Below are 50,540 nucleotides of genomic sequence, written 5' to 3' on the forward strand. Positions count from 1 at the left end.
TTTAAGATTCGCTATCGGTAGAAATTGCGATAGCAACTGCAATGTTATGAGTGCCTAGTCAATAAAATCGCAGTGATAGAAAACGAGATGACCTAACGACTAAAAAAAACATGAACAAGTCGACCTACGTCAGCACTTATCAATACAGTTTTGATGGCAAAGAAGGTCAATTCAAGCTCGTTCCACGCTTACAAAAATCTTTAGAAAATGCACCTTATTTATCATTTGTAATCGTTATATATTGATACTGTCGAGGGAGGCTCGAAAGGTCAGGACATGGCGGTAAGTTTACATCAAATTCTTACCACGTTTTCATGATGAGAAATGACGGTGATTGATTGGTCATTACTGAATCAAGTTTTGAGTTGACAGATCGGAAATGTTTTTCCTGCTAATGTTACACGTCAGTCACAAGAGGCCATCGTCAATTCCGCCAGGAATGAAATTTAAATAGCCCCGCACTATGACTGGAAACTACGAACGGGCAATAACAAAATAGCAAGATCATTTAACGTAATGAAATTAAAAATGATCTGAAAAAAACCTTGACTAGACGCATGTGTCAACGGGATGCGCCGAATAAAGATCGAATCAATATGAAATGTTTGCGTTATTCTGTCTATATTTTGAGCACAGTGGGTATTATGCACAAATTAATAGAACTTTTTCATCCAAATGCCAGGGTATCATTCAACATCGCGTGCTTAACCAAATTGTTTAACCACATTACGTAACTTATTTTTCCATTTGGCTGTAACGTTTTTAGAATAATTTGACTTGTCGTTCATGGTACTGCGGTGTGCAGTTAAAAATACCTAACCACCAAATACAAACGTCCTTTTATTATTATTTCCAGCAATAACCGCGTGTGATGAGGATTATCTACAGACAAATTTGTTCAAAAATTACAACCCGTTGGTCCGCCCAGGAAATGGTACCTCGACGCTAGTGGCCGATGTCGAGTTCCGCATATTTCTGATACTGACACTGGTAATCATTAAAACACTCATGTCATTTTTCTCATGTCATTCTATCTGCTTCGTTTAAGCACCACTGTTATTATCATCGTGTTTTAAGCTAATTTGCCATACCCAGACGGGGAAATAAAAAGCCCTTGCGTGTAAATTATGTACGTTACACGCCTGATTGATATATACTTTCTTCTGATATAACGGTCCCCATTATGAAACCAAGAACAGACGGTAGCTGCGTGAAACGTTTCAGTACAACCCAATCTCTCGCTTTTGTAATTATTCCGTTACTTTTTCATATTTTGGCAGGATGAAGTGAAGCAAATGATGACTGCTGCATACGTTTTCCCAATGGTAAGTGATCTATTTCGTAAAATATGCACCGAATGAACACTTCTCATCTTAAATTTCCAATTTCTATCATAATGCCTGTACATTATTTACATTAATTCTTAGCTTATCACATGCAACTCAACCTCCCCTAGATGAAATACGCGCTCAATAATGCAAACCTTTATCGACACAAAGTTATTGACAACACGACAAAATGTGTAGGCAAACTTATTTCTGAAAAAAATTGACGTGGGTGTTATGTCGTTCTTCGTCGTGAGATCGATGTACAACATAGGCATTATGACGTGCTCCCAGTTATATATTTATGGATCAACCATGACGCATCTCTATTACATCTTTGGGTCATTTGTTTTATTTCTAGAACTGGAAAGACAGCCGCTTGAGTTGGAACCCCGCAGAATGTCAAAACATCATGTCGATAACTGTTCCCTCGAGTAAACTCTGGCTACCTGACGTCATTTTATTGGATAGGTGCGTATACGCCATGACATTATGTTTGATCCCTGTCTAATCACTGTGCCAGAGTTGTTTCTGCGTTCTCGTCTGGAGTTTGTCTTCTTTCAAAATATACTTAAACTGAAAAGTCATGTTTGAATCCCTAACTATCAACAGGATTTCTTGATTAGAAATTTGCGTATCCACTGAGCAGTAAACGCTCGTTCCCATCCGTCTTAGTTTGACAGCGTGAAACGGAATAGATCGTACAATCAATGATGGTACAATTACCAATCAGTTGTGATCATCAAAGAATCCTTTAATTTCGGAATGAATGAGAAATACGAATTGAGTAGATTTACCTTGTGTGAGATCACGCAAGCGTCGAGTTCCACTTTCCTTCTCACAAATCACATACGAAAACAAATTACTATTTACAATGAATCCAGCGTCGTGGAATTTAGAAAAGAATATTTTTCTTGATTTACAGGACTGACGGAAAATTGGAGCTATTTCGTGAAATTCAACTCCCAATCAGAATAACTCACGATGGCCTGATTCGTTGGGACCCGGGCGGTACTTTCCTTACCATGTGCAAAATGAAGATGACCATGTTTCCGTTTGACAAACAAAACTGTTATCTGCGTCTGGCGACGTGGGCATCCGTTAATCGCGAGTTCTCATTTCGGATAGTTGGGAATATCAGTGACGCGCAGATGTACTACACGGAAAGTAACACGTGGTCGCTGGACCCAAATGGAATATCTATTCACGTGGAACTACCCGAGGCAGGAGAGGAAGGCGAAAATATACCCTTTCTAGTCGTTACGATAACAGTCGGTCGAAAAAGTCTATACTATATTGTTAATATCATTTGTCCTTGTTTGCTGTTTTCGTTGATGCTGCTAACGGTATTCGCCCTGCCACCAGAGTCTGGTGAACGGGTCGGACTGGGAGCCAATGTGGTCGTTGGGCTGATCGTGTTTTTACTACTAGTCGCCGAGAATATTCCTCGCTCAGGTGACGAGGTTCCCATACTAGGTAAGTATCGAGAAATCCCAGTAAAAAATATATATGAAAGAAATGGTTAATCTTTGAGTCCTTTTCATTATCGACTCTTTATAAATTAAGGAAATTGAAAGTGAAACCAGCTCCGGAAATTCATTAAATTCAACGCTATTTTCCATTGAGAATACGCGTATAGATAATCTAAAAGAAGTTCTTCGAAGTCTTTAAAGCGATTTCATTACGACTCGATGTAAATTTTTGATTCGATAAACTCGAGCCGTCTGTCGGTACGCTGCACACCTGAAATGCGACGACAGCAGCACATCTCGTTTATATGAAACCGCTATTGCAGCACACGCCAGTGAACTAACGAGATCAACGCATCTAGATGATACGCCAAATGAGCTTGATTGTAACTAATTTGTTGAACAGATCCTGCGTTATTGTTATCCGTTCGTCGACGTAAGTTGTCAAGGGGAAATTCTCCGCTAAAGGGTGGCCAATTAGGTTTGCCATAGTACGGTTATTTCGAAGAAATCCATTAGTTCTTTAACTCGACGACACATGCGTGGTTTATAATTTGATTGTATCGCAAGAGCAGATATTTCTTCGGATAATCAATGCATTTTCGAGCTGCACAAATTCGATTTTTTTTCATATCGAAAAATTCGATTAAGGTGTCTAGTTCGGTGATTCTATGCCCGACTGTGATAACGATGTTACTGAAATAACGCCTCATTAATTGCTCTGTCAAAGGGTTTGTTTAGATGGCCACGAGATACATAATTCACGATAACATAAAGTGGTTCCGGTGCCTGCGCGTCGGTCATTTTATCATCGATTAGCCATCACACGGTTGAAAGAGGGAACAGTTATTCGGTAATTAATCGCCCACGCCGTCGGTCATACCATGTCTGACAACTTCTTGTCGATGACCAAAAACAGTTTATACAGATTTAAGCCGTGTTTATATCATCATAAGCTGTGGGACTGTTTTACCGTTCCGCGTGAACGAAATGAAAAAAAGATAATCTATTCTTGAGAAATAGCAAAACCAGAAAGATATAATAATTGTTTCTGAAACTGCGCTGTCGATGAATCCCATAATCGTTTATTCCGGGTATGCGATTGTCTCGTCACACAAATTTCAATTATTGTGCGACACATGGCGAAAACGAGGGCAGTGTCACGTGGTTACGCCATGTAGCGTCTTCTTGCAATTTCGGCCAGGTCCCCGCGGATGACCGTTTCATTAGATCACGTCTATATGGTAATATTCATCAGTACGGGAATTGCGACTAATAATGTATATCGTCGCAAATGAGACTGAATGAATCGCCTACGAGACACGTCCGTTACTGGACAATTGCTAACGTACATGACATGGTTGAAACGAATGAAATGAAACGTATCCCTTATCATTGTCCAGCAGACATGTGCGGGATAAAAGAAAAGATAACTATGTTCTTTTTCTTCTTACAGCTATATATCTAATGTTACTATTAGCCTTATCGTGCGGGTCAGTTGTGATATCTGTACTACTTGGTAAATTAGCGATGATGTCGAGGCCGAATAATAACGTTTATGCGGGAGAAAGGCAAAAATCTGCCGCCTGGCTTTTTACTAATAGCGAAAAACGACGGAAAACCCATCGAAGTAGTGTTTCAACCGATAACTGCTTCCCGTGTCCGGCGAAGTCCTTGACGGTGAAACGTTTTCTTCATAAAAATCGCTGCCGCCAAGAGACGGTCAATAACCATCACGGCGAAGCGGACGACGGACCGGACGCTACGACTGCTTTGCACAAACAAATTGATGCTCAGGAATCATTCGAAGAAACGATACCCATCCGTCGACCGGACGAAGCGGCTGCGAAAGCGGTCAAATTTTACAGAGCAGCGAAAATAATCGATAGACTATGTTTAATTGTATATACACTTGTTCTAACATCGGTAACTTGTTATCTATTGTCCCTTTCTCGCTCATAGCTATAGGAATGGATCCTCGTTATATAATCTATCTATCTCTATATAATGTATTTATATATTTGGTTTCGTTTTTATAAACATCAATATCAACCAATGCCTAAGTCATCGGAAATATTGCACTTCTGCATAATCAGTGGAGTGAATTAAAAAGTTCAAATCATTGTTCTTGATCTCTGACTGTTATTTTCACATGGTCAAACAACAGTTAAAAAGTTGGTTATATCATGAAATACATATATACGACATAATAACGTGAACTTTGTAATCTGTAAATATGAGTCGGTAAATGATAAAATGAGAGAAGAACATGAAAAGTATTCTATCGATGTTAAAATCAATCACTCATTTAAACTGAGTGAATACTAATAATACGTACACAAATGTTGTCGATCAGTTAATCAACCTCGTTAGATGTTTCCTAACTAGGATCAGTTTCAGAAATCTTGTAACAATGAAGTTGTTGATTAATTGTTGTGGTGAGGGCGTTTTCTTAAATAGATGCCTTTGGATTTTGTAATTTCTTCTAGCGTGTCATCGAGCGAGGACATCTCGGGGTATGAAAGAAATGAATTGGTCTTTTTTACATGAACATATTGTTGTTTCACTGGAGAGCTGATCATCTCTCTTTCAGGTGATGTTATTTTTCGAGTTGAAATGGATGTAATTGTTTTTTCTCGATGTAAATTGTGAATTTCCGCAGTTAAAGCCATAGTTAATCAATACGCAGCGGTGTTGCTCAATTTGCAACACGGTTCGGTTATTTCAAACACTAACGATGAGAATACGCTACATCACGCAAGACACGTTGAAATATTGTGATGGCAGTTTTTCAGTTTCACGACGAAAAAGCATATTGGATTTTAAAACAAGAGGCAATTCGATTGGAATGTTTTTTAGAGCGGCTTAGTAAAGAGTAAATGATCGAATCGCCTAACAAACAAATACAATATCGCAATTCCCAAGTCAACAGCACTAATTGGTTGTTTGGAGTTTTTGTAACTGGTAGATCTTTTTAATTTTCAAACCACTTCATTCAACATTTCTAAACTATAGAGAAAAGTCACCTGCACCAGTAATCACCATCCACGGCGTTGCGCCTGATAGTAACTGTGCGCCATGGTTTCGACTGATTGTGGATAATTTCCAACAATAATACAAGATAAAGAAAAACAGCATAGAAGACTTAATCGAATTACAATCCGACGATACTAAGACCAACCTGATATTGTCCAAATAAACTTATATTTGTTCAGAGTCCACGATCCAAGCGATATAGACTGTATTGAATACGAATACTTGCTGTGAAGAGCCTATCCCACAATTACGAACTGTAAAAAACTAGATACAATTCCGATGCTCACGGGAATATCAATTTTTTTGCCGCTACATTTGCCTCCGAGTGGAGTTTCATAGGAAATCTACTATAATCTCGAATAGTTCTTGATCATCTAACCGTAAATTAAACATTATAGAGACGGTATGAGACGGTGACAGCAGCTTTTTCTGTTGAATGCACGAATGTCAGATAAGTCCTCGGATGGTATTTCGTCAATACATCCCCATTCATATACATCTTTCAGATTTCTATCATTGAAATCAAGCCCTCGGAATATTATACATTGAAGTTATTTTGTAAATGTATGTACGCATCAAATATATTATATATAATTATATGACTCTTTTATAAAATGTGTTCTTTATTTTATAGGTATTTCTCTCCGATGATAAGAATGTGTGTACGCCTGGATAATTTAAGGGTTGTCAAGCAACGGCTTAAATCCAATATCCGTGTAAAAAATTGGCCGTCAATTTTCCTTTCACTCGATTTGCGATCTCTACTTTTTCTTAAGGCTGGTTTTCACGAGCGGTTTCCTGTGGCAGCAGGAAAAGCAAGCTGGAAAGCGCTCGTGAAAACCAGGCTTTACAATCTGTATATAATGCATGTATGCAGCCAAATCCCAAGAGGCAAGCCATTCAAAAACATCTTGAACAAAAATAATCCCATGTTGAAAAGCTGTTCAGAATAAGTATTTCTACAAATGCGAGTTCAACACGACACCGACCAATCAGATTCTTTGCACTTGGGAATATAACACTCATCGTGGCATATCCGTATTTGGAACATGACACATACAGCAATCAAAGAAAACATTGACATTGTGAAATTTCATGCCAAATGTCAGAGTATCACGCGAAAAGAAGCAAATAGCGAATAATAATCATTTATTAAGATATCTATTCAGATATAAATATTGATATTTACAAGTAGATTACAATGTATTTACATTCAGATCCATACGTGCATATATACAACGTAATTAGCACGTACCAAATAAACATATTAAATTTCATTTGAAGTCAAAACAAATCGTTCCAAACGCTTAATTGACAGTACGAAACTTATTGATATTTCAAAAGTCCTTCTCGCACTAAAACTTGAATTTTCGATTGGATCGACGGTTTCTTTTGATGTAATATCCTGAAAATTGAAAAATAATTTTGCATGTATTTCACCCAAGTAGCCTTAATACTTCATACTTCATACATTCTCACAACGCAAGTGCATGGGCTTACCGCTGAGCCTCAGTAGGATCTTCCCGTAAGAGTTTGAATAGCTGCTGAATTTCAGGATCAGCGAGAACTTCTTTCACCTCAGGTTTCGATAGAATTTCATTCATCTTGTCTTCGTCTTTCTGCGTTGGCTGATTCGGATTTGTAGAGCTCCTAACTTGAATATCTGCAGTCCCATCTCGTTGCATGGAAGAGGATACAGTACTCTGAGCCTGGCTTTCTGATAAGCCGGTGAAGTGATTGCCTGAAATAAATTTTAGAATACAGTAACAACTTCTACGCGCTAACTCTTCATAAATATCTTACTTATTCGAAAAACCAATTAATGTTTGAAATTGGTCAAAATTTACCTTGAAGTTATTGAAACACGATGAGTATAAAAGACGAAACATACCCAACAGACCACAAAATTCTTTAAAGAATTTTTGAACCTCTTCATCATTTCTATATTTCCACATCGCTTCTTGTGGATTTGTCTGGAATTCATTCATAGCCTCAGAAATCTTAGGATCAGTAATTTGCGAACAAAGAAGTGGATTTTTTTCGACACTCTCCAGCAGATTATCCGTAATCCATTCTGAAAATAATCATTCAAAGCTACTTCAAATCTCTAGTACTGTATCAAAAAACTTCAAATCCAAAGAATTACCTACCTTTGTTGCTTAGAAGTCCTTGACTGGCTTGCATGGCTGCTTGGACTTCTGGCATTTCATATTTTGACTCTTTAGTTTCTTGTTTTGCTTTGATAAACGGAATGTTATCTTTTTCAACGGATTTCTTTGGTTTGGGTTTAGTCGAAGAGGATGAACTTAGTAAAAATCCTTTCTTCATGCCAGCAAATCCTGCGCTTCTGTCTTTCTTTACCGTACACGGTTTGCTATTCATCTCCACATCATTAGAAGATTTATCCTGAATATGGATAAAGATATGAGGTTAAAAAAAAACTATGTTTTTTACGGTGGTGAAAAATCTTTAAAAAACATTAGTTAAAAACCAACTGGAATAGAAGAGGCTGTCATTGTTTCCTTCTTCTTCTGAGCATCCATCTGTGCTTTCGAAGTATCGTGGACAGCTAAAACCTGTTTCAAGGTTTCTGTCATATCTTCCAAAGGAGGTACTAAAACCAAAAATAAGTTAAAAGTATTAAATGATGATAGTGAATAGCTTTACGCGTGTTTTGCAATTTATGAACGAATAAATACAAATTTGTATTGAATTTAATAGTGTGTAAATATATCATTCTATTGTTTTTCTATTCTTTAAAAAAGTCACAAATTAATTAAAACTTTAACCAATACCACGATCTACATGTTATCATGATCTGACATGCATACTGAGGCATCTAAGATTATATGAAAGCCATAGGAAATAGATATTTAAGTTACCATCGTCAATTTCTTCAACCATGGTCGCCATATTTAAACAAATCCTCGAGACCGGTTCCATACGAAAGGCCGTTCCGAAACCCCCTGCCAGCAAGTAGGGAAAACCAGCTAGGGCCTTTCATCTAAAGGTCGTTGCGCGTGTTGTTGGTATTTTCAAAAATAAATTTTAGGGTTGGCTACAAAACCATGTCAAATGTCGATGATGATCCATTCTTACTACATGAAAGAGATGCAATATGCACAACAAGGAAAAGATACAGAGACGGGCGAAGAAGCACTGCTGTCAAGGTTTGTCCTGTATAGCGTGTGACTTGTTTTTAAGTCAAAGAAAATAGAAAATAACTAAACTGTTCTTGTCATTTACCCGACCGACATATTTGTAATAGAAGAGAACAGAAGTAACAATTTCAATACAATTACCGGTACATAAAGTTGAAGTTTAGTATGATAAGATGATTTTGAAAGATATAAAATTTCATTTTCTTCGCTTATAATGCTTAAACCTAGTCAGTAACCTGTCTGGTTTAGTTAGTATCACGATCGGATATTTTCACAAACCTCACATTGGTATAAGCTCATTCGATTATAAAAAGCTAACCACCAATTAGGTAACTAACTAGCTTAAACCCAAATATGTATTCTCTTCTACTTTCAGGTTTATACAGTAAATCAAGAATCAAAATATTTACTTGTGCAGGGGGTTCCTTCTCTTGGTATTCATGAGGAACTGATCAAGTTGTTTGCCTTGTACGGACCTATCATTGAATACAGAATATTAGACGACTTTCCAAAGGATGATAAATTTACTGACGTTTACTGGATACAATTTAAAGAGATCAATGCAGCAAGGTGAGATATTCAATAGGTATCAATGATTATTAAACTTCCTTTTACTGGTAGGTAAATCATAGGTATTTGCCTATGATTTTCTGTGATTATATGAATTAAGCAAGTAATATTGATTCTACATTTCTGTATTCTTTTTTAAAGAATTGCAAAACGAAAAATGGATGACTTCAGTTTTTATGGCAGTGTTCTGCATGTTTGCTATTGTCCCGAGTATGAATCACCTCAAGATACCCGCCAAAAGTTACAAGAGCGTCGTAAAGCCATCGCAGCTCGTGTACGAAAATTAAGTAAGTAGACAAAATATTTTCTGGTAATGATCTCTGTCATCGCATAAGTATAATGTTGTCTTAATGCATGAGTATATACTTTACATTGAATTACAGAAAATGAACAAGGTGAATCATCCAAATTATTGGAGGGAAGACCGCAGGCTGCCAGTATCAGAAAACCATCAACTCAAACAAGTGCCTCATTCATGTTAGAAACTGAATCCGAACAATTTTCTGTGGTTCCAACAGTTGTGTATGATGAAAAGCAATCTACAAGCGTTGATTATGATCTGATTCCTCCGAGATTGCCTCCACCACCCATGGAATACCAACAGCAGAATATCAGGCAGTCTAAACAAACGAATGTACGGAAGAAATTTTCTCCATGGTCATTGATCGATGACTATAAATCAATACAGGATGAACCCGCAACTGTGCAAAAGCCTTCTCAACCGCAGATCAAACCGTCTGATGTTGTGGTGAAAACAAATAACTCACAAAAATTCACTGCTAAACCTAAATTTGTTCCGAGGCAAACAATTAAAAAAATCCGTGATTCGAACATTCCTGTACGATCAACTAAACCTGATCATTCACTAGATGAAGAAATTCGGAAGAATGCTTTTATTTTGGGTAAAAGGACCGGGCCACAGAATAAAAGCCATGGCTCCGATTCAGTGCTACCGAGTGATACAGTTCAAATAGACCCAATGGAGGAAACTCGATTGAAAATACGTGAAAGATTAAAACAGGTAGCGATTTTAGCCTTCTGAGAAATCTTTCTCAGCTTTCGAATAAGATGTTTGTGAATTTTGTTTTTTCAATTTCAGTTTACGGATTCAAAAATTCTACAAAAACGTTTAAAGACTTCATAAGGAACAGCTTTTCATAATTTTCTCTTTCTCTACATTATAGACTTGAAATAAAATTATTTTTATATTTATTTGTCGAATTTGTTTTCATATTTCAAGAGTGAAATGTATGTAGAGTCAAACCTACTCTTCATCATCGACCACAAGTCCCTAGATTACTATACTAAACCTTAACCAACAATCATAAGTGCATGTATAATTTTAAATAACAGATGATTTTATTTTCACACATGGTTTGAACATTTTATACACTTGATTTTGATATTTAGTTCAAAGAGATTTCAATTCGTACATTTTATAACATAACTGTAACATCACTGAAAAATATTTTTGTAGGTCCTCATCCATTCGTTAGATTGGAAAATTACTTTTCACCTCTTACACATTTTCAATCATTATTATGTACACCCTACCCTTCCAACCTTAAATCTATGTAATAAATGGATGACCTATTTAGAAAGGACAACCTAATCTAAGTGCCTTCCTTTAAACATCAAAGTAATGACACTAAGGTAAATAGTTGACAACAACACATTTTATTAGCTTCCCCATAATAAGCATGAGAACAACACAAATCATCAACAATCTTACTCGGTTATGAATATCCATAGAAAAAGATAGAATTTACAGATTTACACACTAAACATGATTTTTCTTTCTTATTTCTCACCAGAAATATGTGACTCATAGAAAAATATAACACACATACCATATGTACATATATTTCTCATGAGAAATGTGTAAGAAATGTATGCATGTACGTCACCACTATTTGTTTTTCATTCATGACCAAACGCCCCATGAAATAGCAGCCATATTCATAAAAGCTTTCTTACTAAGTCAGTAAATAACTCAGTAGTTAATGTAGTTAAAGTATACATAGGTACTAAGGAACTTAGCAAGAAACCAGACTTAGTGAGGTTTCATGAGTACGGCTGTTGGTTCCTGTTAAGGGAAGCAAACTGATAAACCAAGTGTATCTATTCCATGCAGCATTGTAACTTCGTCTGTCCCACAAAGGTAAGTAAATGCAAGATCTCAAAGCTATCATGCCTCAAGTCTTTATTGTCCATTAAACAATGCATATTCATAGATCCACAGACTCTAAAACGAAGAGTCCATGATAGAACATAAGGGTAGGGTAAGTGGTGTATTTGTAAAACACATACCGGTAATATGAATTAAATAAATGCAGACAGACATCAGAAATAATGTATTACATAATTATAATAATGCACGTTGACCCTGCTTATACAATGATTACACCAATGTTGTCCGCTAACTATTATTTCGAACAAACTGATGAGAATTATCGTATGTAAATAGAGACAGTATAAGATCACAAACCTATATACATGCCGGTTAAGAGAAATTACGATGCACTTACTGTTTTGTTTTGACAATTGGACGACATTTGACTAGCCACATTGAAATCAGGCATGGCCCAATAAGTAGTAATATCAATGATTAAAATGTTCACTTATTTTGTCCTTTCGCATTTTTTTTACCATATTTCTCCTGTAATTCTAACAGTAAATTACGTAGGTATTCGCGCTTTTTCTGTGCCTTCTCTAAAGCAAACCATTGTTCCAATCCTTTCAGTGGGAAGAAGAAATTCGTGATTGGATTCTGAAATGGTAATTGCAAAGAATGATGAATAAACAAGCATCAAATATCATGGAATCTTTTCTGGAAATCATGGTTTCCTGTATTGGTGTTAACTAGGAGCTGTTCGACGATTCGACTCCAAAATATCGGAGCATGAATAACTTATCTTATTATACAAACCTCAAAGAATGATTCCACATATTGAAGTACATATATACCACAATCACTGTAGTTAGTTTGCTGTGGTACATTTGCACAATAACCAAACATAGTTTTATTATCAAATACTCGTGCTCCTTCCGCTGTAGCTTTTTTGGTGTCCCATTCAACTTGAATATACCTATAGGAAAAAAAATCAAATTAATACAGGTACTACAAAATTTGATTTTATTTGAGCTCCATCTCTAACAAAATTTACTAACCCTCGAAGAATTTTCATGACATTGCATCGTAGCGAACATTTCAGGGAATCCATTATCAAAATGCAAGACCTATAGATATGAATACAACATACCATAATGACATTTTGGGAGTAAGCAACATAGCAAATACATAAATGAAGAAATCCGACATATATTTACCGTTTACTGGCTCTACGGAATGTTCTTACAGCTTCATTAGAAACTAATGATGTATCTGCATCAGTCATCTGATCATCACTGAGTGATTCCTCAAGTTTATCCACCTCTTCTTCATCAGCGGGATCATTTTCCTCCTCTTCTTCTTCATCATCCTTTACAGAAACAAAATAATTGAATATTCAGCACTCAGTTGATCGGTATTTCTCCCTCCAAACCGTAAATTCTGTACCAACCTGATCAGTTTCCATCGGTTGTTCGGGTTTCACTTCAAGGGCAGCAGTTTCAGCGGCAGCAATGACGACAGGAGGTAGAGGCTCCTGAAAAACGGAAGTAAATCATCCGACTGTCATTTCATTATTTCATACCAACAAAACCCATTATTTTTTCAAACTTCCTTCAAACATACCTTTACTTCTGAAGAGCTAATCTCAGGATTAACCGAGAGTAGACACTCAACTTCTTTTGGGTGAACTTCACTCACGACGACTGGCTCCATCAATGACGGGAAACAAATTATGGCTAGATACCAATGAGCACTAGAAAAATATAGTGATTTTTGTCCATCTTAACTAGATTATTAGAACTTATGTTGAGGCACTTTTATCTCAAGGCTTTAGAATTAACTTACTTTTCATTTATGGGAATAATGAGGTAATCTTTGCTAAATATGTCCACCTTGCGAGTCCACTGCTTCACACGACCATGTCTTCTTACCATTAACCTTAAGCACCATAGATTTAAGAGAATTCAGCAAAAAAACAGACAAACAAAGAAAACAAACCCAGCGACAAGAGTTCTTGGCTCAGGCTTGAATCTGTCATCACTGACATAGCAAGAGGCACTCAGTCAGTTCCCATTGCATTTTGGATATATTGTATCTAGGGCGATAGCTAAATTTTGTCTACATAACTTTTCAAAAATTTCAACCCCCGTTCCCCAGTTATGAAGTTATCTTCAAGGTCATGTTGCAGAAAGAAGAGAGTTTTTAGTGCCTAGTTCTGCCGCTAGATGGCCCGCTTGTTCCATTCTTCGGACTGCACAACTAGACCCCGATACTACCATTGTACCCAAGTTTCATCAAGATCGACCCACTTTCAAAAAGGCTAAGTCGCCGAAACGGAAGCCCGAGTCTCATAACGGAAGCCCGAGATTGATAACAAATGCACGCCACCAGCATTCGATACGTACGACAGGTTTGTATCTTCTTTTCCTTTCTGTGGTTTCTGTGTTAGCCTCTTATAAAAGAATGAGCTAAATATGTGTGTTTTTGCACGTACTTCTTCCGATAATTTTTCCATCAGGAAATACCTAAAATGAAATACATGTATCACAATAATTCAGTACTGAACACGTCAAGTAAGTACACAATCAATCGATAACTTAATCTTACTTCAGGTAGAAGTCAATGATGACATCGTTCAGAAATTCTAATTCGTTTAAGCAGTTTAGATCTTCATTTGTAACTGTGATAGCTCCGGTGGCCGGCGGAGGTGGATACGTGAACAATCTAAAAATAATTTAATCACCGGTAACTATCAAGGATAATTAATGTTCTCATTGCGACATTCGTAGTTGAATCTTATCATCCTCCTCTGGCAGGGATTCGAGCCTGATCGCATCGACATTGCCACGACGGGTTTTCCCATCTAAAGTTCTTCCGTGAAATTTCCCTCGACGACTATAGGACGAGCAATCTGATTGGTGCCGCAAATTTTTGTGCTGCAAAGCTGCGCATGTACCTGCACACCCGGTCTACTGTGACAGGGGTTTGTGCCGTGGCTGAGTGTAGCGATGCCATCAGGTTCGAATCCCTGCCGAGGGAGGATGGAATCTCGTGAACTTATGTACATACTTATACATGGGAACTGAGGAATTCGACTTGGAATCCAAATGAGATTCGGCAGACGCAGAACTTGCTCCTGTTTGAAGTCTTGTACGAATAGTTGGTGTTTGAGGAGATGCTATCAGTTTGTCTACACCAGACGTCATGTACAAAATATGATTCATAAAGTCAGCGTCAACGCTTTCCAATATCTTCTTGCCTTGACCACGTTTTTCCGTAATAATTTCATTAAGCAATGCCAACGCATTAGACTGAACTGTGTCAAGACCGTTTGTCAAGATGAAAATTATCCTTTTATGAGCTTGATCTGCAGAGAAATAACATGTCATATGTGATAAATATCTTGTTGCGGTAATGAAAGACGACCAGATCAACGACGTTTGGGGTACGATCAACATACTTGGAGAATCCGGATCGTACCAATGTTGATCACCAATTTTCATTTTCATTGCAGTGCGAATTTTTTGCGTAGCCGACGGGATCAACAGCAAGGCGATTGATGGAAACGACCTCGCATTGCAAAATTCCACTTTAACAATTTCATCAGTTTTTATCAACAGTCGGTGGTTACGATTTTCCCCTGACAAAGACACAAAATCATCTTTCACAATCGAAAGCGAATCTATCGAACGAAGCTGAATATTTTACTTTTACTTACAAGTTATAACAAATCGACAACTAAACTTATCCAGGGAAACGAAATCATTAGACGAACAGTTTGCTGTACCGATTCGAATCGATCGACACGTAAAAACACAAACTGGATTTGATGCCACTGCGCTGGTGACTACTAGATCCGCATCATTCATCGTCAATTTTGCCGCATTCAACCTTGGTTTCTTCGAACAAGGAATATTTCCAGTCTGAAAAAATTAAATCGGGAATCAACGTGAATGCATCTTGAATTTTCGCATTACTTGCATTCAGACATAGGCCTATAATATACTATAGATCCATGGAGTAATGATAACGAATAAAAGACCTGTTTTTCTATACATATTTGTAACTTCAAAAGATGGTAACAGGCCAAATACCTGATCTTCCATTCGTTGGCGGCGGTTGAGTTGAATTGGAGGAGAAGGACACGGTGATTCACTCATACTAGGAAGCCTTGATGAACACGGGGATTCACCTACGCTAGGCATACAAGATACGTCAACATTCTGACTGGTATTCGATACAGAAGTATTTGAAAACACTGATGAATGATCTTCGTTGTCTTCATCTTCATCGGATGAGATTGTGACCATTTCTAAATTCAATGAATTAATAATATATCAAAAGCAAAGCTTGCATAATACAGGGAACTTCTTTATAACGAACTCGGATATTTCGATTTATCAGATATAACAAATTTCGTCCCAAATAGGTAAATCAATTAATTTCATACTGGGTATACAGTAATCCTGGTCCCAACTGTACCAGTTTAGGCGTGGTTTTCTGTACAACTACACACATTTTAATTGCCTATTTCTCAAATTTAGAGGAGTCTAGGGCATTCAAATTAAAGGAGATTCGAACACCTTTAAAAGCATTTTCCGTTTAAAAGGAGTTTTAAAGGAATGAATCAAGGAGTTGTAGGAACCCTGGATATGCACCTGGTTTGGCTGGCTCATTGCGAACAGCCATCGACTTGTTTTTCAATCGTCCACCATTCAGTATTGCTTTTGTCATCTTCTGCTGTTGTTGCTGCAGTTTACTCGTGTAAAACTTCTTCTTGTCGACTTCAATACTGCTCCGTATGACCCACTTACAATCCGGTGTTAAAGGCTTCTTGCATGCATCACAACTAACATAATTTTGACTCGCGCATCCACAATTTTTACACAAACAATTCACGCGTTCACCGGGCAGCACTTTCATGTTAGCAGGAGGAGTTCTTTTAGAGACACTGATTTGACCACTGCCGGAGCTGCTCTGACTCGAGACTGAAATATCAAAAAATATCAAACTGATAATTAATGGCTTGCCCGATTTCATTTGCCAACAATTTATAATCTAAATTTTAAAAAGCCTTTCCCATTGATAAGTCAATACAGACTAAGTCTTGGCGAGTGAGCATTCAAAAGCTGTCTTACCAAGTGGACTCCTTAGAGACAAAATGATACTCTGATTCTTGCCAGTTTTTATGGTGGGGTTTTGATGGATTGATTGCCTGAAACAAATCAAACTTGCATGTAATAAAATGCAAGATTTAGTCCAAGTACCTTAAACATGAGAAATACATATACCGTACCTTTCCAAAGGCCCATACTTGTTTTCAGCATGCTTCCAATTTCTTGAAGATAATAAATTTTGATTTGGCGAACTAGAAAAAACAGGAATGTAAATAGTATCCCAAATAAAGATGTTCTTAATCAAAGGCAGACACAAATTACAAACTACTATTTTTGTATGTAATTTGGAAGCATCAATTAAGGAGTTTGCACAGTAACAATAATTAAATGCAATACCTCGCTGCCTGGTCCGTTCCACCAGTTGAATGAATTCCAGTCGCGTTATCTTGGGAATTATTTTTACCCCCTCCAGAAATCTTAGATACTCGAACTGCAATAATTAAGACGAATACTTCGCATTGAAATCCAGAATGACACACATACATGTATATATTGCTGAGAATGAACGTAATATGTAATAGAATTTTCATTCCTTCCGGGAGATTGAACATATTAAATCGTATGCATTCTTTCATATTTAATACAACTCGATTTCAGATTTTGCATGAAAATTTTAAAAGAATATGCTATTGAATGTTTTAAAACGTATATCAACATACCAGGGTTTTGTATAATGCCATCACTAATATTTCTCTGCGGCAATAGAATATATTCGGAATTCTGCAGTTTTACGTACGGTCGGCCATACTGATCCTGAAACAATTCAGCATTAATCCGCTGGTTGGGACCATCTCCACTTGCCGCGCACTTAACATTATTCACCACAAGCTTTCCTACAGCAGGGGACTGTATCTGTTCAACAGATTTATCACTATTGTCACTTGTGCCGTTGTCTATTAAGGAAGAGTTTGCACTGGCAGCATCACGCGTTTCAGTAGTTTTATTAATCACTTGACCACCGACTGAGATTTGCCGCGTGCCCGGTGTGTATATCAGTGTTTGTAGTTCACTCGTTGGCTGCTGCTGCTGCGGTTTCACTAAACGAACTGAACTCACAGCTTGATTCGATACAATAGCATACTGCTGCTGCTGCTGCTGCACGCCTTGTTTCAATACGGATTTCGCCACGTTCAAAGTTTGAGTTTTGTGCCATAAAGATGACGGCGTCGAAGCTCTAGGTGATTTGAACCGAGAATTTCCGGCCACCGGCGAATGTGCTTTGACTTTCGGATGAGCAAAAAGAGCATGATTAATGATACTCGTCGGCGTCGTTGTTCGAACGTTTGATCCGTTTAACGAAGTGTTGGTATCAATTAATACGCTCGCTCCACCTTGTTGTGACTGTACAACACTAGCTCCCTCACTCAACAATGGACTATTTTGAGCTTGAATCGGTACGGACACTGTAATCGGCGCGGTGGAATTTGAATTCATCGGCAGAATAATAGTTCGCTGTACTTGTTGCGGCTGAGGTATAGGATTGACCAGTTTCAAATTCGACGCAATCAACGTCGTCTCCGCAGTTGGAGGAACTGCTGGCGTGTTGATAATACGTTCGACTAATTCAGCATTATTCGATGTTGAGATTTGCTGCGGTGTAAAGACAACATTCGATTCCTGTTCGCTGCCCACAGAAGGCGATGAATTATCAACTTGTAGCGCATCCGCTCCGACAACATTTTCAACGCTGTTACATTCAGAATTCATCGAGGACTGTTCATCTTGTGATGTCTCGTGACCAGACATCTCGGTACCGGACTGATGAACTTCCACCGAGTACTGATCCTGTGAATTTGTTCTAAGCGCTTCGTCGAATAATCTATAGTCATCATACGAGATATAAAACACTTCGCCATTTTGCATGTATTTTATATACTGCGTCCCATTGAGAACCTGAAAAATAAACTTAGCTTTTAACACAGCCTTTTGAATTGTCAACTCCAACTTACTAATAAATTCTAGCCGAGGTACATGAATTCTGAGGCAGTCAGTGCAGGGATAGGTTGTCATCACACAAAGATAGTAAGAATTTAGTAATATATTGTCCAATGCACGTGATAATCAGAGACAATTGATACAGATGTAAACATGAGTCTACTGTAGCACATTGTAAAATTTAAAAACCTACCTCAACAGCTAATATATTACATTCATTTTCAGTATCTTGTTCCTCAACTGCTCCCGTAACAATCTCTACTTCAGAGCTGAAAATAGTATGTCATCAAATTTATTGCCTATTAAAAACTTGAAAAACCTTTTAATTTAAACCTCATTTGTATGCCATAATCCAAATGTCTTTTGATTGGAGAGTATCTTATGTTGCCAATTTGAGGAAACAATTTTCAGATATGTTGCAATTTGCCTTCATTGCAATAGACAATCATCTATTAGGGCCCTATATCAATCAGCTATTTCTCGATTTAGAAGTCCTTCTGACCAAATTGAGGCATATCAAAAGAAGACCAGCCGATTAGCAATAAAATTATGGATCGATATATCACATTGAGACTAAAAGTGGTTAGGCTAGGGGATTTACCTGTTCTCATCGTGAGACGGCATCAGTTGTTGTACTGTAGTCGCTATATTCTCAGTTGGAAACTGATTTGATGTAGAACACCCTTTTTTCTGTTCTTCCATATGGTCAAGAGCTGCAGAAAAAAAGGGGAAATGTTGCACGAATCAACCTAACCTGAGAGCCAGAGGTGGTGTCTGTCTGTTAGGGCCCCGGGTTTTGGTAGTAGATCCAGGCCAGGGCTATGATAATGGTTACGGGAGTCTGTGAACAGAGTGCAACAGCTGTGGTTACGGAAGCCCAGTTAGCGCATGCCTTACGTAGTATAATTCTTACTTGTAATATTGGGATTGGAAACCAAAGCAAAAAACCAAGTGTTCGTCTGTATACCCACTGCATGCTTGATAAAATTTAATTCATTTACAGCCAAATCATACCCTAAATCCTATTAATTCACCCATGCGCGTACATAGATATAGTATAGACTACCATAACCGTAGACAATTTGATTTTATTTATAAAGATGTCGGCCAAAAGTTTTAGCCTTAACTAAATAATAAGCTTGAAATAATAATCATTATTATTGCTTCATCGACAAAATATCCACTGCCATAGACTAGTGTCAACATTTTAAGTTTTCAAAGATTCAACTCTATCAGTATCGACCGAGGGCCAAGTCCACGGAGAAGTATGCGTCGATCAGTCGATTGTCGGCTTCATTCGATTCTTCACGTCAGTCAGCCAGTCAAGACGTCAGTCTCATTCAATTCCAATCTCATTGACGGCTACGCTCAACTCGACAAGGCAAAAATGACAGCAGATTAAAAATGGAATACGCCACATATAAATATAAAAGGCGAATGAAACTTACCTTCGAACAAAGACATCGGTTTATTATTGATAGGAAGCTTATTGACGCTGGAATCCTCGCTTATATCGCACATTTTACACGCATTTTGAAAAAAAATTATTCGCCATTAAATCGTTAGACCGCTTTACGACAGCTAGTTCGTATGCTGCTATTAACATTTTTTATTTATGTAGTTCAAATATCATCATATATATCTATGAAAGCATATAATTATGATATATTTATTCAAAACTGTTAGAAAAAAAGAAGTTTTCTAGTTAAAAGGCCAAAGCAAATATCGACATTTTTGGAACGTCGTAAAGTGTGAAAGAAAATAATGTATGGTCCCGCACTACGACTAAACTCTAACTTTTAACTCTCACCCTAATAATATTGTTTATGCCAAGTGATTGTAGTATTTTGGTTCCTTATTCTACCTTCATAAATTACACACGATTTTTACCCTTGGAATAAATCGATTGAATTGATGATATTAAAATAAATTCTATGGTCCCCGATCACGTGACAGCCTGATCGCCGGCCATATTGCCGTCAAAACATTCACACCCTCCAAAATCACCGATGTTTATAGCGGATTTCGCGTGTAATTATATGGCCTAGCTCGACTGAAGTTGACGGGTTAGATAGCAGTGATGTCTGGTCAGAGTATTGTAGATCGGGTCTACGCGGCCAAGTACAGTATCGCCGGTAAAGGCTTGGCAAAATCTGTTCATAAAGCGACGACTGAAGAAGTAATCGGCCCTAAGAAAAAACATGTTGACTGTAAGTTGTTGACTTCTGTTTTAACTCACTTAAACATCTTGTTGGGCCAAGCCACATTTAAGTGTAACACTCTGCATGTATTGAAGTGTGCATAGAGTTCGGGGATTTTGGTGAGATAATGATTAAAAACATGGCAGTAAAGTATTTACATGACAGGTTTTGTCAAACTCAAATCGACTCATCTCAGCTCAGTTCAAATATATAGTTGGTACCAGTCAGTAACCAGCAACCTGAGATACTGGTTTGAATCTTTGATATTGGATCCACAGCTATCGGGACAAGCCCCTGTGATTTAGATATTTGAGTTGGGCCCAGAAAAAGTTCTACAAGTACTTGATCGCTACGTGTACGTGTACTGCTAAATTTCTCAACTATCAAATGAGTTTCTGATTTCGGCTTCAATTTACAACAAGTGCATTTCAGAAGAATAGAATTCCTGCAGACCATTGAAACAAGTTTCTCTACTTATAGCACCCTACCTCCCATATGATATAACCGCAACTAAACTTTTACGCCTGAATGAATTTAATTTGCATTTCTTTTCCGTTTTTTTTTTCAGATTTGATTCAGTGCACTAATGAACCGAATGTATCTATTCCACATATGGCTGATCTGTTGATCGAAAGAGCTCAACATGTCAACTGGGTCGTATCATTTAAAGGTTTAACGAGCATTCATCATTTAATGAACTATGGAAATGAGGTAGCTATCAAACAATAGCAGTATTCAACCCTGTTAATGAAATGATTCGTCTGCAGAACTGTATCTAATATTTACAATTAATGTCTTTGTTATCAACGATTCAAATGTAAGTTAGCCTACTTTTCGTATTTAAACATTTGCCATTGGTTTCCATTTCAGAGATTCTCTCAATACTTGGCTTCGAACAACACAAACTTTCTCTCAGAAACATACTTGGACAAGTCAACAGTTCAAGGTGAGGTTTCATCCCAAGCTACTCTTTAGAAATACAGTGTCTACAGATTTGATTAAGCTTTGTCCCAAAAACTGTTCAGGATTTAGCTGTCGTCGATATGACGAGAGGGCTTATAGATTTGCTGCTCCTTCACTTTGGAATGTTCTGCTTAGTCATATAAATTAGGTTTACTTGTTTAGTCAAATCTTTTTAAATCAAATGTGAAAGCTTATATTTTGAAATAAAGCTGAATTAAATTACTCTATGTTGAGTGTTCGAGCTCTGATGATCGCATTTTTGTTTTAATCTAAGACTTGCCTTATATTCTGTTAAGTGCAATGATTACATTGTAGATGTTGCACTATTATATATTAAGGTATTAGATTATTATCACAAGATATGGCTTTATTCAGTATTTGATGTCATCTTTGCCATTTTTCAGCTCGTGATATGTCGAAATTCATCAGAAAATATTCCAAATATATCCACGAAAAATGCGTTTCGTATCGACAAGTCGCATTTGATTTCTGTAAAGTTAAACGAGGGTAGGTATTGATTTTAGAATCTTAATCGTGAAATATTAACCCTTTTAATGCAGATTGAGATGTGAAATACTGTGTGACATGTATTTCACTTTAAGCTATTTGGCAGCATATTTAATTCATAATCTTTGTTAGTGTCGAATTACTGCAAAAGTGCACCCAATACACAGCACTTCCTGTTAATTACAAGAAATACTTGTAATCTAATATTGTCTGACATAATTAGTAGTCATATAAGTCTATGGGTCATTCATTGCATGTATTGCATACAATCATTTTAATTTATTCTTGTTCGTAAGACTCTGGCATCGCTTATCTCTCATTCCCGCCTTGACATGGCTTACTCAGAGTTGCCACTTCTCCGGATTTCTCCGGAATTCCGGATTTTAAAAAAATCCAATTTCATTTCCGGATTTTCGGGAGAAGTCAAATAACCACAAAAGAAAACATCGCGAAAAAAATAAAATCAATTCGGGATTCGACCCTTAACATCAAAACGTGACGGCTCCGTAGAGGGTTCGAAAAAGCCGTATTGTGCTGCCACATAGTGGCAACAACCCCGCAGTACACGATTAAACCAAGATGACGCGACGATCGAAATCGACTGACGCTTCGTTTGTTTTTGGCTCTGGTTTATATATGAGGTATATTTGACGGAACCAATCGCTATTTGAAAAAATGATCCATAGACAGTAATGAAAGTGAGGCCTATAACGCGTATTGCGCCAGAACGCATCTCCCGGCGTTCTAATTTTAAAAAATTTTCCGGGGGAGGGCCCCCAGACCCGCCGACTTATTTTCCGGATTTTTAGCTTCACATAAGTGGCAACTCTGCTTACTCAATGCAACCTCGAAATGACAAATTACCTCAAAAAGACTATGACAGCCTCATAATGTGAAAATTTTGATTTAATTAGTAGTGGACCCTAAATTTCTCCGGGGAGTACCGACAAATCTACTTAAGGAGATAAAGTTTTCCAGGCTAATGATGATCATTGCATTTGACCAGGTTCGCTCAATACGCAATGAATGTCTCTTGTACATATTACATTACATTTTGTATAGCTGCATCTTGGATAACCAATTCTATCTCTATTAGAATTGGCACCTATCTAGGCACATCAATATAGCTATGAATCTTGCGGTCTTTAGTATATGTGAGCTGGGTTAATTATTGATCAATCAGTACACTGTGATTCCCATGGTAGCCAGAATCCCATATGCTGCTTCAGAAATTGTAATTATTGATTTATCCGGTTAACTGAAGCAGCCAGTTTTCCGAGCAAATGTCAACGTTTCGCATATGATAATGTGATGATAACAACGTTTCGCATATGATAATGTGATGATAACATTTCTTAACTCAGTCATCGATTTTTATTCTGTAACTGAATATGTCACTGATGCTCAATGGCTTGAAATCGCTTAAGCTACTTCTTCCTGTATCCCGTTATTGATTTCCTCAGCTAATATTAGTTTTATCGATATATTTACATTTTTGTTTTGGTTTACTTTTTAGGAAAGAGGATGGATTACTTCGTACTATGAATAGTGATAAAGTAAGATTGCAAATTAGTAGATAAATTATTAAGTGATAGTCTGACTGCTGCCGTCTGTCCAAATTTCAAAAGAAATCTTTTGGTTCCCCTTGCAATTATCAGGATTTTCTGGGGCACCAAATATTTTGGAGGACTTGTTCAAGTCCCCTGATTATTCCTTTTCTAATTTCTCAACATAACTATGCTTCACCCCCTCCTAATTCTGAATGATAATCTAGTCAAGAATTTGTGATTATGTTTGCTTAATTACTTTTGATGATTTGTCTTACTATATTTTTTACATTTCTGTATGAGTAGATTTCTTATGAATTTCAGTTGCTAGAAGACTTGCCTATCTTGCAAAAACAATTAGACGCTTTGCTTGACTTTGATGTAAGTATGAAATTCTCATGAATATTTTTAAAATGTGAAGGCTTGTATATCACCCCATATTTACTTTTACCATTCATTTGTTTTATTTACAGGTTACTCCAAATGAATTAACAAATGGTGTTATAAATGCTGCATTTTTGCTGCTATTCAAAGATCTAATACGTTTGTTTGCTTGTTACAATGATGGAATTATTAATCTGTTGGGTGAGTAATCGATTAAATTATTCGATTTTTAGTGGATTGCATATTGGCTCATTCGCCTTCATATTATTTAATCTTTTTTTTTTTTTCAGAAAAATATTTCGAAATGAACAAAAAGCAATGTAAAGAAGCACTCGATTTGTACAAGAAATTTCTAGTCAGAATGGAAAAAGTATCGGAATTTCTAAAAGTCGCAGAGGTATGTAAGAACTTGGTTTCAAATAGTATGTTGCAAGACAAGTACAGATCAGTATATGGAACTTCTATAATTTGGGTGATGATTTTGTCTTTCAGAATGTAGGTGTTGATAAAGGAGATATTCCTGATTTAGCGAAGGTAAGTCCACTTCATGTTTAGATGTATTTAGCTCATTATCTTAATAGTGAAAACGTATGAACTAAAAGAACTTTCCAAAAAGTGCGGATATCATAAAATCTACTTGATTCACAGTGGATGTGAGATTTTCACTATTGTTATATTAATTAATACATTAAGCCTTTTTTCGCTTTAGGGGCTGCAGGAAAACGCTAAGGGTGTATGTACAAATCTTTTTAAAGATTTTGAAAAAAAAAACTAATCGCAAAGATAATCTGCATTTACATCGAGTATTAATAATCACAGTTTCATGGTAGAGGCTTATACTTACCAGTTCGTGTGCTCATGTGCCCCCTGTCTACAGGTGGATGATTTGTCAGATATCCTCTCAGGGATTATTTCTCTTGAGGGTTTTCTCAATATATTTGGTCAGTTCTTTTAGGATTCGTTTGATAAATGGTAGTCTTTTCGCTATGCTGTAGGTCTACTTAACCAATTCAACTAACACCTACACTTTGTCTTCTCAAAATATAGTGAAAAATCTGTTTGCTCATGTGTTTTATATCAGCCACCTAAAATTGCTTTTAAGCCTCTGCTCAAAGATCGAAGTATTTCATACTGTTGATTAATCCTGAATCTAACCTCAATAAACCAAGAAAAATCTATGCATGATTTTCCAGATCCAAACAATAAAACTAATGTAGCTGAAATTCATAGCTTGTTTGCACTGAGAAATTTTAATGCCATGAAACCATTCACTGATAGTGATGATGATCAATTTGTCTTCCAATTAATTCATTCTCAGGAAATGGTGAATATATGTTTACTTATAATAATCATGTAAACAGGTCTACCAGCCCTTCCTTAATTCTCGCTTGCATTATGAGAACAGATCCAGGAAAATAACGGGTATTAAAGCCAATTTTGATCACAAAATAAACAAAACAAAATTTGACTTCACATCATTTTGTAGGAAAGCTGTAGGGCGATATTCGATCCTGATGGCATCGTGAGGCTCTGCCACTGTAACAAACCCTGTCTAATCTGTTGTACATGTACCTGCGCATTCAGGCTAATTCAGGGTTTTTTGCAGGGGTATAGTCTTGCAATGTCATTAGGTTCGAATCCCTGCCGAAGGATAATGGGCATTATTGTGTAAAGATTTGGATTGCGAATTTGTTTTGTCCTGGATTTGATCCTTTTCATTACTAGGCATAAAACATTTGATTTGCTTTTGGCTGCGGCGTAGATATCATCGGACATCTTTTGTAATAAATGAAGTATGTAGCTTGGATGATATGGATCTTTCTCTTTAATAGTGTGAGACAGTATTTTATTCTATTGTATGATACTCATGTATATATAACGCATTAAGCCTACTGCGTAGAAATATTTATACATAGCAATAGCTATAACAAATTCCCTGCATGATACATAGTGAAGAAATACTGAATTTGTTGATGGCTCTCGCCTGTTGTTGACTTTGGTAACTGGTTTATATTAAATAAGTTGTTGGAATAATTTTGTTACAACAATTTTTGAATGAGTTGTTCTCTTCACTTACTCTTATTGTTGGGTCCTGGTTGTTTCAGAATTCATGGGACGAGGGACCCTAGTATTTCTTAGGTTATTTATATCATTCAAAGGTATAGGAAAGTGTATGAACTGTGTGTATATCTAAGCTTGATCAGCGTGGCCTGTTTTCTAAATATGCAGCCGAGCATTGTTCTTTCTACGAGACAATTGTAATAGAATAAGGTGACCAATTATTCTCTGGCAGGGTTAATAATTATTACTTATCAAACAGATCTTGTTTTTTTTTCTATTCGTTGGTATGTGATATGCTGATTTCTTCAGAAAATCTAGTGAAAGGCAAAAAAGAAACGCCAAATAATGTTTCAAAGCAAAACATACAGTTTCTGGCACATTTTCAAAATGAATTACATTTTACACTGAGGCTGGGTTAAAAGTAAAGTGGATGTGTTGAGTTTGTTAGTCGTATCTAATCAATCAAACAAATAAGAGGGACAATTCCCTATTTCTTTAAAGATAGAAAATAAAATAAAAGTTTAAATTTATTGATGTGAGCGATGCTGACCCAGTATGACAAAGGAGTTTTTCACATACATACATACATACATACATACATACATACATACATACATACATACATACATACGTTTGAAACCTGAGATACCTGATATGAAAACCATTCTGATCTGCCATCAATATGTATAGTAAGCTTACTTTTTAACTATTTTCAGGCGCCGTCAAGTTTATTAGATGCATTGGAGCAGCATCTTCTATCACTGGAGGGCAAAAAGGGTGGATCTACACCGACAGGGAGGTACGTAAAATAAAGATGAATACTACTGGTAATCAACGATATGAATGTTGTCATTGCATGGCGCTTTATTTTCCACAATTCTCTGGTTTACAAATGATCACCACAAGCTGTACCCGCATGACACCTGGTGGACATTTCGAATGAATGATGATTTTTTTTACATCCTCACTTGATTCGTTGTGTGCGATCTTCATTTGCTTAGCTTGAAAAAAAAAACGTTTTCTTTCTTCGTATTGAAATTATATACATGATTGCAGAAGTATTACAATTGGGTCTAAAAATACCCAGATAAGGTAGAGTACCATTGTAAGTTTTGCTTCATTAACCCCAGTTGTAAGAATTTCGATTTACGTTGTGACTGATTGTAAACATCAAATATGATAAGAGATGACAAATTTCGCAGCAAATACTACAAGTTGTGTCTCTTACATAATTTAGATAACCAGTGACCAGTGAAGATATTTTTTCGAAAAATTCCTAGACTGCTCTAAAAATACTTCTTATCATACTAACAATAGATTATCGATATCGCTAACATTCAGTAGACTGATTACTAGTGCGTGACCTATTTCAAAGACTTATTCTAACCGAGACTTATCATGTCGCAAAAGTTATATTTTACTTACATTAAATTTGATTTTTTTTTTCAAGTTATGCGTTATTACTCATGTTGCCTAAATTCTGTTAAAACATCATTTCCGATCAATTTTGTTCTTTTTTTTATGCTGCATCTTAAAATGATTTCGAGCACAGATTCGTTCGTTATACGTAATGATATTTTTTGTTTCTACAGTAAACCACCTCCAGGCTTCACGGCGGCCACGAACTCATTTTCAAAAAGTGCCGCTGCCTCGAGCAGTGGAATCACAGAAGAAGATCGTCAGAAAGCTTTGGAAGAAGAAAATAGAACGATGGAACAGCTGAAGGTTTGTAATTAAACTTCAATCATAATTATCTATAAGTTTCCTCGCGTCGTTGTCCCTGTGCTTGTTTACTTGTGAACAAAATCAGGTGACTGAAATACGGGCGCGTGTGATCGGTTTGTTAGAGTAATTCTGCGGTTTTTACGTATTCTTGTTTCAACGAATCCTGTCCGTTGTCCTGTAAAACCACTTGCTATTTCAGATGGGGCAAAGCGCAGATGATGTATGTATGATATTTTTTAGTGTTAAACAATATTTCTCTTATGGCTGGAATGTGTCGTTGAACTCAAAATTGATAACTCGTAGCGCACTGGGATCTGTCATTTCTATGCATTATTGAGGAGCAGGTGAAAAAAAATGTGATTTATAATTCAGAACGTTACGCGAGCAACATGACATCTAAAACATGAATATTAGATATTATCCTATGAAAACATCCGGTAAATGAAATGCAGAAATTGCTGTTGTAACCCGCTAGCGACTTCCATGCTTCAGGCAAATTGATTCTGCTACAGATCTGACTATTTAACCATCTACTGTCGCAACCTCGGTGGCATTGTTCGTTCCTTTTAAGCTTGGACCTTAAGTGCGTTAAGTTATCGTACCAGAATAGTTTGAATCAAGACAGTGAATTGAAATATGTAAACATTTCAGCCATTTTAGAATTCTTGCGACCACCGTAACCATAATAGATTATTGTTTGGTTTATTTTACCATTATTAGAAATTTTTAAATGCAGATCAAGTTTTCTACCGACAATCCAAGCATAATACTGTGTGTTTTACCTTACGTACTTTATCTATGTACGTACATACATACACCATACAAACCTTGTTACCTGGTTCCTGGTTATTTTACTGTACGTATGAGATCTTCGTTTTACGAATATCTGATCGTGCATTTTCAAGACTGAATAATTTGTCGAATGAAACTCAGGATCTTCTGATTTCCTGAAGTAACAGATCTCATCCCTCAGTTGATTGCCGTGAAAGCAATCAGTTTTTCCCAAAACATGTACTTCCGATTTATGCGGTATAGTGCGTTAATCATAATAAGTTCTGCTCAAATTCTAAGCATTTAGAAAACTCTATTTTGTATTGATTTCACTGTGTTTGTATTTGATTATTTCGTAACAATACCATAATATGGACTAGTTTTCACATATTTTAGATCAAACTTAGAATCGATGTAAAAGCACAACTCCTGAAATTTATTTCTTTTTCATACGGTAGTAGCAGTAACGTATTGGACTTTCTCTAAAGAAGGCTCAATACACAGATGACTCCTTGTAAATAATAACTTGTATTGCATTGATTACGAATATTTTTTGAACATTTACGAAAACATCAAATGATTTATTTTTCGTTATATATGGATATACATGGCATATATGAATGTCATCATATTAAAAATTGTGGCATGTTTGTTCTAAAAATTAAGCCCCTGAATTTAATACGGTTCTTCGATGAAAATCAATTTTTATTTATGTAGGAACAGCATATTCGACAGGAGTATAATTCTCAATCATCCCCACCAATGGCATCAACCAATCCATTTGCGTCTGCCACTACATCGCCTAACCAGAACATCGACCTATTCGGTAGCGCTACATTCCAGAACCAGACCGGCGCCAGTGGTGCAGCTATGAGACCTAGCGATGATCTGCTAAGTTTAGGAAGTGCAGCCCCACCTGCTAGTAATCCATTTATCTCACAACAAAGTGCCATGACGATACCTTCAGCTGCTGCGGCTCCAGTTGCATCACCAAATAATGCCTTTATGGCGCCGACAAACCCTTGGGCTTCTGCAGCTCCTCCACAGTCTGGTAAGACTTTTAATTCGATTCAAAGACATCGTTTATTGATTGCAATTGAAGAAAAAAGAAAAGCATTGGTTTATATATGTCTGAAATGAAAGAGCATTTCTTATCTCTCAATTTGCAGCACCTTATTCAAATTCAATGTCTAATAATAAAGAGGTGAACTTTGAAGCAGCATTTGGTGGATCATCACACACAACGCAGGCATCAGGTAAGCGTCAGAAACCATTTTATATTATACAATATGTGTTTGTTAGTGTATTATATACCAGTAGCTAGCTATTATTGAATGTATGTGTATATCCCATTTACTCGTCACATTGCTTGGATAAGAGTTTTTCATTTGCGCGAAGTAGATAATTAGAATTTCATGAATGTGGTGCTAATTTGTTCATTTCTTACAGATATAGGAAGATTTAGGGCCAGTTCCACTACCAATGGTGTACCTCCAGGTCTGTATGCATGCCACACCATCCCTTTAATCTCAATTAATGCACCGTTGGATGTGGCTGACAATCCCTAAAAGTTATAAACCCAGTTCCAAACTAGGTGATTATGATTTGACTGATCATTGTTTTTGCTACATGTTGTGTGATTGGATGATGAGTACATCATTCATCGACATGCATCGGTCAAATCTTTATATAATAAAGTGAAACCTTGTTCTTTCCAACCAGTTGAAGATCAGCTTCACTGGTAAAGGGTAGAACCAGCTTTCATTATTCATATGTTCTGGAACTGGGTCTAGACAATTGCTGTGATATTTTATACAGATGTGTTTCACAGTACGATGTAATCGCTTTCAGATGATTGTCCTGTCAAGTCGATTCATTTTGTAAAATGATAGTTTAATCAAAATGATTGACCATTCTACGATCGAATAAATCAGTGCTATTCAGATCATCCCCGATGCTTTAGTACTTAATCACTTTAACGTCAGGATATTGAAATTTACATTGCAAATTCTTACAGCTTAAGAGAACTAATCCCTGTACGGAATCGTTTAAATTCAATATGCCCATAGTTTTTGTATAACAACGAACTCTAGGAGTGGATTGATATGCAGTCTTGATTTCACGTTACTTCAGCCTAGCTCAGGTCGACTTGATCACCCGAATTGATCATCGTAAGGACAGCGGTAGTATACATGTGACCGCTGATTGCTGATTCGTTTGTCTCATGGTGTTAAGAGCACTCGGGTCGACTTCAACTCAATCATTGACGTCTCTTCGTTTGTTGGGTCGCCATTTTGAACTCTTTAAGTCATGTGACGCAATACTTGTTGCTGATTAGCTATATCTGCGATCAACCCTTCGTATTTAAAGTACATTCATGTCGAAAAAGTTCCCGATTAGAAAATTGCAGACTTAACTGCTTACGATCCAGCAATCTGATCAGATCTTATTAGTCAACCTGAGTTAGGCCTTAGTGAGGAATAGGATCTTGCAATATACCTCACTATTCTAACCAAAATGCACTTAACAGTAAAACCTAGAAGGTAACAAGAATAATTGTGCAGGTAATGCAAAGTTTTGTCTCGAGGAGTTAAGTTTGTCTGGCATCAAGTCAGATGGTACATCTTTAACCGAGTTTTTGGGGTCGGCAAGTTCATGATTCTGTACACAAGCTTGATCAGGTGAAGCGAAATACAACACCATGCAATGCTTTCAGTAAAGAAAACTCTGGCGGTGTATTTTTTTTATTGATAGAAATATATAGCATGTTTCATGTATTCATGATATGGAATATCTTTTTGGATTTCAGGTTATTAATCTTGCGAGCACACTCGGCAGTAATCAGCTATTTAACTTGTTGTAATCTTGCATTAATACTTAATTTTTTCTTGGTGTATCTCATAGAAATGATGAGCTCTGGTTTTGAGGAACATCTAGATCCACTTGGTACATCATCTAGCAGATCTGCTAGTCCGCGCCCAGTGTATAGTCCGTTGCCTATACCTGACTTTGGCGCGCCTCCGTTGGTAACGAGCACAGGTTGGTGATGCGGCTGTTGTTGTTTTGCGTTTTAGTTTTTCGTTATATATCAGATGATGAATAATCTTCAATATATATATATATACGTATAGATGATCCCACAAATCCGATAAACCATAGACCTAGTTGAATATACAATATACAGTTGAATGGTCAAATTAGATATTTGTAGCATGACAGTATATTATGTATATGTTTCTTGAAGTTTAGCACCGAGTCAATTGAATTTGTTACATTATTTAGGATTTTTCTCTGAGTTCATCATTGAATAGGCCCTCACCGAATGTGTAGCATGATATGTGCAGTAGTTGTATTAAAGCAGAAATTAGATTTCTAGGGCTGATTTTATAGAGTGATAGCTATTGAAGTAAAACCCTACCGTTTAAACGTTCACCCACACTCTAAAACTTTGTCGTGTTTGGTTGGTAAAACTCATTATTGAATGCACTGAGAAAGATTGGTTTGGTTGCTGTTTGTAGGAGATGATTCAATAGAAAATTCCAGTCCTATTCCTAATGCCGCTACAAATCCCTTTGCGACAGGTTAGTTCTTTAATTAACAGTTTAGTTTGTGAAAATTGCTACCATGAATATTTGGTAAAAATTGGAATTTCTCCGGATTCATAGTGGATTGAATATTGTCCGTACATTGATCATTTTCCTTGAAATGATGCAGTGATATTTGATACGGTAATACATGTATGATGCGCTTGCTTTCTAAGGATCACCCTAAACTGCCAGTACCAAGTAGTCGATATGATTATTTTCATTTGATTTTCTCGGAATTGATATTCCGTCCTTCCATCAGATTGCATTTCGGTTTTTGAAATTCTCGTCTGTTTGAGATAGAGACAACGTGTTGGTGATTTATTTTCATTTCATTCATTGCATGGTTAGAAACTTGTGGATATCTTCATTTTCTATCTTATTGTCAGGGGTAGTTTGCAATGTTGTAGAATTACCTGTTTGTCCAACTACATTGATATATAACTGCATTTTCACATTATATTTCACTGCTTACGCAGACTCAATTACGGATTCATTCGGCACATCACCTCAAGCTGCAGTTCAAACTAATGTCGCTACAGAGAATCTGTTCAGCTTGTCTGAAACGGAGCGTAGTATTTCCCCAGTCCCGACCGCTGGTTTAATTCCTCCTACAAGCTCCCCAATCCCACCAGCCATGTCGACCAGTGCTGATCAAGTAAAACAACAAGGTTAGTCCCGCACTCCTTTCCTCGATATAAAAATTTGATGATATTACTCACAAAATAACAAAACTCGATAGGTTGTCATTAGTCAAATACCGGTTGTTGGAAGTCTTATTGAAATAATCCATAAATGTTCGATTTCTAGATATATTCTCGAATTTGGATGTACTAGCCGGGCTCGACCAACCAGTTTCACCGGGTCCCACTGCAACGCCTGCCCAAACTGGATTAGTGGACTTGTTCTCCACAGGAAACACAGCCACGGGCAACAATGTATCCAATTCGGGTTCGGGCAATGCGGCCATGATGGGTGGCCCAATGATGGGAATGGCCCCCATACCTCCAGTCTCATCAAGTATGCCCATGATGTCTGGCTCACCCGGTATGGGTTCGCCGGCAATGTTTGGGTCTCCAGGCATGGGATCTCCGGCTATGGGTAATGTCATGGTTGGTTCACCAGCCATGAGTAGCCCAGCTATGCCGCGTTTACGAACAGCACCACAAGAACCAAAGAAAGGTTGGTCAGAAAGTTGTTACTCGATAGATATTGATCCCAGTCTTGTGTCTAGTTGTTATGAACCTCTAAGGCTTATATGCTACGTATCTCCTGTTTTCAGTTGATCCTCTCTCTAGTATCAACGTTTTCGCGGGTTACGAGGGCCATGTCTCTCCTTCCCCGACTAAGAAACCAATCGGATACAGTAGCCCTTCTCACCGAGGTTAGTCCGAGACGGCGTTCAGTAAATTTATATCTGGTCGTGAAGATGATGTTATTTAATTGCACTTCGCCGTTAACATAAATAAACTGTATGCGTCACTATCTTAATTGCGCAATTATCTGTTACAAGCTGTCACGGATATGAGGGACTCCCCTACTCAACCCTCTCAACTGTCTTCAACCCCAGGTGGGTACTCCTCTCTATCTCTCCGTCTGTCTCTGTATTATTTTTTCTTTCATATATCACATTTTTAATTTCATCCTGAACTCGGCCTTCATTGTATTGCTGCATGTATTATTTTAGTTTGCAAATCCGGTAGAATTGTTCTGTTTACTACAGTGCGTTAAAGTATGTACACAAATATGTTTCAAATTATAGAAATAATCTGGTAGTTCGTTTTTTTTTTTTCTTATTTTGCTTCATAACTAAAGATATTATTTCCCGCTGAAGTCTTTTATTCTGTCAATGATTTCTCATTCGAATTATTTTCAGTAAATGATACTCTGATACACTTTGGTTTCACCCCACATGTCGTGTTAGTTAGTCCGGTGTACTTTTACTGATGTTTTTTTTTTTTAAGCGTGCATAGCATATAAATACCACATCTGCGTAAAATTCTATTTCAGTAATTTGTGCGAGCATTTTCATTCTGTGGTGGTTGGTACAGTGGAGGTTCACTAAAAAATCACAATTTTATTTTGGCGATTAGATTCATCGTTTACCCTTATGTTATATGAAGCACATTTATCTAATATATGAAAGTCATTATAAAGTATTACTTATTACCGACCTATGATATGGATTACAACGTCATTTAAAGGAAGATTGATTGATGTACAAAATGTAATGCGTATGGAATATGGTGCTGTATTCACCTCCGATGGTGCTGTATTCACCTCCGATGGTGCTGTATTCACCTCCGATGGTGCTGTATTCATATATGATATCATCATTGACTGGCTATCACTGATCTTAGAATTTTTCTTTGCAGTGATTGTCGAGTGCTGTTTTGCATTAGCTGGCTTCCATTTTCATTTCAGATATGACAGCTAGTGGCAGCAGTGTTGCTGTTGCTAGTGATTCTGCAGCTGATCTTTCAGGTGATCTACTCTAAGTTTGCAATAGGCATCCTAAGAGGGTGATTTGAGGGTGACAAACACTGACCTTTAACTACTTACACATCTTCGATCTCAATAATTTGAAGGTGCCATTAAATTGGAAGTTCATTAGATTGGTTCAACTCTGAAAATACTGATAAATGATGGGGCAAAATTTTTCCCTCTAATTCGTGCTACTCAGATTTTCATGTTTAAAGCACCTTCAGAAAACATCTTCAGATGCCAATGCATTAGGTTAATTGAAACTAGTTTATTGTTAACCAGTTTTTAGTGTTTGCGTTACTAATTGTATTCATTTTATCTTTCTTTGCTATTTCTAGTTCTTTGTCTTCATTAGGTAACTTTGTATATAGGGAACAAATGTTGCGATATTGCTGATGTTGATGAATTCAATTACTAATTTGTATGTTGTGTATGTTATAAGCGATTTTATCGGCCGATCAGGGCTGGGCCTCGTTCGACGGGCAGTTTTCTCATTACACAGAATCTTGAATTTTCCCACAATACTAGTACATATTCATATGACTGTTAATTTTGGTCGTGACATGTCTACTAGGGAGAACTGGAATTTATTTTCCCAGCTATCACCTAAGGTATGATATATAAGTGCCATTGAACTTTTTTCCTGAACTAACAACATTATATATGTCGGCTATGATAACATTGTTATATGATCTCAAAAGTTGAATGAGGAGTTATAAGTACAATAGAATTTTGTATATTTGATTGTCGGTCAATGTACTAGTCGTCTTTTTTAAGTATGTTTGGTCAGGCATCATATTATTTTGTCAGGTGTCAGTTACTCGATATGAGTGTTTTTTGGAAACACTCAGCCTTTAATAACGATCCGACCAAATTGCTATTCATCAGTTCATTGATCATCAGTTCATTGCTTGTCTGCTAGGATATTAAAAATTACATCTTAGATATGTCAAATGTATGCGTATTTTCTTTTATTTCAGATGGAGAATTTACTCATTACCTGCTCATTACAAATATAATCATGAAAATCATTTAATTATTAACAAGTTTGTCTCGCTGTGTCATTCATTTTAGGTTTTGATGCTTTTGGGGAAGTGTTACAGCCAGCAACAAATGCAGCTTCTGACCAGAAAAAACCAGACGACAGATATATTGTTAAAGGCGACTTAGATAGCAGTCTGGCCTCAATTGTTGGAAATCTCAACATGAATGGTACAGGACAAATAAAAAAGTATGTTCCAACTATATGAAGCAATTGATTGATATTTCCCCATCTCTAGGTGATTGTTTCACTACAGGAGCTGATCTCAGTATCATGAATCACAAAAATGAGTCTTGTTTCCAATAACTGATTGATTTTGAACGTTAAGATATCATCCAGTGTAGGATTATTAGACTAATTTAAAGAATTGGAAGGTTAAAAGATTGCTACTTTTTCAAGCATAATTTACCTTTATATACTATAAGCACAGGTTTCATTGTATACTGATGCCTGTTATTGATTTATTCACATTCACTCAAGTGTTTTTAGGTCTAAAAATTCCCCATGAATGTTTTAATATTTGTTCAATGCTGGTGTTCTTTCAGAACTGATCATCAGTGGAGTCCATCAGCACAAAATAAACAACAACTGACTGGTGGTTCAAACTGGTCATCAGGGACCGTTTCAGCAACAATGAGTTCATCCGCTTGGCCACAGCAACCACCGATGGTACGATGATAATTACTCATAGGAATTAATTTTTATGCTAGGTTCAGAACCTTAATCTTACGACAGTCTTGCTATTACGTGTAACATATTGTTTTCGAAGAAACACTGCCATAGAACACTAAATCTATAGGAAATGGAATATATTATTAAAAGACTAATTTCATTCAGCAATCTGTTTAGAGACCATTGTCAGTGTGAATGGGTCACCCTAGTACTGGTATAAAAATTGCACTATGAATGTGTAGCTACCCGGTATGTGTAATTTATTTCAAAACAATATGTTTGTCTTCCAGGGCTCAATGCAACAGCAACCAATGATGGGTGTATATCCTGCAGGTCAACAACAACCATTTGTAGTAAGTATTTGATTATCAATTGTCTTTATATTTTGAATCCTTTCCTTTGTAATTTACTCTCTATTAACTCGTTTCTTGTGATAATATTGCTACTGTTTTGATATTTTTAATCATGATAATTTTTAAACACTTCTAATACTGAAATCTAAACATGCATCTTGAATTGATAATCCATTTAATGAATGATAATTGCACTCTACTCATTGACATTGATCTAACATTGTAGGTTTTTCATAATACGTGCTTGGATATCTTTCAGACATAACATAAGATATTGACTATGGTTGCTCTAATTGTTCAAATTCATTAAGAGTGGTAATTTAGTAACACTCATCTGGGTTTTGAGAAAACAGTTACTGTAAAAGACTTGTTCAGCGACCACTATGATTGATTATGTTTGAAAGGTGAATGATTTGTACTATCGGAACTAAGGTTTGCTACGATTTGTCTAACAGCTAACATATTAATACAATGCGTGAATGTTCACAATATGATAATGTGCCGAAGGTGGTGATTTAAAAGTTTCGCCGTATGATTTGTCTGTGACTGATCAGTTCCTTGTTGCATACATAGATAGCTGTTCATTCGTGCATGTAACATAGTTCATGCATGTAGATGCTGTGTAAAATCACACTGGAAATAGTCTTAAGTCCTTTGATATTTTAGATTTGTGAGGAAATTTCAACACCACTTCCGTAATGACAGGCTGACATTGAATTAGATGTGATCAGATAGAAATTTAACATTTCAGACAGAAAGAAACATTTTATAGTATAGAAAACATAAGGATTAATAGATTATTAAATCATAAGTGAAACGGCCTGTATTTCCAGCAATGAACTTGATAAATGAATATTTTTGACGGTTCTTGTTGAGATGTTCGTGTTAGACAATGATGCTAAGTAGTAAATACTATGTTCTGCTTACACTTTCAGAGACCTGGCATGTATCATACGGTGGGGCAGCCTTACATGAACGGGTATCCTTATTTTCAGGCACAACAACGACCGATGGGGGCAGGGATGGGTATGGGTATTCAACAACCCAGTATGATGTATGGACAACAGCCGCAACCAAACTTATTCCAGCAGCAACCACGACCACAACAATCACCACCTGATCCCTTCGGAGCATTATGAACCTAGTAATTCAGGTACTTTCCGAAAGAAATCAGGCTTTTCAATTCTGACATTTAACGCCTTGTGTGCCAGATGATATATGTCGATTTCCCATATTTGGTCAGAATTTCACCTATTTTTGGCGTTTTGATACATCTGGAAAAATTAGAAAAAATTTCACCGGCTGGAACCAATCCACATCGAGCTGTCATATATTGATTGATTACTAAGCATATAGAAACCACTGGGAAGCACCTGTGCTATAAATCAATCAGCTTAATAAACCCTAAGCTAACTGCAGATTTCCATGGAAATCTAATCTGCATTCGATCTACGTGGTTTGGCGCTCCAAGTGTTAAATGAAATGGGCAATCTGCACGTAATGACAATTGTACTTATGGTTCATTGTTTTTCAGCTACGATGCTGGATTCAAATGGACAATAAACTGTGGCAATCTGTACATAATACACAGTATATATGGATATTGTATCTGTTTTTCGTTTTTCTACAAGTCGGGTATATCACCAAATTATAGAGAAAAGCTGCTACTAGTCTGTACTGACTCATGTGTCACGCCGTTCACAAAAGAGTATTGATGGTATCGAACATTTGCATGTATAAGACCTATTCAAACTGAAAACTGCGTTCAAATTACTGAAATACAACATATTTGATTGTTCGGTGCTGCATAAAAATTGATACTGTTAGTTGGTGTAAGATAGTGTATCTGTAATATAGAAATAAATATGCAATTGATCCGCAGACATTAGGCAATCATATACGTGTACAATATCATTCATGTATTTCACTGTCAATTCTATCCTCAGTGTGCCAAGACGGTGTTGTTCCTGTTTGGACAAATAAAATTCATACTTTGTAATTCATACTTTGTACCACAGCTATGAAAAAAGAATAGTAGTCTGTGTGCGATCATCAAATTTAAGATACCAGGTGCCTCTCCCGAGATAGCCTCCAAAATTCAATCTGCTGACTTGCTACAAAGGATAAGAATGATATTAATGAACAGAGAAATTATATCTATGTGTATAAATAAAAAATCAATTTCATCATTATAAATACGTACTAAGATAACGCTGATATATCCTGTTCAAAGAAAGATGCTCTGTTCCATTTGTTGATATATTTTCAGCATTAACATTACTCTGGTATAAAAATTGAATTGAACACTAATGTCTAGTGCTTGTTGCTTTCAATGCAGATAAAGATTGACTAGAGCCTTCTAAGTGTTATAAACTTGAAAATCTCTGCTACTATCCTGTGCTGAGAAAAATATAGATCTATTATTGTACTCGCCAAGTGGACAGGATATTATGTTTGTGATATAACTGTAGCTTAACTTGTGCCGAGATACCAAAACCACAATAATCAATGTCATATTACCTCTGATTATTGATGACTAAAAAATGATTTCATTTCTCCTCTCGTATTCAGTTTGTATTATCGATATGATTATTATTATTATTATTATTATTATTATTATTATCATTATTATTATGAATGGACGCAGTATGTTTATTCTCAAAGAGAATTCATATTAGCGAGGAATGTGAATCAATGAATGTTATCTATGATTTTTGTTGTTATTATTAATGTTATTGTATATGTATCATAACAATGTATACTTGTATATACTTTGTATATTTCCGTTATTAAAAAATATGTAGTATATATGATAATATAATATATATATAGTAAATATATATATATATATATATATATTGTGATATATAGAGATTTACACAAAGAATAATATTTCAGTTCATTCAGTCTTTGTTCATTTTTTGTTTGAAACAAGTGAAAAAGTGCTAATTGTTCAATAGTTCTCTTGCAAAATTTTTGTCAAAAATATTGTAAAATTGAATATCAATACCGGTTGGCCTATATTTCCAAGTAAATTTGTCCTCTGGATGAGCACTTAAACGAATTTGTTATCGTTCATGACTTCTCAGTCAATTTTTCTAAATTCATTACTTAGGAATATCTATGAGTAAATGCACCATCTGTTGAAAATAATAATCTACAGGCAACATTTGTGTGCCTTGGAATATATTGGCTTGCATTCATCTAGTTGAAAAAAATTCTTATTGCTGACACAACCTCTTGGCTGAACTGAAATTTTTGTGGATCTAGGATATTCACTCATTTAAGTTACTGTTGACGTGTTGAAATTGAAATGGAAAACTATAATACCTGTATACAATTATGATTGAAATGATGATTAATTTTTGGATCAGTGCATTAAATTCAAAAGCAACTAGGTTCACTTAGTTCATGCTAGACCTTTTGTTGAAGTAAACTACTGTAATGTGGAAGACTACATTTTAGCGCAGAAATAATGGATGTTCTTATAAAAGAGATTTTAATCAACTTCAGAAATACTGTGATTCATTCGTATTAGATATCAATTAAATGTGTGGTTCCGATTTGACTGAGCATTATATGTAGGCATCAGTGTCTTGTACAGTCATTTTAGAATGCTAATGAAATTAAGAAAATATTAAGAATGATATTATATTGAATATAGTATAGAATTGAGTACTTAATGTTTATAAATGGGCACGATGATTACCGGTAATGAACTATTGTGCAATATATTAATAGTTAACCAGTTAAGTGCGAGATCCAGATGTAGCATTCATATCTTCATGTTAGGTTGCATATACATGTAGATTTCGATACAGAAAACACAACAATTGTCATTGTTTTGTGATGTTTTCTTAGCAGTTATCTTTTAATATCTTAGGGTCACTTAAGCTGAACAGTTACTGAAAATGTGCATTCCATTGTATATTGATGATTAGATTAATAAGGAAAACTTAATGTATTTGTGTCTTTTGAATAAGACGAACAGTCCAGAAAATGTTCTGATAGCTGGTTGTAGTTTTTCTGCTGAGAATCAACATTTATTTTCATGAGAAACAAAAACATGCCCTTTCGTTTGAAAATGAATTTGTTCAAATGGGCAGGTTTTAAAGGCTGATCTGGGCCCAGCTTGAAAAAGTTAAAGCTCAAAACGGTTAAGTTTGAATTGATGTCCTCATTGAAAACATGAAGTAACCAATAGCAATTACACCAAAAATTTGAGTTATACTCTTTTGTGAAACTGGGCCCTGTACAACATTTTTTTAAACCTGTCTGGCACAGAATTTGAAGATATCCCACCTTTGAAATAATGATATTTTGTGCTGGAATTGGCATTACTGATTATCTGTTGTTCCAGATCAGTAGTTATTTGAGACCTGCTCATTTTTGAATGAACGACCTTGCACAGCATAATGGTACATATCAGTCTAGCACAGTTACCAGATGATGACTAGCAACAAGATGATGTATTTATAGTTAATAAAATGTTACTGTAGTGATATGAAATATTAAATTAGCGTCTTGTCTCTTGGTTGAATTTTGGATGGAGGAGGTTAATAGTTGCCTATTTTGTTTAAGCATAGACACGTTGCTATCACCTTTCTCAGTTTGATCAGTATACATGAGGCTCAACGTGAAAAGATAATTCTGTCTTTCTGTTATTTGTTGAGCTTGATGAATTCTGTCATCCTGTATTTGTTGAGCTCGCTCTCGGATCAATAGAATTTTTAACCTGTTACACGTGATCTATTGCATCACAGCTTTAAAAACTGTCTTCATAGATAAAATGCATATACGTAGTAGAACTCTGAACTCTTTCTGTTAAGGTCAATTCTTAGTGCAAATGTCAAGGTGGATGGGCTATGATGACACAGTGGCAGTGGTGATCATTTTTGGCTTTATTAAACCCTGGCCTAATAGGTCGGTAACCCATATAATAAAACCCCACTATTTACAGATTAAAAGCCGATAATTTATAGAATCAAAGAATTATATTAAAAGAAACGAGGTTTCGAACTCTACTTGAGATCATTTTGCCGAGTGCATTTCTTTTTTTTTAAATATCGTAAGACGTGTTTAGGGCGATATTTAGTTCTACCCTCATTGAATTGAATTGAATAGTCTGTCCTAATTGCGTTTAATGAAGATTCAACATAAATGTGGTGCGAAAGTAAAATAATGCCCTACGGAATGCCCGATGATATGAATGCTGATTCTTATACGTTTGAAGGTGACGAACTGTTTGTACGATTTGTTGGTAGATGAAATAATGATTAATAGTCGTAGACTCCTAGTAGTAAGTACAAATAACTATCATCAAATAGGCTAAATAGGCCTATCACTCGAAGTCGAAACTCGTTTTTTTGATAGTCAGTAACCTGACTGTCGTTTAGTTTCACGATCGGATATTTTCACAAACCACAAGTTGGTATTAGCCCATCCGATTATAAAAAGCTTACAACCAACGATTAGGTAACTAACTAGTTTCGTGTCAAAGCAAAGCGCTTCTTCACAGTTTATAGCCCTACTCATAACCTCCCAAAATTTTGAACCTAAGATATTAAAAATTTGACTAAAATTCTCTTTGGCTAAAAGTTATTGATTTTTAGTTCACTGATAAATGATATAGGCCTACTGAAATAGAGAATTTTGGAAGCGGGGTGCAAAAGCGCTTAGACTTTTGACTTGGGCCAACATTTTTGTCGATCATATACCCCTATGGACTTCATGATCCATGTTTGGACTAATGAATAAGTAACAGAAAAGCTTCATCGGTAACTTTAGTTTCAGTGGATGATTAAAATTCACAATGTCTGGGATCATCAATTTTTTTGGATTAAACGCTAGAAATCCCACAATGAATTCAGCCAAAAAGAGAAACTTTGCATAGGAGAGTCAGGCCTATATATATGCGCAGCGTTGGTTTATTTCTTTGTATATTTTTTTGGATATTTCGCTTAACTTTTTAAACACATAGGCTGCATAGAATAGATAATGACGGGACTGCAGGCTTGTTCTCTTATGGGTTAGTAAGGCTAATGAATTTGTACTGCAGTTACATAGGCAGGAAAATGTCAATTCTTTTAAATCAAGTGATACCGGTAATGATGTTTATTTTATTGAGTTGCGGCTATAATTGGCGTTGATATCTGAATGGAACGCCTAAGCATTGCAACCACACCCTGGATTTACATAACTGTTCTTAAACTTCATTTCATAAGGTGAAATATCATTAGGCCGGTGTCTTAACCAAGGCTTGCCACATGGTGCCCTAATTGTGAGAAATATATTGGTGGTTAACAAGTCTGAAATAGAATAGATAACAATCCTTATAAATTGGAACCTTGCAAGAATTTTAGTTCAGTACTTATTGTTTTGAACCAGACGTTTTTGTCAAGCCAGATTGATCCTGTTATATGGTTCACATTTTTATTAATCTACCAAGCCACTCAGTTCGAGGTCAAAGAGAACCATTGACTTGGGAACTGCCACATTGAGAAGAGGAGTGATGTAATTACGCCGACTGAATTGAGTTCAGCAGTTGTCGCTAGAATTTGGCTGCGGAGTCAATAAAGTAATTCAAGACTTGATGACTTATAACCATGGTAACAAGAATTACCCTGCATCTCATTAGAAATATCATTCAGGTTTTCTTCAATTTTCTTCATATTCGAATTCTGCCTAGGCCTAAATGAGGGATATGTTTGTGGGGCTTGAATTAGACGTATGCCGATTTCTGGTAGGCTTAGTTAAGAAAAATCAGATTCTATCGATACTTGCTGCTTGTATCAATTCTATTGATACTCCTGGACCCAGTTCCACAGTTAGAGTTAGAGTTAACTCTGAGTTAAAGTTAGTTCATTTTCAATGAGTTAACTCAAAGTTAAATCTTAACTCACAACTGTGGAACTGGACCCTGCTCTTATTACTATGTACTTTAGTAAGAGCATATACGTACAGGGTAGGCTAATGGCTTATTTTTTAGCAATTGAATCTAGAATATAAGCAAACAGTCTCCGTTTATATTGGCTGCGGTCCATATGTTATTTTTCCCCACTGACATATTAGAACACTCAACAAAATTAATGCATAGGGGCCTATTTATCGTTCATGAATTAATTCAGTACATTCATTTCATAAACAGTCCACTTAAAACCTTAAGATATCGACCTAGGCAGAAATCTATTGCTCTAAAAGTCATTATTTCGAGAACAATGTAGTATTCAAAGGCTACGAGATAATTTTCGCGATGATCGTCACTAACTTAGGTCTGAGACCTCTGAATGAGTTCGTAAGTTTCGTAACGCGTTCAACATTCTCATTGGAACGTAAGTGATTGACGATGATGTCCTTGAGTCGCCGGGAATTATAATGAGTTTCCAGACTCTATTAAACAATAGTCAGTACTGCCACCTCGAGTGCATAAATCAAACTATCGTAAAATCATACAATACGTTTAGCACGCGCGTGTGTGTCAGGTCTACTGTGCGGGCATTTCTGATAGGACAAACATACACACTTCAGCTATGTTCTGTCTGCTTGGTGGTAGTAAACTAGTACTGAGAAATGGGATTTTTGCACCAAATGATTGAAGGTACGATTGTGAACATTGTTTTTAATTTTACTAGGCGAAATCAAATTGCTATTTTACCTGTAACCCCCTGACATTTCGATTTCAATTCTTGAAAACTTTTTAAACATCTCGCCGTGACACAGTTTTAGTATGGTAGAGACCTCGGTAATTCGAAAAGGATATTCTTCATGTATTCATTTATGACGTTTTTAGATTCATTACGGATTTCTTCATGTTTGAGTCTGGTCAATATGTTTTATTGTATGAACATATTGTTCGTTTTTTAACAGTTATCAGCCTAAAAGTATAGAACAATAGAATTCTAGATGGTCTGGTTTCTCTTTCAGAAAATTCTTCAGAGGGCGGCTAATTTTAGAAAATTGGTTGCTATTATCCAAAACATTATAAAGTTACGAATCTATGAATTGAAAGTTATTGCCATTACTAAGATACAAGGGGCCTGTTTCACAGAACAACTTGAACATTTCATTTACATTTAAGTGTCATCAGTATTGTGTAGGCCTATTACAAAGACACTAAGTTGTTTTGTGAAAGATGCCCCGGTATAAGAATTACTAACTGAAATGCCTACACTTCTCCACGATGTGTGTTGTTGTAGAGCTATTGGGTTTATGGTTCAATTCTAGCCATGCTCTAACAGTATTCCATACTTCTAAAGTACAAAAAATATGGATACCGGTTTGTCTGGTTTGAAAGGCCTGGTTTAAATCCATATGCCTAGACATTTGTCACCACTCAAATGAATTAATTCTTTATGAGGGTAGACGTTTCAATGTTGTATTCACTAAACTGTGACGACGTTTATATCCAGGACATTCCTGAGCAATAATTGTTCGGGAATGTCCTGGATATGAACGTTATTACAATTTGTCATCCAACGATCATATTTCATCAGTCTTTTAAGATTAATGCTTACTTCTGAAACCGGCCTCGATATTCCTCCACTCGCTGTATACTGTTGTTCGCGTTATCATCATCATTAATAGACCTGCTGTGTTTAACCTCGTGGCTCGAAAACAAGTTCGGAATATGAAATGTGAGTGACATTTTGAAATGATATTATAAGAATCCCACACTCACATGAAAAGCGAGTTCGAAAAAATTGCCTTTAGTTAATGATTCATTTTCGACGTTTTGACTATATTCTTAAACTAGGGGCACACGAGCATATTTTTCACCCAAATGCGACGATTGAATTCACCAGCGAATTTATACGCCCGATACAAGCGCGGCCTTATTTTTCGGGCGTTTTAAGAATTCGGGCTAAAAATACGCTCGTATTTATAATTTTGTCATTGTTTGCATTCGAGTCTAGCTCCAGGAACAGTGCAGTAACCTATATCCATAGAAATCAATTCGAATTAGCCGATTTAGTAACCATTGATAAGACACTATATCCGTGTTATATATATGGGGATAATCTATAGAGAATCCCAAAGTCAAAAAAATGTTTCTTCGAGCTAGTAGTTGTTTCGACTATATTGTAATCTTTAGGAATAAATACTGAATCAGTATTTAATCCTGCTCTATAGCTGGGTTATATTTCTCGAATTGAAGTTAATTCGTGTTTGTGAAACGGGCATCGAAAATTAACCTCAAAATTTAAATTCGAATATTAGCAAATTTACTCGAATTAGGGGCTTAATCCCCCATTCGTGAAACTAGGCCCAGTCGGCCCGACCACTTTTATTGGCATGCACCAATGAGGTCTGTGATTTGGCCACAAAAACCGACTAGGGTCTAATGCTGGGGTGTGGGCAATAGACAGTTATTATGGATAATTCTTTCGCAAAACACAATTAGAAATCTTTCTGTTTGCCACCAAGGGTCATGAAGTGTCTGACAGGCTTTGATTATAGTCATCTTTTCAGTGAAAATGACTGTTAGAATATGGTAAATTTTCGATCGTTATTCAATGCAGACAGAGTGTTTAATTAAAATAGCTATTTTGAAATAAAATATTTGATATTTTTATTAAGAGAAAATGAAAGCAGTAAAAAGAAGGGGAATTTAGTTAGAGATATTTGTGCCATCAAACTATAATCCTTCTTTTTAGCATTCATATTTTACTGAGAGAATGTCTGAAAGGCTGATTATCCCTCCAGGGCACAGACAATGCTAGAACTTTTTTTATTTCTCAGATCAGACAGAATAAACCTCTAAGACATTGTTTAAAAGTAATGTTAAGGAGGTGGAACTGCTAGCAAAGCTTGTAGATTTAGCAATGTTAATTCATGGCTCAAAATTGACCAAATCATTTACGGAATCTGATGAAATTAAAGTAACTAATGAAATGGGGCCTGACAAAATTACCAGAAATATGGATAGAATTTCTGTCTTCCGGGGCTGAAATGTTATATCTTACCACAGTGAATTCACTTGAAGAGAATTTAGAAAAAACTGTGGTCTCGTGTGTCATATTATTGATATACTAGCTCATTGTGCCAGACAAGTTCAGACTGTGTGAGTTTATTGATTGCTGCTGCTATAACTCAATTCAGTTTTTCACATTCGTAGATGCCAATATTGAACAAAGAATAACAATGATTGTCAAAGCTTCATTAGTGTTTATTTATCAGTCTGTATATAGTAGTTTTTCAACACACAAGGTTAGAAAAATCTGAAGGCATCAAAATGTTGCCCTGACGGATTACTGTTCTTTTGGGTGAATTGTCCTCCTTGTCTGGAAATTTGAGTCCTAAGGGTGAGTGACTTGAAATTCTGCCCGCGCATCTATGAAACTAGCCCCTTGACAAGAGATACTGATAGTGAAATATTATACTAGGCTTGGCTGAAGTCGTGTCTGATCAACTCAACTTGGATAACCGTTTAACTCTGATTTTTTGTGAAATATATTCGTCTGGGTTTTTATGAATGAAAGTATTCAATCTTACTCGGATAATCAAGTTTAACAAATTTCTGCTGTCCAAAATAGATCCAAGTTGATAGCTTAGTCAATCTTGCCATCCGCTTCGAAGAGCACTATACTCTATTTCTAAGATACCAAAAACTCATATAAATTTTTCCTCTTCCTGAATCATGATTCTGGTGTTCATCTGTGTCTTAAAAATACTAGAACTAACTGGCCACATTCCTCTAGAATATTTACTTTTTCCTAGAACTAAGACAATACTTGGGTTAGGCCGCTCGGAGATTCTTAATAATTGCCCGATCTTGATATTTCACCTAGATGACCTAATACCAAGATTGTTTATACGTTTGTTTATGTGAAATCGACTTATACCAGATATCTTTCATATAACCTTCTGAATTGTAGATACTATTAATCTTACAAATGCTTCGTAATGTGGCAGTTTTGCCGTACCAGGTATAGGCTAGTTCAAAACATCTTAGCTTGTAGCTGATAACTAGGTAGGGCGCATTGGTTTTATTTTGTCTACCATTTTTATTCTTTTTATAAACAATGCACATGTTTTTAAATAGAATTGAATGAAGTCAATGAACTTTGATATTTGAAGTAAATTTCGAATGTTGAATTCAGGTGAACTCGTGCAGAATTATCTAGTGTTGAATGTTTAAAGGTGCTCAGATTTTTTTATTCATCATAATCAAATAGCATGATCGTCAATGAAACAAAGCTTAAAGAGAACGAATCGACAGAGCTATGTATGATATAAATACATACAAAACTATAGAGAAAAAAATATTCACTGGTAATGTCAAAGTACTATTCACATATAATTTCAAATTATCAATTTAATATAATGTTCAAAGCCTGATTTGATACACCTCCCCAATTGTATCAATTCTAAATGCTTGTTTGTTTTATTGAGTATTACAAACTGCTGTGGTTGAAAAAACATAAGATACACCTTATGACGAGTTTGCTAACTTTTGATCAATGAATGTTTTATCCCTTTATGATCTGGAAACGACAGCGAAGAAGATTTCTCCTGAAAAACCATTGAAGTTCCTTTAGATCAAATGAAAGACGAGCAGAGTAAAGCTTTCAAAAACCTTTTTCATCTGTTCAATCCCCCATCACCGAGCTGAAAGTATTTTTGATAAAGCGGCCGGAATTGTTTTATAATCTTATGGTTCAATCGAACATCCAACGATATGTTTGGATCCATATACAAATGAGTTGGGAGTCTTGGGTCAATCATTTGATATTTAAGGAGCGGTTCTAAAAAAATCTGTTGCCATTTACCGCTGTCCTTGAATTTTTATCACATAATACTTTTTAGTCGGTGACATCTAAATCTGAAAGCCTACACGCTATTTGAGACCCCCATATGTATTGCAACCTCTTATTTCATTTTCCGGTAAATCGTTTTGCAAGCACCGGAGGTGTATGAAATATTTACCGACACCAATTTGTAATTTTGTTCAAGTGTATTGCGTGGTCTTCTCGGTCTGGAGCCTGTGGCAAAGATTCAACAGCTTTAATCAACAGGTTTTATGCCAAGCGACATCGTGATCAGTTAGTCGACTAATCAACACTGGCCTAGAGCATTTAATAACAAACAAAAAGTCCATGCCAGAAACCTTGGCTTCATCACTTTCTGTGCTGTATTTTGGTACTGGTACCGTAAGTGTTTTGGCGATGTATTTGAGATAGACTTGTCTTCAGGCATGAAATGGTTGATGTATTGTGTGGTATTGAAAGGTTGAAAACAACGAACGTAGTTGTAGTTGTGAATGCATTTTCATTTAGCTGCATTTATCGGAAAACACTTGGGATTTTTTCAGTATTGAATGTAGTAATAGCCGACCTCATTTCTGAAACATTTAGATCAAGCCGTTGTTGGACATGCAACGTTCCAGAAATTGGTCAACAAGTTATTTTCCAATACCTTGTTCAACTGGTCATTTTGTCTGTAAAAGTTAGGCCTTTTTTTATCACTTGGAGTACAGATTTTTTTTCAAGAAAAAGGGCAAAGGGAACAAAAATAAAAATTATTTGAAAAATTTTCTATAACGAGTGTTTTGAAATTCTTTTGATTATTTGAGTATTACTCTCCGAAGGATTACAGAAAAAAGGAGTGGAAATTGTGATAAATTTGATTCAAATGAAGGGCGAAACAAAAAATTTTTCTGCAAATTACGAGATTTAGATTTTTCTTTTATTGAAAAATTATGAAAACACAAAGGAGGGCTAACAAATATTGTTTGATAATTTTTTCAGAATTATGGGAGGCAGATCTGTACTCCCAAGTGATTTAAAAAAAGCCCTAGAGTGGCAATATGGTGGAAATTTGTCCAATGGAGAAAAAGCTGCTCGTCTAACTCATTATTGAGTCTCATTTTGCATGAAATGTGATCGATTTAACATTCTGTTGGCATGTCGCCAGTAATCATTCAGTATTTTCAAATTCCCAGTATATGCATTTTACGCAAGTTGTGCTGTATTGGAGGAAATTCAGTCAAGAGTATTTGCTCAACAATTCTTGTTTGCTTCTGACCTAGAATAGAATCTACACCTTATAATGGTTGGAAAATGATTATATTACGACATAGATGTGAGTATACGGGATTCTGAATGGGGATGAATGTCAGACGAGATTGATTGAGTGTAACATGATCTTCACTGACGTTTCTACATGAAATTCATACTCAAGTTTGATATATTTGTAAAGCAAGATAAATTCATTTTATCATAATTTACAGCTTAATGAATAACATTTATAATAAAACTAACTTTAGTTCGAAACAAAATAGTAAATTACATTTATCGAAAGTAAGATAATAGTTGAAAATCGTATGTTGGTTATCAATTTAAAATCAGGCAGTTATTGAAAGAGTAAAATGTGAAGAACTTCCAATACCAGAACTACCAGTATAAGTGCACATGATAAGACCTTATTGAGTATATGGAGCCAGCCCAACCAACTTGGCAAAA

The 50,540-nt window shown here is 36.1% G+C and overlaps 6 protein-coding genes across 9 annotated transcripts; 4 read left to right on the forward strand and 2 right to left on the reverse strand.

Annotated features, from left to right (window-relative positions):
* Positions 1 to 276: 276 nt before the first annotated feature.
* Positions 277 to 6,506, forward strand: LOC141915446 (acetylcholine receptor subunit beta-like). The gene is made up of 6 exons (XM_074806972.1): positions 277 to 282; positions 1,281 to 1,325; positions 1,687 to 1,796; positions 2,251 to 2,801; positions 4,251 to 4,696; positions 6,465 to 6,506. Exons 1-6 carry the CDS (start codon positions 277 to 279, stop codon positions 6,504 to 6,506), a joined length of 1,200 nt encoding a protein of 399 aa, XP_074663073.1.
* A 466-nt stretch (positions 6,507 to 6,972) lies between these two features.
* LOC141911359 (uncharacterized) lies at positions 6,973 to 8,754 on the reverse strand. Its single transcript, XM_074802362.1, has 6 exons — positions 8,713 to 8,754; positions 8,326 to 8,444; positions 7,981 to 8,236; positions 7,722 to 7,904; positions 7,331 to 7,571; positions 6,973 to 7,235 (listed from the first exon to the last, which is right to left on the reverse strand). Exons 1-6 carry the CDS (start codon positions 8,741 to 8,743, stop codon positions 7,157 to 7,159), a joined length of 909 nt encoding a protein of 302 aa, XP_074658463.1. The 5' UTR covers positions 8,744 to 8,754; the 3' UTR covers positions 6,973 to 7,156.
* Positions 8,755 to 8,853: 99 nt separating this feature from the next.
* LOC141911341 (uncharacterized) lies at positions 8,854 to 10,736 on the forward strand. Its single transcript, XM_074802345.1, has 5 exons — positions 8,854 to 9,000; positions 9,368 to 9,561; positions 9,703 to 9,848; positions 9,945 to 10,582; positions 10,661 to 10,736. The coding sequence occupies exons 1-5, from the start codon at positions 8,899 to 8,901 to the stop codon at positions 10,703 to 10,705; spliced, it is 1,125 nt and encodes a 374-aa protein (XP_074658446.1). The 5' UTR covers positions 8,854 to 8,898; the 3' UTR covers positions 10,706 to 10,736.
* A 192-nt stretch (positions 10,737 to 10,928) lies between these two features.
* Positions 10,929 to 20,349, reverse strand: LOC141911196 (uncharacterized). 2 transcript variants are annotated; one of them, XM_074802187.1, is made up of 22 exons: positions 20,235 to 20,260; positions 19,991 to 20,158; positions 19,388 to 19,499; positions 18,980 to 19,055; positions 17,511 to 18,744; positions 17,188 to 17,281; positions 16,971 to 17,042; positions 16,813 to 16,889; positions 16,333 to 16,662; positions 15,769 to 15,986; positions 15,393 to 15,597; positions 15,135 to 15,314; positions 14,744 to 15,041; positions 14,282 to 14,398; positions 14,080 to 14,199; positions 13,520 to 13,612; positions 13,298 to 13,427; positions 13,125 to 13,208; positions 12,892 to 13,043; positions 12,733 to 12,801; positions 12,491 to 12,650; positions 10,929 to 12,331 (listed from the first exon to the last, which is right to left on the reverse strand). In XM_074802187.1, exons 3-22 carry the CDS (start codon positions 19,486 to 19,488, stop codon positions 12,179 to 12,181), a joined length of 3,963 nt encoding a protein of 1,320 aa, XP_074658288.1. In that variant the 5' UTR covers positions 19,489 to 19,499; positions 19,991 to 20,158; positions 20,235 to 20,260; the 3' UTR covers positions 10,929 to 12,178. The 2 variants fall into 2 exon arrangements, with proteins under 2 accessions (XP_074658288.1, XP_074658280.1); XM_074802179.1 differs by lacking the exon at positions 19,991 to 20,158 and having other exon boundaries at positions 20,235 to 20,349.
* Positions 20,350 to 20,759: 410 nt separating this feature from the next.
* Positions 20,760 to 39,126, forward strand: LOC141911266 (phosphatidylinositol-binding clathrin assembly protein LAP-like). 3 transcript variants are annotated; one of them, XM_074802259.1, is made up of 22 exons: positions 20,760 to 20,996; positions 21,556 to 21,698; positions 21,858 to 21,933; positions 22,355 to 22,457; positions 23,974 to 24,013; positions 24,329 to 24,385; positions 24,478 to 24,589; positions 24,679 to 24,785; positions 24,881 to 24,922; positions 25,098 to 25,121; positions 27,166 to 27,248; positions 27,506 to 27,541; positions 28,042 to 28,174; positions 28,374 to 28,394; positions 29,663 to 29,996; positions 30,115 to 30,201; positions 30,395 to 30,442; positions 36,088 to 36,244; positions 36,601 to 36,724; positions 37,018 to 37,080; positions 38,016 to 38,233; positions 38,615 to 39,126. In XM_074802259.1, exons 1-21 carry the CDS (start codon positions 20,867 to 20,869, stop codon positions 38,217 to 38,219), a joined length of 2,124 nt encoding a protein of 707 aa, XP_074658360.1. In that variant the 5' UTR covers positions 20,760 to 20,866; the 3' UTR covers positions 38,220 to 38,233; positions 38,615 to 39,126. The 3 variants fall into 3 exon arrangements, with proteins under 3 accessions (XP_074658360.1, XP_074658368.1, XP_074658377.1); XM_074802267.1 differs by lacking the exon at positions 25,098 to 25,121; XM_074802276.1 differs by lacking the exons at positions 25,098 to 25,121; positions 27,506 to 27,541.
* On the forward strand, positions 31,852 to 33,815 carry LOC141914993 (uncharacterized). The gene is made up of 4 exons (XM_074806348.1): positions 31,852 to 31,984; positions 32,464 to 32,526; positions 33,009 to 33,200; positions 33,340 to 33,815. The coding sequence occupies exons 1-4, from the start codon at positions 31,852 to 31,854 to the stop codon at positions 33,813 to 33,815; spliced, it is 864 nt and encodes a 287-aa protein (XP_074662449.1).
* Positions 39,127 to 50,540: the final 11,414 nt, after the last annotated feature.

The sequence above is a fragment of the Tubulanus polymorphus genome, chromosome 1 (genome assembly GCF_964204645.1).
Source record: "Tubulanus polymorphus chromosome 1, tnTubPoly1.2, whole genome shotgun sequence".
Classification (NCBI taxonomy): domain Eukaryota; kingdom Metazoa; phylum Nemertea; class Palaeonemertea; order Tubulaniformes; family Tubulanidae; genus Tubulanus; species Tubulanus polymorphus.

Bases quoted from the DNA above. Each gene is read 5' to 3' on its own strand.
- LOC141915446 (XM_074806972.1), top strand. The intron at 1,326-1,686 runs GTAAGTGATCTA...TTTTATTTCTAG, and splicing joins CTGCATACGTTTTCCCAATG to AACTGGAAAGACAGCCGCTT. The intron at 4,697-6,464 runs GTATATACACTT...TTTATTTTATAG, and splicing joins TCGATAGACTATGTTTAATT to GTATTTCTCTCCGATGATAA.
- LOC141911359 (XM_074802362.1), bottom strand. From the start codon at position 8,743: ATGGCGACCATGGTTGAAGAAATTGACGATG. The intron at 8,445-8,712 runs GTAACTTAAATA...TTTTGGTTTTAG, and splicing joins GGTTGAAGAAATTGACGATG to TACCTCCTTTGGAAGATATG. The intron at 7,572-7,721 runs GTATGTTTCGTC...AATTTATTTCAG, and splicing joins AGAATTTTGTGGTCTGTTGG to GCAATCACTTCACCGGCTTA.
- LOC141911341 (XM_074802345.1), top strand. From the start codon at position 8,899: ATGTCAAATGTCGATGATGATCCATTCTTACTACATGAAAGAGATGCA. The intron at 9,001-9,367 runs GTTTGTCCTGTA...TTCTACTTTCAG, and splicing joins GAAGAAGCACTGCTGTCAAG to GTTTATACAGTAAATCAAGA. The intron at 9,562-9,702 runs GTGAGATATTCA...TCTTTTTTAAAG, and splicing joins AAAGAGATCAATGCAGCAAG to AATTGCAAAACGAAAAATGG.
- LOC141911196 (XM_074802179.1), bottom strand. From the start codon at position 20,307: ATGTGCGATATAAGCGAGGATTCCAGCGTCAATAAGCTTCCTATCAAT. The intron at 19,500-20,234 runs GTAAGTTTCATT...TTTTTTCTGCAG, and splicing joins ACCGATGTCTTTGTTCGAAG to CTCTTGACCATATGGAAGAA. The intron at 13,613-14,079 runs GTACGTATCGAA...ATGGTGCTTAAG, and splicing joins AAAGAAGATACAAACCTGTC to GTTAATGGTAAGAAGACATG.
- LOC141911266 (XM_074802259.1), top strand. From the start codon at position 20,867: ATGTCTGGTCAGAGTATTGTAGATCGGGTCTACGCGGCCAAGTACAGT. The intron at 21,699-21,857 runs GTAGCTATCAAA...TTTCCATTTCAG, and splicing joins TAATGAACTATGGAAATGAG to AGATTCTCTCAATACTTGGC. The intron at 36,245-36,600 runs GTATGTTCCAAC...GTGTTCTTTCAG, and splicing joins GGTACAGGACAAATAAAAAA to AACTGATCATCAGTGGAGTC.
- LOC141914993 (XM_074806348.1), top strand. From the start codon at position 31,852: ATGATGAGCTCTGGTTTTGAGGAACATCTAGATCCACTTGGTACATCA. The intron at 31,985-32,463 runs GTTGGTGATGCG...TGCTGTTTGTAG, and splicing joins TCCGTTGGTAACGAGCACAG to GAGATGATTCAATAGAAAAT. The intron at 33,201-33,339 runs GTTAGTCCCGCA...TTCGATTTCTAG, and splicing joins TGATCAAGTAAAACAACAAG to ATATATTCTCGAATTTGGAT.